The 71,707-nt window shown below is 44.2% G+C and overlaps 2 protein-coding genes, 1 long non-coding RNA gene and 2 pseudogenes across 3 annotated transcripts; 3 read left to right on the top strand and 2 right to left on the bottom strand.

Annotated features, from left to right (window-relative positions):
- Positions 1–4,467: 4,467 nt before the first annotated feature.
- Positions 4,468–16,084, top strand: LOC107160433 (annotated as a pseudogene).
- A 32,048-nt stretch (positions 16,085–48,132) lies between these two features.
- LOC125617673 lies at positions 48,133–53,954 on the top strand (annotated as a pseudogene).
- A 474-nt stretch (positions 53,955–54,428) lies between these two features.
- Positions 54,429–56,430, bottom strand: CUNH6orf15 (chromosome unknown C6orf15 homolog). The gene is made up of 2 exons (XM_015507099.2): positions 55,687–56,430; positions 54,429–55,453 (listed from the first exon to the last, which is right to left on the bottom strand). The coding sequence occupies exons 1-2, from the start codon at positions 55,769–55,771 to the stop codon at positions 54,579–54,581; spliced, it is 960 nt and encodes a 319-aa protein (XP_015362585.2). The 5' UTR covers positions 55,772–56,430; the 3' UTR covers positions 54,429–54,578.
- Positions 56,431–58,040: 1,610 nt separating this feature from the next.
- On the top strand, positions 58,041–61,970 carry LOC125617670. Its single transcript, XR_007348751.1, has 2 exons — positions 58,041–58,827; positions 61,025–61,970. It is a non-coding gene; the product is annotated as an uncharacterized LOC125617670 (long non-coding RNA).
- On the bottom strand, positions 59,012–63,932 carry Cdsn (corneodesmosin). The gene is made up of 2 exons (XM_015507148.2): positions 63,779–63,932; positions 59,012–61,306 (listed from the first exon to the last, which is right to left on the bottom strand). The coding sequence occupies exons 1-2, from the start codon at positions 63,861–63,863 to the stop codon at positions 59,865–59,867; spliced, it is 1,527 nt and encodes a 508-aa protein (XP_015362634.1). The 5' UTR covers positions 63,864–63,932; the 3' UTR covers positions 59,012–59,864.
- Positions 63,933–71,707: the final 7,775 nt, after the last annotated feature.

Genomic DNA, 71,707 nt, shown 5'->3' on the forward strand with positions numbered 1-71,707 from the left:
AGCTGCTGGGATGACCGGATGTGTGTCACCATGCCTGGCTTGGAAGCTTTTATATACACCATCACTCAATATCCACAATAATCCTACAAACTGCAGACTATAATCCCCACTAAGTAAATAGCTAACATATGAGCAAGCAGGAACAAGTTCTTTAACACCTAGTGATTCTAGAGAGAAAAATACATGTTGTTTTACTTAGAAATGTTATTTGGATTTTTACTATTAGAGCAGGGGCTGAAGTCCCTGCATCAACTGATAATTGGCCACAAGCCTCACCCATTCCCCACATAGAACTTCTATCAGAGACACATGGCTGATTAACTCCCAAGCACTTTCCCAGGGTATTGCAGAATCTGGACTCCTGCTACCTCTGCACCCAATACCTTATTTTCTACCTTGGCCCATTTTCTTCCCACTTCTAGAACTTGTTTGTTCATGGTTCTTTCATATCTTAAAATGCCAGCTCCAAAAGACCACAAATTTCTGTGTCTCGTTCACTGGAGTACAACGTCCAGTGCATAGTAAGCACTCAAAATGTTTGTGTGATGAATAACTTCAGGCCTCATATGCCCTGAGTATTCATTCATCAAACATCTGAATGATCTAAAATGGTTCCTTTGCCAAGAGACCTAGCTATTCTGGAGAAGATGGAAACAACTTGTTTTGATCTTACATATTATAGAATTTAAACTCCCATAAGTCTTTTTTTTTTTTTCAGTACTGAGAATTGAAGGTGCTCTACCACTGAGCTACATACCTAGCCATTTCTACTTTTTGAGACATGGTCTTGCTAAGTTGCTTCAGGCCTCACTAAGTTACTGAGACTGGCCTCAAACTTACAACCTTCCTGCCTCAGTCTCCCGATTCACTGGGATTACAGGCATGTGCCACCTTGCCTAGCACCATCTTTGTTCAGCCATGCTATTTCTGTTGGCCTCATTTAGAGTCAACCAAGAGATATGGGAAGTACTCAGTTCAGGTGGCAGATTGTCAATGCCCCAAGGGCTGCCTCAAGATCAAGTACCCTCCTTGACGGTTCAGCGTGTCTGGCATATAACACTGATGAGAGGAACCAACTGAAGCTTCTCCCATGGAAAAGTTCCTATGAATTCTTTTAAAAATGAAAGAAAGTCTGGGGATGTAGCTCAGTGACAGAGCCCATGCCACGCTAGCATGTGTGAGACCCTGGGTTCAATCCTCAGTATCTTAAAAGAAAAATTAATTAATTAATTAAAAATAAAAATGAAAGAAGAGCACCTTTACCAAGGAGGGACGACAGAAAGGACATTCTTCTGGAGTCATCATTATGCTTGTTAGGTCCTGTCCTGGGTGTCTTGGGGAAGGTTTAATGTCTGCTCTGTTGTGCAAAAGCTCCTGCCATGGCTAACTTCATGCTGCTAGTGTGGACCATTAAATGAGGAGTTGGGAAGAGATGGCAACACACCTTAATATACCATTCCCACCAGACAGCTGCAATTGATGTGCATGCCTTCGTGGGTGTACAGAATGTGGTAAAACTAAAAAGAGGTGATAAGTTGGAAGCATTTTTACATTGCTTTTTAAAATAACATTTAGTATTTTATAAGTAATCTCATGTAAATTTTTAGTGATGGCTATGTGATGAAAAATCCTGAAAATGTGAAAGTAGGCTCTTTCAAATGGGTATGACCAGTACCACTTCACTACTGGTCCTGTCTCCTCAATAGCCACAAACCCCGGTTCCCATGCCTGAGAGACCCCAGAGTCTATTTCCTGACCCCTGAGTCTCTAGTCCCCCCTCATGTAAGAAGAACTTTTGGTGCCTACTGCATACTCAGCACTATCCAGAGGCACTGTTCCTAGTTCCCACTCACATGGAACCTCACTCTAGGTGTCCTGCTTCCTAAGTCCCATTCATTGAGACCTCCTTCTCACAACCCTGCTTCCCCAGCTATCCCAAACACTTGGAATTCTTGTGCAGGAAACAAGGTGTTTTTACCTCCCTCTCTGCCTCAGAGGGTGGGTCTCCATCATTTGACAGCCTTGATCCCCTTGAACTGTCCAACTTCCTACTCCTCCCAAGGACTCATCTACTGGGACTGAGCCTTTCTCCATCTTCATGTACTTCCTTTCCTGTGTCCCTTCTTCTCTGAACTCAGGTGTCCTATCACTGCTCATAGCTACAGGAATAACAGGCTCCATGGCCAGCCCTTGCCCAGCCCAGATGATGCTATAAAGGAAGAGAGAGGTGACACTCTGTGGAGGGAGCCTAAGGAAGCAAACATCCAGCCTTCCCATCCTGTGGCCCCAGGTCCCCCCTCCTGGTGCTTCTCTTGAGGTTGAGGACCCATTCTGTGGCGATCCGAAGGGAACTGCAGCCCTTAGATCTCCACCTTGAGACTCTGCTCTCAAGACCCTCATTTGTCTTCTTTAGGCCTTGATCACATCTGGACTCAGCACCCTCCCTTCCAGCCCTACATAGTTATACTGCCTCAAGATGAAGAGAAAAGCATTTTTCCTTCCCTGCTGGTTGTTTTACCTTCTACTTTTAGTCAATGGTGAGTGATTTTGTTGAAAAGAAGGTAATGTTGGGGTGTAAGTAGTGTTTGGGGAAAATGTTACCACCTTTTGGGATGCAAATCTATCCTTTTAGCTCTCCTTTGAGAAGAAGTCAGAATTGTTATTTTTGCTTTGCTTTGTCCCATTCAACAGAGCATCTGTCTTCCGTTCTGTTCCCAGTAACAATTCTGCCCAGAAACCTAACCAATTCTCTTTATAATAAATCAATCCCAAATATAAATGCATTAAAGTTGGAAGGGATCTTAAAGTTAGTGCCTGAGCACCCATAGTAGACGGGAACCCTGTTCAGCATCTCTGGCCTCCAGTTACACATTGTATAAGCCATGTTGTTCCTTCTTAATTCCTTCTAGAATCTATACAATTAGAGCTTTAACTTATTTGTTTTATTCTTCTGAAGAACAGAACAAAAAATTTTCTCCTCAATGGGGCAGCTTTTCATCTCAGCTTCTCACTTTGTTTCTCTCTTGACCCTTACCTTTCCCCTAAACCTAATCAGAAACAATTAACACAAGGTTTTGAGGATCCTAAATTTGCATTCCTTATGTTATCCCAGACAATACCAAAGAAGGAACACATGCAGAGGGTGAGGGACTGAACACCAATATTTTGGAAGACAGGGTCATGGTGATTTGAGGGGGTATAGATATCTGGGAAGACAAGCTCTCAGTTATTACTCAGATGGAGAAATCAGAAGAGGTATAAAATAGTGTACATGAGGTAGAGAGGGAGTCCAGGTCTCATCTTGACTCTGACTGACCAATCAAGGATGCTGAACCCCTTCCTTGAATCCCAGATCTTATTACTTCAAGTTATACCTGGTTGGATTTTGCTAGACCATATGCTAAGAGCATCTGGGATCCTTTAAACTGGTGGCTCCCAAACTTTATTGTGTATGAGAATTATCAAATAGTTAAAAAAAAAAAAGTGCATTACTATTTCCTGCAAAAATTGATTTTCCTCCCTAGAAGAAAACAATGCCATTTGGAGAGTAGCTTAATTGGCACATGTGGCCCCTTCAACTTTCTCTCTTATGTTCTGTATCTGGACGGTATCATGGATAGGTGAAGAAGGAATAACCCAGTCTCTCTGTGACGCCAGGCCACTGCCTCCCCACACCTGGGATATGGAATAACATATGGATTAAGGGATGGCTCAGGGGTCAGACTGCCTTGATATAAATCCATGTATCACTACCTACTAAAAACTTCCTGGAACCAGTTGCTTCCTTTCTATAAGCCTCAATTTCCCCATCTGTAAAGTGTGGATAATAATAATTCCTATCTCCTGGAGGTATTGTGAAGATTTGAGGCACTAATTCATATGGGGGTGGCATTTAATGAACACTTAATAAAAGGCAATTATTACTACTATTGTTATGAGGAGTAATACTAGTAGTTGCAGGACCAAACTAAATTTCCAATGGAACTAACCAGCATTCTTTCTTAATCAGCTGTAGCCACCAATGGTAACACGACAATAGCCACAGAAAGCACTGCAAGCACCCTCCCTGGGTCGTCCACAGCCACCTCCTCTGGAACAACCTCAACTACCTCCTCTGGGTCACCCACATCCCCCTCCTCTGGGTCACCCACAGCCACCTCCTCTGGACAAAACACAGCCCCCTCCTCTGGGTCACCCACAGCCCCCTCCTCTGGGTCATCCACAGCCATCTCCTCTGTGTCACCTACAACCACCTCCTCTGGATCAAACACAACCATCTCCTCTGGGTCAACTCTCCCTGGGATGAATACATCCTCCTCATCATCATCCAGCTCCAGTGGGACTAACACAGTGGTAACAACCTCCAATGTCACCACTGTGAGCACTGCCTCTCCAGGGACCGTGGGAAGCATGATCAGAAACTTGAGTCCCTGGGAAGTTGCCCTAATTGCACTGGCTTCCGTTGCAATGGCTGTGATTCTCTCCATTGGAGTCGCCATCTCTCTTGTGAGTGTCTGAAGTGTGAGAACCCCTTTTCCTGAGGAGGAAGTGCAGGACAGAGAGGAGGAAAGTGGGGCAGAGAGAGCAGAGTCAATGTAGGGCTGATGGGGAATGAGAAATCTGGAGAGAGTTGTATATAAACCTCAGCTTAGAACTAGAAGATGGAAGATAAGAAAAGCCAGGAGATACTGAGAGAACACTGAAGAGGGGAAGAAGGGGCCAAAAAAGGCACTTGGAGGGGGCTGGGCAGGGTGTGGGGGATGGTGGGATTGGAGAGGCAGGAAGAGAAGTCTCATGACTTTGAAGCACTTCCTTTTGTTTTCCAGAAAAGCTCACCATGCATAAGAAATCTCTTCAGCACAGACCTCTACCACCCCCATGGCCCCCACCTTGGTACACGCCCTCAAGGCTATCACGGGGGCCCAAAACATGCCAAGTGCGACTGGAGCTGGTTGTAGAGACCAGTGTCCCCCTGAAACCATGGAGCTTACTGAGACACAGTGTCCCTGAATGTCCCTAATGACAGAAGCATCACCATCCAGAGGGGGAGGGAGGCAGCTGACCAGGAAGACCAAGGCCCAAGCTCTCCTCCTGGCTCTGTTTCAGGCCCCAACAGCCTCCTTTCTCTGGTTTTCCCAGACTGCAAAAGGGAGGCTAGAGCTGTGAACAGATTATTAAATAAATTCATCTGATATTTGTGGGAGCCAGACTCTGTGGGTGTTTATACATCACGATGGACAGGTTCCCTCACATGAGAGACCCCGTTTCCCTGTGTACTCCCAGTTCTCAGATGCCTTGAGTGAACTCCAGAGACCTCACATAGGTCGTCTTTTCTTCCCCACTCCTTCCCATTTCCCAGAGGCCTGTGGGCTGATGGAGGAGCAAAACCAGGAAGGACAGGGGAAGGCAGGTGCTGGGCTTTATGAATGTGGAATTTGTGTCTCACAGTGGGATAGTCTCTGTGTGCTCTTAGAATGTGCAGAGGGGGAAAGTGACCCTGTGCTCTGCAAGGCAGAGAAGGGATTGTCATGGGGCTACTACAGCAGGACCATATTTCTTCTCAGCACTCTGCAGAGGCTTTCAGGGGACTGTGTGGACCCTTTCCTCCCTGAGCAGATGTCCTGGGTCAGGAGAACCACTCCCAATTTCAGCAAGGGCAGGCCCGACTGGCCCTGACAGGCTCCAGGTTCTCAGAAGCCCCTGCCAACCAGGCCTCAGGCAGAGAAACAGTGCTTATCCTGTCATGTGCCAGCACTATGCTTTTGCTAAAGGCTCAGCCATGTTGTCTTCTTGGACAATTAGCTGGTCATACACATGCCTCTGCCCCCTTCTTGCTGCAAATCAACCATTTGCTTGTTTTATCAATTTAATCCTGCCAGTGTCTTCCATCTGGGAGGTTCTCAGGCTGGGTTTTTACCAGAATAAAGCTGATTCTCCAGGTACATTTTACCACAGAGTTAATAGGACAGTTTTTAACAGATGCATAGTGAGAGTATCACTGGGGTGAAATTCCATTGGTAGGAAATTTAAGAATAGGCAAAACTAACCTATGCCTATAAGATCAGACCTGGTCTCCTAAGAGGATGAGAATTTCTAGGAAGGGTGGACTTCCTGGATGATAGAAGTGTTTTATAGTTGGCTAGATAGTTACACAGAAAGAAATCGGTCAAAATTCATTTAAGTGAATGCTTAAGGTCTTTGCGTTTCACTATTTATTTTATGTTAAAATTAAAATCATGTAACAGGTTGTTATTGTTTTTGTTTTTTTATAGTACCAGGGATTGAACCCAGGGGTGCTCTGCCACTGAGCTAAACCCCCAGCCCTTTTAAATTTTTATTTTGAGATAGGGTCTCACTGAGTTGCCCAGGCTGGCCTCAAACTTGAGATATTCCTGCCTTAGCCTCCCAAGTAACTGGGATTACAGACATGCTCCTCCAACCCTGGCTATACAATAGACTTTTTTAAATTTTTATTTTATTTTATATATATATATATATATACATATATATTATTTATTTTTATATGACAGCGGAACACATTACAATTCATATCACACATATAGAGCACATTTTTTCACATCTCTGGTTGTATATAAAGTACATTCATACCAATTCACGTCTTCATACATGTACTTTGGATAATGATATTCATCACATTCCACCAATATTTCTAACCCCCTGCCCCGTCCCTTCCCCTCCACCCCTCTGCCCTATCTAGAGTTCATCTATTCTTCCCATGCTCCCCCTTCCTTCCCCACTATGAATCACATTCCTTATATCAGAGAAAACATTTGGCATTTGTTTTGGGGGGGTATTGGCTAAATTCACCTAGCATTATCTTCTCCAATGCCATCCATTTATCTGCAAATGCCATGATTTTATTCTCTTTTATTGCTGAGTCATATTCCATTGTGTATATATGCCACATTTTTTTTTATCCATTCTTCTACTGAAAGGCATCTAGGTTGGTTCTATAGTTTAACTATTGTGAATTGTACTGCTATAAACATTGATGTGGTTGTGTCCCTGTAGTACGCTGTTTTTAAGTCCTTTGGGTATAGACCGAGGAGAAGGAATACTGAATCAAATGGTGGTTCCCAGTTTTCCAAGGAATCTCCATACTGCTTTTTATTTTTTTTTTAAATATTTTTAGTTGTAGCCAGGTGCAATGGTGCATGCCTGTAATCTCAGCAGCTCCAGAGGATAAGGCAAGAGGATTGCAAGTTCAAAGCCAGCCTCAGCAACTTAGGTCAATGAGACCCTGTCTCTAATAAAATACAAAAAAGGGCTGCGGATGTGGCTCAATGGTTGAGTACCTCTGACTTCAATCTCTGGTACCTCTCCCCTGCCCCCGCAAAATATTTTTAGATGTAGATGGACACAATACCTTTAATTTATTTAGTTATTTTTATATGGTCCTGAGGATGGAATACAGCGCATCACACATGCTAGGCAAGCGCTCTATCACTGAGGCACCGCCCCAGCCCACAAAAGGTTTTTCAAAAAAATATCCTTGAAGGCAGTAACTAGTCTATCAGTTATCTCCTCTTCATCTTTAACAGACCCCAATCCTTTACCTAAAATAATGATCTTCTTCCTTGCTCATTTCTTCATTTGTTCATGCACCATATTTACAGAGCATATAAGAAGGTCCCCAGGAGTTGGGGAGACAAGGATGAACCTGCTGGCCATGGCTGGGTGAAAGAGACCTATTTGTAGACAGATAAGCTGTGGGTCAATGATGAAGTCCAATCAACTAAATTGTCCCAGGAAGAAATGTATAACTTGGCCCAGGGAGTCAGGGCTGGCTCACATAGATATTAACATGTGGATTATGAAGACTTAGTAGCATTTACAAAGAGGCAAAGCCAACAGTTTGTGTAAGCCTGGGCCTGGCATGGTCAGTGAATGGTCAGAAAACTTGTGGGACTACATAGCACCACAGAGAGGCTAGGGTTAACTACAAGGCTTGTGACACCACACCAAGGAGGCTACAGTCCATCCTATCATACCAGGAAGCCAACACAGCCTTGTAAGTTGTAATGGGACAAGATCCAAGCAAGAACACTCCAATTACCAGAGTTGAAAAGGGTAAAGTGGAGCTTGCTGTAGCATGCCTGTAACCCCAACTACATGAGAGGCTAATGCAGGAGGTTCCCAAGTTCTTAGTCTCAGCAATTAGCAAGATTCTGTCAAAAAATAAAAATTAAAAAGGTTTGGGGACTGGGGTTGTGGCTCTGCTGTAGAGCAATTGCCTAGCACGTTGCAAGGCCCTGGGTTCGATTCTGAGCAACACATAAAAGTAAGTAAGTAAATAAATAAATAAATAAAAGTATTCTGTCCAACTACAACTAAAGAGTAAAAAAAAAAAAAAAAATTAAAGTCTGGCGATGTAGCTCAATGGTAGAGTGCCCCTAGGCTCAATCCTCAGAACCAGTTCTAAAGGTGAGGTTGGGTGTTTAGGGCCCCCTCATAGACATTCCTCCTTTTCTGTTAAGAATCAAGGTGCTTATACCCTGGGACATCTAACTCCCCTCCTTGCCAGGCACTGGTCCCCCAAGCAGCCTGGCTGCCCCCTTGGTCACCCTGACCTTACCAACCCTCTCTGACCAAGAGGAACCAAGGCCCTCTCTGACCACTGACACATCCAGCCTGTGGAGAACAGTTTTGATCTAGAGGTGTTAGCAAGTAATATCACTCACAGTGACAAGCTTGATCCCATTGCTGCTCAATTCTAGACTCAGGCAAAGGTCCTACCTGCCCTGAGGCATCTCTCTCCTCCTAGCCCTGCCTCTCTCCTGGATTGGACCCTTCCTCCCTTGGGAGATGCAGAGTCATAGAGTAGGTTGCTCCTCCCTGCAGAAAGGAAAACCCAGGAGCCCTGGATGCCATCAGCAGCCACACCTAGAAATCCCACAGCCACTGTGGGCTGAGGAGGGAAAGACGAAAAATCCAGTTGAGAGAAGGAGGGAAGACAATTTGCCCTGCAAATCAGCCTGTGCAGATTTCCTGAGATGAAGAGAAGAAAATGCTCCATCCCGCTGCTGCTGCTGCTGCAAGGAGAGGGACTAATTTGGGGAAGAATGACACAAATGTTCCCCAGGGCTGGAGAGATGGAGTCAGGATCCCTCAGGATCCCTAGTGAAAGAACCTCTGGGGTCTCAGGCAGAGTGGGTCCTGAGCACAGGTAGCAAGGAGGCAAGGCAAGCTCAGAAGGTGCCAGACCAGACCCTGCTCTTGTTGTGGGCTGATCGCTCAGAAAACACTCTCAGTCTGAATATTGTCCAAATTAGAGAGGTTTTTTTTTTTTTTTTTTAAGCCAGCTGGTGACTGCTTCCCTACAGGACACAAATTGTCTCTGCCAGGAACAGCACTGGGTCCAAGTTATGTGGAATTTATAAGGGGAAAAACCACATCCTCGAAAATGTAGGTACAGGCAAGCAGCAGGATACAAGGGCTGAGAAAGCAATCAGCAGAGCAAAAACAGACAACCACATCCTGGGTTCGAGCACATTTGTAGGCACATGAAGTACAGAAAAACAATTTTTACATCTTAGAAACAGCTTAACATTGTTTATTTTATGACACTTATCATAATCCTATTATCCTACTTATTATTATTTTATAACCTATAATTTATAATCTATATTGATTAAGCTCACACCATACCACTATCTGCCCCAAATCTCCATCCCAGGGAAACAGGAGCCAGAGTCCTGCTCACTCTCTGCCTCACGTCGGTTTTTTTGATTATTTACACTTCAGGGTAGTATACTTCAACTATCCTTGAAAAACGAAAGCTCTGAGTCCCATTAGAAGACTCTTGAGAATCCACAGCAAGTCAGTTGGAAGGGTTTGGGGCAAAGGGACCCAAAACTTCAAAATTTATGCCAGCATAAACTGCACTCATTCCTGAGATTAAATTCTCCCAGGCCTGAAGCCTGCTAGTGGGGGGGTGTGTTGTGATGCAGGGGATGCATCTTTTCTTATACCCAACTTATACCCAACTCAGTGGTGCCCTCAGCCCCAACCAGCCCATACCCATAACTGCCTCTGACTCCTCTCCTGACCCTGCCCCAAAACACCTGGAATCTCACCCATTTCCATCTTGCCACTTTAGTACCAGATCTGACCCACGAACCATCTTATTCTAAATTATGTACCAAACCATGGCCTTAATGTAATCTCTAATATGAATCACAGTTCCTACCTTGCTTGTTAACCAGAACACCAGGGGCAACTGGACCAGAGGAGACACGTACATGCAGTCAGAATTTCTTAATTGCTAAAACACTGACTGGGCGATAGTGAGGTTAGAGTCAGGGTTACTGTTCTGTGGAAAGAGACCAGACGCAGCAAGGACAGAATCAAAGACTGGGTGAGCAGAGGCTCCAAGGATATGACTTAGCTCTGGATAATCCATATCATAGTGCAAGAAGATTCCTTGTGAAATACGTTTTATGAGAATTAAATCCAAAGTATCAGATGTTTCTTAACTCACATAAATGCAATCACATTAACTGAGCAGATATGTCATTTGGGTGGGTAGAAAGTTATGACAAAGAGTAAGAACAGATAAGACAAGCCATTGAGAGTACAAATTAGATGAGATTATTTTTGAGTAGGAACAAGCCAGAGGATTTTCACCAGGGACCCTGAGATCAGTCATAAAGACTCAAAGACAAGAGAAAATTATACCACAGATGATCCAAGGACAACTGAAGTCTATGTCACTGCAGACTTGTGTCCACAGTCACCAAGGAACTCTGTGTTGTACCTGGCTTCATGGTGGATCCAGGAAAGGGAGGACATCCTGGGAAGGAGGGTATGTAAGGAGAAGGTGGGCACAGGGATGGAGGTAAAAGGTGAAAGAAATAGTCAGGTATGAGGAGGCCAGCAGAGAGAGAGAGAGACAGAGAGAGAGAGATGGAGAGAAAGGAAAGAAACAACTAGCAGAAAAGATGAGGAAGGAAGAGAGGAAGTTGTGAGAGGTTGGCAGAAGGAGGGAAGATGGATGAAAGAGAAGAGAGTGCAGTCAGTGATGAAGCAAACAGAAAGAGAAACAGAGTACAGTGAGAGCTAGAGCAAGGACACACCACTACGTGAAGGTAGATGTAAAAAGCTGTAAGTTATCGAAGACAGAGGCTGGGTATGGTGGCACACGCCTGCAATGCCATCGAGTCACAGGCTGCAGTAGGAGGGATTGCAAGGTCAAGACCACTCTGATCAAACTTAGTGAGACCCTGTCTCCAAATATGTGGGGTGTAGGGCAAACTGGGTGTGTCACTCAAGCGTAAAGCACCCCTGGCTTTATTCCCTAGTGTGAAAAGAAAGAAGGAGAATATGAGGGGACAGAGAATTGGGGGTAAGAGGAAATAAAAACATTTTGATGGTCCACTCATGTCAGAAATTATATTTTTTGTGTTATCACTGCCTACTCTGAAATCCTGCAAAAGATTGTTTTTCAAATCAGAACTGGATAAGTTTTATGTGCATGAATGCTCTGCACCAGAGAGATGGCTTGTAGAAGTTCTCAAAAAGTGAACTCTCGGGCTGGGGTTAACAGGGAAGGGCTGCTCCTCTTTAGCCATCTTAATCTAAGGAGCAAGTGCATGCTGGAGTTTTAACAAGTGGTTAGTTGTGAGATTAATTAACTCATGAAGGTCATTAAAGCCTAGTTAATTCCTGTGGATCATTTATGCCATTGTATGCTGACCTCTGCCCCAAAGGCCACAGCTGTGGATCCCCTTGTGGGTAAAGTGGACAGTGATGCATTATACACTTGCGTGTTCACGTTTAATCCTACCAAAATGACACTTTGAAACTAGAGCCTTCTGAAAGAGGGCTAACAAGAGGAAAATGGGAGTGAAAGCTGCCACAGTACTTGATTCACACATGAGTCACACTTAAGACTTGTCAAAGGGGCTGGAGGTGTGGCTCAGTGATACAGCATCTGCTTAGGATGTGCAAGGTCCAGGGTGCAAGTCCTATCACCCAAATAAAACCAAACAACAAAAATAAAAACAAAAATCTTTTCAGCAGAGGGAAAGCCTTCAGTGGATTTCTGATCACGTGGAGCATGAAGAGAAATCACCAAGCCTTGAAGGATGAAGGATGAAGGTTGAAGGATGCCTTCCTCCCCAAAACCAGACTTCCCACCACTGGCACAGAGCAGAGCTGAGCATCTGCATCTTCTTTATCTCTTGTAGAGACTAAAAACAAGAGATAGCTCAAAAAGCCCAAGGAATAGAAAGTAAGAGGAACACCTGTGTTCCAGAACTTTCTAAATTTTTAAGTTTTAGACTTTTTATCTAGGGAGTTTTTTGAAAGATGAGAATTATCACTAGTTCCATCCCTTCCCCTAATCCCATCAATCAAAATAATTTTCCCCCAAATGACTTCAATGTTTGTGTATATCACACATCTCCAGTGGTAAGTGTCACAGTCTGATGAAGAAACTGAGGCAGGCAGTAGTCATAGAGCTGAAGGCATGGGCTGGACAAATCTCCATAAACCACAAACCAGTAGGCAAAGAGAGGAATGATCTTAAAGCTAACTACTTTCTTTCTTCCTAGAATAAGTGTTTGCTACATCCATTAAAACCATCTAACAAGGTTATGCATGGTCCCCATGCCACAGACTGAGGTACACTATCAAGAGGACCCATACCTCGCTGGATGTGGTGGCATACACCTGTAATTCCAGTAGCTTGGGAGGCTAAGGCAGGAGGATCGTGAGTTCAAAGACAGCCTCAGGAAAAAGTGAGGCAATAAACAATTCAGTGAGACCCTGTCTCTAAATAAAATACAAAATAGGGCTGGGAATGTGGCTCAGTGGTCAAGTGCCCCTGAGTTCAATTCCAATAACCCCCCTCAAAAAAAAAGGGGAACCACACCTGTAATTCCAGAGACTTTGGAGGCTGAGGAAGGAGGATTGCAAGATAGTAAGATCCTCAGCAACTTAGAGAGACCCGTATCAAAATTAAAAATAAGAAGTTCTGGGGCTGGGGATGTGGCTCAAGCGTAGCACACTTGCCTGGCGTGCGTGCGGCCCGGGTTTGATCCTCAGCACCACATACAAACAAAGATGTGTCCGCCGAAAACTAAAAAATGAATATTAAAAAATTCTCTCTCTCTCTCTCTCTCAAAAAAAAAAAAAGAAACAAGTTCTGTGGATATGCCTCAATGGTTAAGCACACCCTGTTCAAATCCAAGTAGCAAAACAAAACAAATACAGACCTCTCTTAGCTTCTGAAGAAGGACCAAGAAGCATAGTGTGTCCTCAGGTTCCAGGGTCAATGATCTCAGCCCTGTGACCACCAGATGAGGAAGAAATCTAGCTTTGGGAATAAGCATTTTAGTGACACTTGGAAGGACACTTGACCTTTCTGAGAATCTCCCAGTTCTGTCTGGCCATTTTTATTTCCTTGGGAAATTTTCCTATATCCATCTACAAAGTTTGGTCATGAAAGCCATCTAAGGTAGAAACATACAACTCAGATATAAGAGACATTCACTGTCTGATAATATACATAAAGTAACTGTTCCTATCTGAGTCACATGTCTGTATTAATTCATTTAACAGAATAGATAAGTGCCTAGCACAAGCCAGACACTCTATGCTTTTCAGTCTGTCTCTCTCAGTCTCTCCGTAAGCTGAAGATGTACCTCTTTGGTCTCAAAGCCCAAGCCCTCCCAACACTCAGACCAAAGAATCACATATACAGGATATAGCCAGCAGGTCACTGAACAAGTATGCATTGAGCATGTACTGTGGACAGACTGTCATAGCAAGTAGCTGAGTCTCATCTCAGTCACAATGTGAAATGAGGAACACAAAATCCAGGACTGACCTCTAACTGTGAGAACACCTCTGTCTCTGTGAGGCACCAAGAAGTGATTTCCTTCATTGGGGAGTCCTGTAAATGATGCTTAAGATGGTAAGAGCTTAGACAAGGTCAGGACCTTGAATATAACAGTTCCATGGGAAGTATAGGACAAAAAGCAAATAAGCAAAGATTTTTGATGTAGCCAGGTGTGGTGGTGTGCATCTATAGTCCAGCTACTCAGAAAGCTGAGGCACAAAGATCACTTGAGCCCACAAGTTGATGAGAGTTGATCATTGTTTGCTTACTCTGCCACTCCTAACAGAATTACCACACTGCTAAGCAATGCGACTGTGGAATTATGGTATGGAGCTCTTTTTCCCCCAAGGACAATATGGCACCTGCTACTCTGCTGTTGGCAGTGTAGATCAGGACAGTATGTAGGCAATGGACCACCCTGTTTTATAGACAGCACAGTGTGGGAATCTAGGAAAAATTGTAAACTCTATACATTTAGTAAGGATGGGATCTTGTTTCTCTGGGTCAAAAAAGGAAAAGTAAATAGTCTCAATGTCACTAAAAATGAACTACTGTACTCCTTCAACCTTCCAAAGGCAGTTTGCTTTTAATTCTCACCCAAAACCACTGTCCTGGAAGTATAGCAGCCTTATACTATTTTCTAAAGATGGTGCAGCTGGAATTACCAAACTAAACTTAATGGTGTGAAAACTGGGATACATTTGAAATAATTTATTTGAGGAAAAAAACAGTGAAGTTTACGTCTTTAAAAGCAACAATTTAAACACAGGTGCAAATAAATTACATTTGCAAAAATTAATAATTTTGTTTCATCCCTTGTATGCCAACCACATAAGTCACCTATGTTCCAGGAAGTAAAGCTACACCTTCGTTTGTTGGATTACACCAACACTCCAACTCTGCTGGATTCCACACAGCTCTAAAGCTGTGTTCCTTTGAAAGTTTAAAGTTCTTTTAAAAGTTTCCTCAAAGCTGATCATTTTACCATGCTATGGAATAAAAAAGCTACTTTTGTGTTGGTAATAGGTAGTATAGATGTTGACAAGAGAAGGCGCTTCCTACATGGAGAACCAATCCAATGCTACACAGCAACCAAGGAAGAAAGTGAGGTAGTACAATGACTAAAACTAACCCCATACAGGATGTAGGTTGGAATTCTAGTTCTACTGAGATTTTTGCTATTCATGGTTTTAGGCCTGCCAAAGCAACACTTTTCAACTTGAAATGTGACCCTGGGTTTGAGTTTGGAATCCATCCTTACAATGAAGCCTACTGCAGCCCTCGTGGACATGTATTAGTACTAGTTGGATTTGGAAACCTGAGGGAACAAATGGAAACATGGAATATTAAAAACTATATATTTTTTTCTAAACTAGTGGTTTCTGATTCTATATGTTTTGTTTGGTGCCCAGATGGGGAGTGTATTTTAACAGCTGCATTTGGTCCCAGGTACATGTTAATGATTGGTACAAGATAAAGCATTACTCTGGCTCTAAATGTGATGTACCATCAAATGCAAAATCATGGCAGGTCTCTTGGCAGCCAGTTTTGGATGGAATATTTTCAGCAAAACCAATAATTTACCAAGCAGTCCCAAGTGAAGTACCCAGTGAGGACCTTTAGGAACCAAAAGTTGCAACAGCTTATAGACCCCCAGCTTTAGGAAATAAACCAATTACTGATTCCAAATTGCATGAAGAGAACCATTTCAGAATATGAAACCAGAAGCAGAAAATAAAAGCCATTACCCCAAACAGCCATTAAAAATCAAAGGAAGCATGATTTAAGAAAGCTACCAAGCGAAAAGCAAGAAGTGACAAGAGGTCAGATTTGACAGTTACTCTTGCCCTCAGAGCATAACATGAAACATCACTCCTCTGTCAACTTCTGGTGACCCTAAAGTAGACACACAAAAAGAAAGAACTTAAAGAAGAAAGTGAAAGCAATCGAAGAACTGAAGGAAAAAGCAGTAGCTGGAAACTAGAAAAAAAGTCTAATTGGAGAAATTTCAAAAAGAAGGTAAGGCACAGGGGAATGAGATGATCCAATTATGTGGATGTATGAATATGGCATAATGAATCTCACTATAATGTATAATTATAATGCACCAACAAAAAAGAAAAAGAATCATAACACACCAATAAAAGAAACAAATAAAAGAAAATTTAAAAAGAGACAACCCTTCTCCAGGAGCTGGAAGATTTGGAATTGGGGATTTAAAGATTTACAGAAAGCAAATTGATTACCAGAATTTAGTACAAACACATCTGCTAAACACATTGGTGCTCATGGAATATCCATGTACCACATTTAATGTTGGTCTATAATTTTAACCATTTACCTAGTCTGTATATGTGTGAAGTCATGTAATAATGTCTATTAAATTAACTTTTACAACCTGCATCCTATATCATGTCAGCATAAAGAAAAGAGATACATGAATTTTTCAGCTAAGTTTGAGAGCTGAGAGGCAGTGTTTTATAGTAGAGGATTCTATTTAATTTGTAAATGAATAAAGTCATTTTAAATTTTTTTTTTTAAATCTGGCATTGAATCAGAAACACAGAATAAATCAAAATATTAGAATCCAGTTTGATTTCCAAAATTTATACATTACTTATTATCATCCAGACATCAATACTACAAGTTGGGTAAGAGTCAAACTGCCTCACAGGTAGGATTCAAAACAGACAAGTACACTCATAATTTTTATATAATATTACAAGTGATGTGATTGACATACAGATACATTGAAGTATCAAGAAACTGAAAAACTCAGTTTCACCACCAGCCAGCTGGGCATCCTGGGAGCAAGTCCCTTAACTTCTCAGAGCCTCTTTTCCAACCTTTAAAATGAAAGAACCGAATTGATTAAATAAATATTAAAGTGACATTTCTCAAAATTGTTAATAAGTCCTTTTAAAGGGAAAGATACATTTTGAGAACTCCAGTGTTGGCTTAAATTATTTTCTTATATTACCAGACTATATTAAAACCAAGAAATGAAATATAAACTGCTGTGCTTATAGTGTTACTATTCTGATAAAGTCAGAAATAACAGCAGCAATTTAATTTGATAAATGACAGTCCTTGCTCCCAACATTAATGTGTATGGATTACTACAGCATATTCACCCGAGTCTCCTCAGCAGCATGATGTCTTCCTTCTTTCTTGGATTTGCTCTTTATGAATTCTCTCAAGACCTTCAGCTGTGAGACTATCTGGTCTTCACCTAATACAGTGCACCATATAACTTTTTAAAAATACGTGTATATAGTACATTAACATTACTATTATCTGAAGTTACCACCACTGGGTAATAGCACACCAGACTTCTTTCTCCAAATATTTAGTACCTGTTAATCAACCTTTTCCCATCTCTTCTTCCTGCCATCACCATTTAAATTTTAAGACAGTCCTTGTTCTACTTTTGTTAGTCTGTGACAGTTGTAAAGACTAATCATCCCTCTTCGCTTTATGTGGATTAGATGTTAGTCATCAGGAAGAACCAGGAAAGGCTTACATTATGGAAATTTCAGATTATCATCTAAAGGAAAACATGTGACAGAAATGCTAGTTGCTATTAAACATCCCCTTTCCTTTCCTTTCATGCTTGAAAAGCTGAGTTTTGTGTGGGACAGCCATGTACGCACCTAAAATTTCCCAGTCTCCCTTGCACCCAGTGTGCTGAGGAGGTGCTATTCTGGCCAGTCATCTCTGGACATAAAAGTGCCCAGGAGAGTACTCACTAGGAGAGAGTGGAGCAAAGGAAAGACATCAGCTGGATCCCCAATGGTGTTACTGAGCCCTCAGCTGCTCCTTCTGGATTGTGTTTTGTGTGTGTGTGTGTGTTTTTTGTGTGTGTGTGTGTGTGTTTTAATTTGGTTTTGGGGTTTTTTCCTCAGGGAGTTTTGCTATGAAGCTTAGGCTGGCCTCTAGCTCCTGGGCTCAAGTGATTCTCCTACCTCCTAGGAGATACCTCCTAGCTGGTCCAGGACTGCAAGCCCACACCACTACACACAAGATGAGTATTGAGTCACAATCATGTTCAACCCCCTGCACTGGAGGTTGAATACCGCTCTATGGTGGTTTTATTTTTTTTTTTAGTTATAGGTGGGCACAATGTTTAATTTATTTAATTTTTATGTGGTGCTGAGGATTGAACCCAGTGCTTCACACATGCTAAGCAAGCACACCACCATTGAACCACAACCCCAGTCCCACTCTGTGATATTTTTATTGTAGTGAAAATAAAAATACCACGGAGAATATGTGGGCTTCAGAGAATACATCCATAGTCCCTTGGGAAAAGACTATTATTATAGTCCCCTCTAGTGCTAAGAGTTTAAGAATGTGTGACTTACACACCGTGGGAATAGAAAAAGAACAACATAAGTTTCTCCCTTGCCCCCATAGGTGGAAAGGCAGAGTTTGGGGACTCAAGATACAACAAGAATATCTGTTTATCACAGGGGAGAAAAGAGTTTCTTTATTAATATACAGTCAGAAAAAGTCAGGTGTGTCTCTATAAAATCCTTCCCCTGCAGTTTGGACTGGGGCTCAAGACTGCTTTGGCAAGCAGAAAGAATTCCAGAGCCTGCTTTGGCTCTCAAGGAGGCAGAACTTCTGCTGTCTCAGCACATACTTGGTTTGTGCAGTAGACAAAGAAATTGCCAGAGCTGTGAATTCTTACTGAGGAAGTCTGTGTAGTTGAGTCTCTGAGTGTTGAAGGCAGCTTTGAGCACTTGTAGAAACCATGAGATCTTTGTAATCAGCATAGCATGTAAATCTCTTAGTCCAGAAATTCTAGCTTGCAAGGAATATCAAAAATTGTTGTTCTCTTTCAATAGAGTTGAATTTGCTCCTGTCAGGTTTGAGGAAAAATCAATCGGAGTTCTTTTTGTTGCTCTGAAGAGTCATACATGAGACAGAGGTACATAGGACACCTTTAACGTCAATAGCAACTAGCCTGTCCTAATTACCCCTCCAAGACCCCATGTCCCTTTGCGTCAGCTCCACCACAGGCATGGTGTGTTTGGTGAGTCAGTGTCCCTTAACTTACCACGTCACCTTCTTCTCTAAAACATGACTACCTCTGCAGAGTGCTGCTGGGAAGGAGGGTATAGCTTCTGCAGTTCAGGCCCCAGACAGATTCTGGGCCTCGCTGGACGGTATTGAAGGTAGAAAAGACAGGAGGATACTGCAGAAACATCCAGAAGGAAAATAAAAAGAAAGAGAGCTCAAAAATAAGGAGCAAATCTCCCTAACCCCTTTTGGGACCTTGTACTACAAGATTTGGTAACTGGCTCCCAAACCATAGCACACTCATACCCATGGACACTCACGATTTACTACATGTTTCTGTGCATACCATCTCTTTAGTGATTGTGTCCATCATATGAGTTCAGTAGCATTTGGCTAATCCGCCTTTTCTCTTTACAAAGTCCAGTGTTTAAAGGACTACTTTAAACTATTATACTAATATAAGGTATAATTGAAGAGCAGTACCAAATCCAAGTGGACCCAATTGGCAAATACCATCACCACACTGTCCAGACTGAGGAAACCAGGCAAGTGCGCCCTGAATAGAATTGTGCCTGAACTGGATTTGTGCCTGTTTGGGTGTGTCACCTCGAACAAAAATGTCTGAAAATGCACACTCTGGTCCAGTCCCCTATCTTTACCAACAAGACAATGTTTTGTGATGCTTTCCAGCAATAGTGATTCAACACCCTCCCTTACTTTTTACCATTGAGTAGGTACTTTTCCTGCAATTTTTCTAAAAGCCGATCCCTCCTTCCAGTCTCTAGCACCATATTTATTTCCTTTATAGACCTGATCACAAACTTTGTAAAGGTTTATTCATATGTCAATTTATCTGCTCACTGTCTATCCTTCAACTGGAACATCAGTTTCTTGAGAACAGAGATTTTGAGAGCAATATATAAAACCAGGTGGGTATTCAATTATCACACGCTTTCAATATCCTAACAGGCAACTTTCCTCCACAGTAATCTAATTTAAAATGGAGCTGTGACTTACCATCCAGGGCATGTCACGGTGTAGTTGGCAGCACTTTTTCTTCCTTAGTGAGACATAAGTAGTGGTTCACTTTACACCCAATGTCATCCTAGATTTGATGAAATACATGTTCTGAAATGAATGAACGCATGCTTTCTTTTGATGCTAACTCTTATGTTTTGATCTTGCTTGGAATCACAATGAAATTAAGATTCCTTTAGAGCTGGGGATGTAGTTCTGTGGTAGGGCCCTTGGGTTTGATTTCCAGTACCATGCACAAACACAAATGCCGGGTTTCTGTTCTCGTGACTAAAAGGCTCAGGGGTCACTCTAGTTAAACTGGGCTAACTGGGCTGCGCAAAATAACCACACAAGAGACACAAATACCTTTTTCTTTGGGGTCACTGTGACGGCTCCTCTGACCTTAAGGGTCCGCAGAAAGAGAGAGAGAGAGCACACGCTGACCCCTTTTATTGAGGAGAAGCTATTCAAATGAGGCAAGGGGTCAGGTTTCAGGGGGCTGAGTCTATCTTCATGATGTCCACTGTCAGTAGGTTGATGACACCTGGGTAGGCCACACCCAAGAGCACAGTAAGAGAAGGGGACACACACAAGGCACTTCCATGGAAAATTCTATCCTAAACAGGGCAAGGGATTATATTACAAAGGAACAGGTGAGCATAGCTTCACCCATGGGGCTGTAGCAAGACACACCCATGCACGAGACACCGACCCTCAAACCCAAGAAGGGTGGGGAAAGCTCTGCCACATTTCTGTGACTGAGCGCCTCAGCACCCAGCCAGGGAGTGTGACTCAGTCACGTGTAAGATTGATCTCCCACACACAAACAGCTTTAAGTGAGTGTTTAATCTGTGCTGGGAATTCATTTAGGAACATAGTCTTTTCCCTGGAGGACAAGAAAATGAACAATTACAGTGCAATGTGCTAAGTGCTATAATAGAGGAATGTGTTGGGATGGAGTCCAGAGAGGTAGCTTGCTTAGCCTATGCAGATGCAGAAAAGCTCCCCAAGGAATGGGGTAATTAACCCAAGGCTTATGGCAAATTTATGGGGTACTTTGAGCTACTTTTACATTCCTGGTCTCTTCACATTAACTCTGTGAGATAGGAAAATCTTAAAAATGCAAAGACTGAGGGGTTGGGGTTGTGGCTTAGCGGTAGAGTGTTTGCCTAGCAAGTGTAAGGCCCTGGGTTCGAGCCTCAGCACTACATATAAATATATAAATAAAATAAAGATAGTGTGTCCAACTAAACTAAAAAATAAATATTTAAAAAAGAAATGCAAAGACTGAGGCTCAGAGAAGTTGAATTGTCCCCAAGTCACATGGCGAAGTGGGCTGGGATGAGAGAGAGAGTTTAAATCATGGCTTCAGTCTCCAGAGTCATTCACGTTTTGCCTCATTTGAGTTGAATCCCAAGTGATGAATAATTGCTCAGCACCCTCTTCACAAAATTGTTCACAGGTGTGAGAAGCTTTATCCATCTATATCTTCTAAGGCTTGTAAAGACAGGCACTGTGATCTTTCCTTTTCACCTGTTTTGGATTTTGAGCCAAGCAAGAAAAACCAGACACAGTCCTTGTTCTTGGGGAGCTCCTGGTCTAGAAATAAGTTTCAGACACAGAAAAAAAAATCCTGGCATCTAAGATAGACAGTGGGAAGTAGCTGGACAATTTTGACACTCCGTGGCATTTATTTGCTTTTGCTAGTGAGTTCTGCTTTGAAAGTATTTCCAACATCTTAGGCCCGACTCTCAAAGAATTTGAAGACTAGACACAATCAGAAATTCTATTTTTAGCTCAGGACCACAATCAGGGTTCAGAGGCAGGGTGATGTTGAGGTTAAGTAATTTTTTCCACCTTGGGGAGTTATTCAGCCTCTCTATTCTCTACCTGAAGAGAGTTGGCACGTGATGATTCATTAAATTACCTGTCAGTTCTTTCCTGAGGACACAAAGATGGCTCTGATGACATAGTGGAGACATATGAACGGCTGCCTGACAGAAGCTAATGCAAGCTTGTGAAATGCCTCAATATTCCACACCTTCTTTGGAAATCATTAAGGAATTCATTGAGCTTTCAGCAGTGATATTTACAACCAGCAATGTAACCAAATGGGAAAACAAGTAACTGAGCTACAAATGCACTGTGGAGCAGAGAAGTTTTCTCTTACTGTTAGGTGCAGGACAGGCTGAACTATGTTGTCTGCAGGGCAGGCTGAAGGAATGTTAGCTGCAGGATGACCCACTGCACTCAAACCCTGCTCTGTCTGGTCCTTTATCACCTGTTGCGTCAAGTCTGAACCCTCAACCCCACTCAAGGCTGAACACTCGACCCTCACGGGTCTGGTGCAACAGAAACCTACATTTGACCCCTGCCCCATCTGCCTGAAGGCAGAAGATGACACCCTTAGCAACTGTTGTATGATCCAATCACTGTACGCCAACAAGGCAGCTTGAAGACCCAGAGACCCCATTAGATTTAGGCTGTAAAAACTCCCTCCTGCCAGGCTCCTCTTTCTTGTTCTTGCTCTCTCTTTCTTCTCTTTCACTCTCCCTCTCACTTTCTTCTCTCCTCTCTCTCTCTCTCTCTCTCTCTCTCTCTGCTCTCCCCCTTCTATTCCCTTTCCCCCCTCTCTTTCTCTCTCTTTTTCTCCTCTTTTGCACTGCTGCAATAAAGATCTCTTGTTTGCTCCAACTGTTGTGGTCACTTTCCTTTCACTTACACTGAGACTATAACAGACCCATTCTTTTTGGTTGTGATTAGTATTCACCTCTTGTATTCAGCTGCTCGAAGCTGATATCCTACTTGTGAGTGGAGTTGAAGTCTAATGCAGGATGGATGAATCACAGACACTGCAAACATTTTAAAAAGCAGAACTCACTAGCAAAGTCAAAAACCATGAATGTCACAACTGATGAAAACTGGCCATTAGAAAAGTCTGGATACAGTAAAATTGTTAAATTGGCATGAAGATTTGATGAGAATGTATGTTCAGGATTCAGAAATAGATAATGGAGGAAAAAAATGCAATGATAGTCAAAGCAACTATGGAAACCGTATCCATGGCAACAAATGGCCTGGTCAGAAGGGAGGCTCAGGGACTGTCTGTATCCTCCTGATGAAATGTGCTCATGAGCTCCCTGGTGGCCATGACTGGGTATGGGCCGCGGGACTAGTGACTCTTTGAGTGACTCTTGGAAATTGATCTTGGGAGTGCCTCAGGGAAAGCTGGCTTGCCCAGCAGTTCATTGTCACACCCCAGCTTGCTCCTTGCTTTGAGCTTGCTGGCTTGAGGCACAACATAGATCCACAAACACCTGCCATTTCTCACTGGCTCTAAAGACTATTCTCTGGAAAACATACCATCATTTTATGCACCACTAAGAAACAAAAATACAGTCAATTAAACTAGGGCATTCGATTGATTTTAAGATCCATCCCTTTTTGAGAGATGTTAAATGTAAAAATAATTATGTTTTAAAATCTACAACATATGACAAGTGATTTTTGGCGAGTTGCTTATTTCTGGAACTCTGTTTCCTTACCCATAAAGTAAATGGCTACACCACCCATCCATTCATTTTGTGCACATTTGTTTAGTGCTAATTCCTAAATAAGTGCTGACTTCAGCACTGAGGGTATTCTAAGGAGTTGGTATAAATTTATGGGGCTTTTATTCTAGTGAATTCTAGTGACTGCGGAATTCCTGATGATCTTTGCCATACTAAAATCCTGAGTCAATAATTCTATGACCCCTAGTGAGTTGTAGAAGAAAAACAGGCACCAGATAAAATATCAGAAAACCCGGGTTCTTATCTAATTCTGCTCTTTAATAGAGTGTTTAATCTCTTTCAGTCTTAGTTTGCTTAGTTTATCTGTTTAAGTAGATATTATTCATTTATTGCCTGTCTTGACTGGTTAAATCAAGAAATGGCATATTTTTCTCCTAGCTCAGTCCTTCTAAGAATATGCAATGATGGTCAAGAGAGCAAAGTAGGGGGTGACACAGTGTCCATGGCAACCCATGGTCTTTCTTTCCTGCCCTCAAATCAACAAAGTTCCAGAATTTTTCTTGTTACCTTCAGATGTTAAGAGCTCTCTCTCTCTCTCCCCCACCCCTCTCTCTTTCTCATACCAGAGATTGAACCCAAGGACATTTTACACTGCGCTAGATCCCCAGCTCCTTTTATTTTTATTTTCAGACAGGTTCTCTCTAAATTGCTGAGGATCTCACTAACGTTAAGACTGGCCTGGAACTTGTATTCTTCCTGCCTCAGTCTTCCCAGTCTCTGGAATTACAGGCGTGCACTAAGGCAGTATCATTTTATGTATATAAACATCTAATTCAGAATAATACCAATTTTTTTTCTATTTTCCAGTATAGGGCTTCTTGTTCCCTAATGGACAGCAGTGCTGTAAGGAGGGAGGATAGGGTCTAACAATGGCCTACAAACCTAATTGTAGAAGACAGGCTGCATATCTGCCCTGAGGTGGGAGGTAGAGGAGAGGAAGCTGAGCTTTTGTCCCTGAGCTTTTCAGGACAAAGGCTGTGTATGTTTCCGGTTAACTAGCTGTGAGCTGGGCTAGAAAACAAGTCTTGTGGGGCTCAGTTAATCCTGTCTGCTATGGCCACCTACAGGTGTGAATAGGCCTAGGCAACTAGAGGCTGAAGTAACAGGCATTCCTAAGGGAAGAAGGAGGGAGGAAGGAGGAAGAAAGGAGAACCTCCTTTGCAGCAGGGGACTGCAGTTGTGTGGTCTTCGACAATGGTCTTGGGGAATGAGGGTCTCAGAAGAATTCATGGGAGCACACAAGCAAGAAGAACCAGCTTTAAGACCTGCCAGTTCCAGAGAATGCAAAGCCCTTTGCATCCCCTGCCATCACAAAACAAAAACAAACAAACAAATTAAAAGCTTCCTTGCTGGGCACAGTGAAGGACTTCTGTAATCCCAGCTACTGACCACAAGTTCATGGCCAAACAAAAGAAAAAGCAGAGAGGTCGGTACTGTTGCCGCCAAACCCAAATTGGGCTGGAGTGTGGCTTTGTAGTAGAACATATTCACAGCATGCACAAGGTCCTGGGTTCAATCCGCAGCACTGCAAAAGAAACCAGACTGGGGGGGTGGGGGTGGGGGAAGCACACAAGTTCACAGCCTAGGCAACTTGGCAAGATTCTATCTCAAGATAAAATAAAAAGGGCTGGGGATGCAGGTCAGTGGTCGAGTGCTTGCCTAGCATATACCAGGCCCTATCCCCAGTAATATAAAAATAAAAACCCTCTTGCAACTAGACCAGGCAAGAAAAAATTCTCCTGCTACTCCCCACCCCTAGCCCTGGAACTCTCCAGTTCTTCCCTTTCTGCTCCCTTGGAGGGCTAGAAACCACCATCGACTAGATGGGAAAAGGGGAAAAGAAGCACAAGGTAAAGAGGAGGAACTGTGCATTTTGTCACACATTTTTTAATATCCTGTCACTTTTTACTTAATGTAAGTTGGTATAGCTGCTTTATTTATGTTAGGTTCCCAAGAATGGATGAAATTCCCATAAACTCAATCTATCTGACTTTCATTTCCGACATAGGTTTGGAAATAGTTCCTAAGTCCTGCTCTCAAGTTGCAATTAAATTTTTACTTTAAAGTGATCTCAACCACTTAATATACAAATATTTAAACAAACATATAAAATGACATTAACTATAACACTATACTGTGGTAAAGAATTTATGACAAATATACAAGAAACTGATTTTTGGAATTGAAGTAGAATAGAAGAAATAAAAATTCTTTTAAAAGTAGACAAGAAACACAAAGGAAGGATAAAGAAATAAAATTTTATTTCATTGTTTAAATTTCTTTATTAATTTTAGTACTGGGGCTTGAAGCCAGGGACACTTTAACACTGAGCTACGGGCTGGGGATGTGGCTCAAGCGGTAGCGCGCTCGCCTGGAATGTGTGTGGCCTGGGTTCGATCCTCAGCACCACATACAAACAAAGATGTTGTGTCCGCCGAAAACTAAAAGATAAATAAATATTAAAAATTCTCTCTCTCTTAAAAAAACAAAACAACAACAACAAAAAAAAACACTGAGCTACATCCCAGTTTTTGTTTTTGTTTTCCCTAAACTGCTGAGACTGGCCTTGAACTTACAATCCTCCTGCCACAGCCTCCCAACTCACTAAGATTATAGGCGTGTGCCACAGCACACTGAGGAAATAAAATTTAAATTAAAAAATTCCGCATACCTTGCCGAGCCCATTAGGTCCTTGCAGATTATATTTTCTGTTGCTGATTGAGATTTGTTACCTTTTCTTAGGAACTCAGTTGGGCAGGCAACAGGTCTGCACTACCCCATGTAAACAAAGACTCTCAGGCTGTGGGGCATGTGAACAGGAGATCGCCCACTCTCTGCACAGGGATGCTCTGCAGGAGCGCTATAGAAACACGTAATCCAGGCATAACACCATTTTGGGATCTAGGCAACTCATGAACCAGCAATGAACTGAGTCACTAGCTGTATCACAAAACGTTTCTATAAGAAGACAGACCCATTCCTAAACTCATGTTCAAATAAATAGGCTCATTTGCATTCCTTGCTATTGATGATCTTAAAAGGCCTGTTTTTATAGTACCACCAAAAACTATATTTGTTTTTTATATTGCTGTCAAAAACAAGACTATACTAAACAACAAACATTGGGGTGGATCTGATAGCCATCTTAAGATCTATAGCATGCCTATAATCCCAGAGGCTTCCAGGCTGAAATAGGAGTATCAGAGTTCAAAACCAGCCTCAGCAATGGTGAGGTGCTAAGAAACTCAGTGAGACCCTGTCTCTAAATAAAATACAAAATAGGGCTGGGGATGTGGCTCAGTGATTGATTGCCCCAAAATTCAATCCCTGGTACCCCCCCGACCCCCACAAAAAAAGAGAACTATAAAAACTGTTTTTTTTTCTCAATATGTTTCTCCTGTTTATTTTTTTTTAATATTTATTTTTTAGTTTTTGGCAGACACAACATCTTTGTTTGTATGTGGTGCTGAGGATTGAACCCGGGCCACACGCATGCCAGGCGAGCGCACTACCACTTGAGCCACATCCCCAGCCCCTGTTTCTCCTGTTTAAAAAAAAAATTGTATCCATTATTCTTATTTGATTTCAAAGCAATGACAACTAGTCACCAGACCTCAGAAGTCTTCTGAGGATTGCAACCAATTTCTCAGGAAACCCTGAAAAATGTATATATTCAATTTTCTATCAACTGAGTTGAAATATACCAAATTAATTGTAGAGTCTGCCTAAAACAATTGTTTTAATTTCCATAATAATTAATGTAGTTTACCCTATTTAGTTATCCAAATCATGCATCTCTTAAAATCCTTTCTGGTTAAAGTTGTTACATTTGATCTTAGCCAAAAGGCTGAGAAGCAATCTGGTTAAAGAAAGCAAATGAAAGAGAAGACAAAAAGAAAAAGAAAAGGAGACAGACCTCAATGGATCAGCAATGCTTTATAGAGCAGCAGAGGGGCACATTTTCAAGAGGGTTACATGGCGAAAGGCTACAACAAAGGTCTGAATTTTATAGTGTTTAGAGGGCCAGGTCTTGGGAGGAGTTGGTCAGTTACTTTTGGTGGGCTTCCTTTCCATGGGCAGGGGGATTTTGGCAGATAATGGAGTTTGAGACAGGTCAGGTTCCTGAGCTCGCCTTTTTCCTGAGGGTTTTGTAAGTCTCCATTTCCTTCTGTTAAAGTTAACAAAAGTGTATCACCAGTCTACTCTGTTCTGCAGTATTGTCATACATCTAGTTCATGTAAAAGCATGTTTGAATTGTTCAGAGAATAGTTATTAGGATATATATACATTTTTTTGGTTGGTTTGTTTTTGTGTGTGTGGTACTGGGGATGGAACCCATGAATGATTTACTACTGAGACGTATCCTCAGCCCTTTTTATTTTTATTTTGAAACAGAGTCTCATTAAGTTGCTTAGAGCCTCACTAATTTGCTGAGGCTGGCTTTGAATTTGCAATCTTCCTGCCTTGACCTTCCGAGTAGAAGGGATTACAATAAGCATGTACCATTTCACTCAGCCAGAGAGTAGTTTTAAAGGGAAATTAGATACTTTTAAAAAGTAATATCTCAATTTTTATGAAGCTGTGGTAAACAAGCACTCACATACAGTACAGTGGGTGCCATCTTTTTGGAAATATCCTGATAATAAGTAACAAGAGCTTTTATGTACAGGAATGTTCATGGTAGTGTCTCTTATAAACATGAAGTGGTTCACAAGTCCAACAAAAGGGTATATCCTATGGTGCTATATTAGACAGAAACTTTAAATTATTTTATGAAGAATTTTTAAGGATAAACTATTATTTATGACATGAAATTAAATAAAGGTACATGCCCAATTTTTTAAAAATCAAGACTTACCAATATTTATTTTTCTCCCCCCACTTTTTTATTAATGTACTATAATTATACACAACAGTGGGATTTGTTATGCTGTATCTGTACATGCACAGAACATAATTTCATCAATCTCATTTCCCAGTACCTTCCCTTTCCTTCCCCTCCTCCCTCCCCCATCTATACTATAGACAGTATAATTTGGTAGATTTCATTCCCCCACCCTTGTACTACCACATGCCCTTCCCTCCTCCCTTCCTCTTTCCTATACTCTATTGGTCTTCCTGCTATCTTCCTGATACCCCCCCACCCCTGCGCACCCCAACCCTAGCTTCTGCATATGAGAGAAAATATTCAACCCTTGACTTTTTTGAGTCTGGCTTATTTTACTTAATATGATGTTCTTCAATTCCTTCCATTTTCCCACAGATTTTTTCTTTCTTTATGACTGAGTAAAACTCCATGGTGTGTGTGTTGTGTTTGTGTGTGTGTGTGTGTGTGTGAGAGAGAGAGAGAGAGAGAGAGAGAGAGAGAGAGAGAGACAGAGAGAGAGAGATCATCTTTATCCATAGTAATGTTTATTTTATGTTATTGGGGCTAGTAATGATTTTTAATTTTTAATATTACATGTGTTATCCTTTAAGTTTCCAAATCCAAAGTGTGTGTGTGTGTGTGTGTGTAATCTTTTTTTAACAGAAGGAGAAACATATTGAGCAAAAAAGTATTTTATAGTTATTAAGATTGCTATCAGGTCCACCCCAGTGTTTGTTCTGCACTTGTATTTGGCAGCAATATAAAAACAGACAGCTTTTTCTGGTAATATAAAGAAACACAGGTTTTTTTTTTAACATCAATAGCAAGGAATGCAAATTAGCCTCTTTATTTGAACTTGGATTTGCTTCAGATGATTAGTCAGAGGCCAACAAAAATAAAATACAACTGTAAAGTCCTTCTTGTTCCTAAAAGGTCTATCATAGGACGACAGGCAGGTCAGAGTGCGTGGCCACTGGAAAGGAACTTGTTGGCAATGCACTGAGGCAGACTCTGAAGCAGAGGCCTGGGTGCCACCTGGGGAGAGGGCAAGCCAGAGAAAATGGAGGGGAAGAACAAGGAAGCCTTCATAGCATCTGCTGCACATGATGCCATCAGCCCAGGCTGGGTATCTAGAATGCACCATGTGCACGGTGCACAGGAAGAACTCCAGTGGGTCTTCTAGCCTTTGTGTGGCTGGTTGAACGCAGCCCTCTCTGCCCCCACCAGAAATCCCACACAAACACATAAAGGGCTTGAAAAAGTGAAGAACCTACAAAGGACAAAAACAAATAAATACAGAATGAATGAATGAATGAATGAATAAAAGGAAACTCTATAACCTAAATAAGTAGATAGATAAGTGAATGGAGCAGGATCTGGACAGCAAATGGACAACTGTTTAGCAGATAAAAGCAACTTGAAGTGAAGTCTCCTGTGGGAGAATCCTAACAGCAGGTTGATTTCACACAGTTGGACCCCAGTAAGGAATGGAGACACTGTAATATTGTGCCCAATAAAGCCAGTGACTCAAAGCCAGTGTCTTGGGTGAGAGAATAAAGAGCTTTGTCAATAGTAAGTGGGCTTAGGGCTGGGGATGTGGCTCAAGCGGTAGCGCGCTCGCCTGGCATGCGTGTGGCCTGTGTTCGATCCTCAGCACCACATACAAACAAACATGTTGTGTCCGCTGAAAACTAAAAAAATAAATATTAAATTCTCTCTCTCTCTCTCTCTCTCTCTCTCTCTCTCTTTAAAAAAAAAATAATAATAAGTGGGCTTGGATGATGGTGGGTCCAGCACCTTTAGCAACCATCTTGGGGGACTCTTGCTCCTGTGGCCTGAACTGGATGCTGTCCCAGCCACTCCATTTGAAGAGAGACTAGGCCAAGTCTAGGTCAAGTCGACCCTGCAACCCTGCATGGAACCTTTACACGTGGTTCCAGTCACCCATTGGACACTTGCAGGCCCACGGATGAGCCCCTGGATGGCAGATAATTTCACTGGGCCAAAACCTGTCCACAGTAGGCAAGCATCAAACACTCCTTCAGAGCCAGGAGCCGCGGCCTGCCTGTAACCCCAGCAGCTCGGGAAGCTGAGACAGGAGCATCATGAATTCAAAGCCAGCCTTAGCAACTTAGTTGGTTCCTAAGCAACTTAGCGAGCTCCTATCTTAAAATAAAAAATTAATAGGGCCGGGGGTGGGGCTCAGTGGTTGAGCTCCTGGGTTCAAACCCTGATATAAACAAACAAACAAAAACCCTCCTCTGGGGTGAAGGGGAGGCACGGGAGGGGGTCGGGAAGCCAGAGCTCAGGCACTGCATGCAAGACCTAGGACACACAGTGTCCGTGTCAGGTCCAGTTCACTGACAGGACGCAAGCGGAACCCGCTGATGTCCCCACCCGTGACCAGAAACAACAGCAGCGGCAGCAAGAATCGCAAACCGCCGCCCTTGGTACCAGCTAGAGAAATTCTTTTCTCCACCAACGTCCCTCTAGTGCCCTCTACCGACAAAACTTTGTACTGTGCTCACTAGAAGGGGTACCGCTTCCAGCTCCATTAACACGGAGCAATTAACAGGGTGAATTTATGGTGGAGAGGCAATCAATTTGTTGCCTTTGTGATGAAAGACAATGACAAGAAAGATCGGAATGGCAAACACAGGAATTAAGAAACTGATGAAATGGAGACAATGCATATAATAAACCCACTGCAATTAATGTTTCATAAAAATAAGGGAAAGAGTTTTCTGCCTGGAAAAACTACAAGAGGACTTAAAAATGAATACTTAAGAAAATTTTAAAAATCGTGTATTGAAAAATATAATTTCAAGGGCAAAAAGCTCCATGGAAGGGTTAGAATTTAAAGTTGAAGAAGCAAGAGATAAATGTTGGTGGTATAGAAAATATATAAAAATAAGGTAGTTAATCTGGATGAATAATAGTATTTCTAGAAAGGACAAAAGAAATTATTGAGGAAAATTATGCAAGAAAATCTCCCAAATGTTCAAGACATAAAATTCCACATTGAGATGAACCTCAAGTATCTAGAAAAATGTCTGGTAAAAGGAATAAAGTCCAAGGCAGATTATTATGAATTTTAAAAATACTAGGTCAGCTGGGTATCATAGTGCACACCTGCAATCACAGGGACTCTGGAGGGAAGGGCAGAAGGATTGCAAGTTTGAGGCCAGGCTTGGCAATTTAGCAAGACCCTGTTTCAAAATTAAAAATAAAAAGGGCTGGAGATGTAACTCAATGGTGGAATGCACCTGGGTTCAATCCCCAGTACCACAAAATAAATAAATGATAAAAAATAAAAATACTGCCACACACAAAAAGGAAAATCCAAAAATTGAGCCCCCCTCCCCAAAAGTGGGGGATAAGTCACATACAAAGGATAAGGACTCAAAAGTTTGTATTTTTTGAGTGTGTTGGGGGACTGTTGTTTTTTTTTTGTTGTTGTTTGTTTGTTTGTTTGTACTAGGGATTGAACCCAGGGGTGCCTCACCCCTGAGCTACATCCCAACACTTCTTATTTTGAGACAGGGTCTTGCTAAGTACTTAGGGCCTCACTAAGTTGCTAAGGCTATCCTCAAACTTCCAATTTGAAGGCTCAGTCCCCAGCTTGTGGCAGTGGAACCTTCGAAGCTGGGACTTAATGGAAGGAAGTTGGGTCATTGGAGGCATGCCCCTGAAGGAGATATTGGGATCCTGGCTCCTCTTCTTCCTCTCTTTGTTTACTGGCCATCACAAAATGAACAGACCTCTTCCACCCAACATGTATTCCTGCCATGATGTACTACTGTATTGCCACAGGCCAAAAAAAAAAAAAAAAACAGGGCCAAGTAACCACAGACTAAAACTTCTGAAATTGTGAGCCAAAATAAATCTTTCCTCCTTTTAAGTTGATTATCTCCTGTATTTTGTCAACCTAACAGAAAACTGATTAATGCAGATGGTGTAGGGCTTTTTGACATCATCACTGGAAGCTAGAAGATAGTGAAGGAATGCTTTCAAAAGTTAGAAGGTCTAGAAATGAAATTCAAAGGTAGAGTGCTTGCGGAGCATGTGTGAGGCCCTGGGTTCAATTCCCAGTACCACCGAAAAGAAAAAAAAAGGTCAAAATTTAATTTTGATGTAAAATCTGCAACTTGGAATTCTATCTTTAGTTAAAACCATTTTATGTAATGGTTTCACGAAGGATAAGTGTAATGATAATATAGACATTTCAGAAAAATCTCAGACATTTCTCTTCCTTTCTCCTTTCTTGAGGAGGTTAGTAGAGTGTGTGTTCCATCAAAATAAAGAGTTAGGTCAAGAGAAATGGATATGGGATCCTCCCAAGTGGGAGGCGAATGAAAGCCCCACTATGACACTGAAGGGAACCCAAGGAGGCAGCTCTGCAGAGCAAGAGATCAACAGGTTCAGACTGAAACAGGAGTTTGGAGCCCAAACCCCAGGGACTAAGGGAATTCCTCACCTGGCTTCAGAAAGATGTCTCCAAGAAAAAGATGAGATTGATTAATTATCATGCATTTTTTTTAAAATTTTTTAATATTTATTTTTTAGTTTTCGGCGGACACAACATCTTTGTTTGTATGTGGTGCTGAGGATCGAACCCGGGCCACACGCATGCCAGGCGAGCGCGCTACCGCTTGAGCCACATCCCCAGCCCAATTATCATGCATTTTAATGGAGAGAAAAACTATGCCTCTGAGGATAATTTGGTGGCAAATTATTGATAAATTCATAGACAAGCAATCAAAGGAAAACCTAGCAGATGTGTGTTGTTCTGGACATTATTCTGTAAGACTTACCATCAGCCCTTCTAAAGATTTCAGGAGCCCCTAATAACCTTTATAAAATTCCTTCCTGTTTAATAAACCTAGAATAATCTCTATTTCAGGTACTTAACACTAACTTAGAGATACAAATTGTTAAGAAATAGGAAAATAAAGAGCAAACGATGGCTGGGGCTCCAGCTCAGGAGTAGAGTGCTAGCTTTATGCATGCATGAGGCCTTAGCTTTTTGCTGAAGGTCTTGTAGAATTTGTGGACTCTTAATATTACATGCATGTATAAATTTGGTTAAAAATTTAAAATAGTCAAAACTTCATTTAGGAGGTAATATACATTTAAGCACTAAGACACACATTGAGTTTTAAAAACAAAAACAGCTGTTTACAGTGGCACATGCGTATGATCCCAGCAACTCAGAGGCTCAGGTAGGAGGATTGCAAGTTTCAGGCCAGCTTCAGTCAGCAACTTAGGGAGATCCTGTCTCAAATTAAAAAGGGTTAAGAATGTAGCTCAGTGGCTAAGCACCCCTGCATTCAATCTCAGCACCAGGAAAACAAAACAAAAAACTCCATATCCATGAGACTGGCTCTCTAACAGTGGCATCAGGATTTTCCTACATCCTGGAAGATTTATAAAAACATGATAGGGACCCACTTATAAATTTGAAAACCTGTGTTTTCTACCAATGCGTTGCAGATTTTCTTTACTTACCTCTTTACTCTTGTATCCCGGGACTGAGCACAGTGCAGCCCACAAAGCACCTCACATTTCAGACAATCACAGCAGATTGGGGCCCTACATTCTCCATCATCCCATCTCTCCTCCTGCTTGATTTTTCCTACTCTTATAGAAACTCAAGGCTTCATGGGCCCTCTGTCAATGAAACTGCTATGATCACAAATGAGCCTGTTCCCTTGAGCCAGCAAGATCCAGTATATGGTCAGTACACTAGCCTCAATCCTGGCCAGAGCCCAACAGGAAGGCATCTGCTCTTGAGGATAGAGACTCTAATGACTTGATTCTAATTCCCAGAGGTCTGTGCATATGTCCTCCTCAATTTCATTTTTTAGACTCTGCTAGATATTAGTCAAGTATTCAGAGATAACGAGGATTCTAAATCCCAAAGCCTTCATCAGCCAGCTGCAGTGGCCCTGCTGGGGTCCTGAGGGAGACATGTGTGGCAGACACTCCAGGCGAAGTCATTCCTAATGACTGGTGCCCTGGGAGTTACTTGGAGCCTTGTAATGGTCCAGATAGTGGCAGTTCAAAACTGATAGGACAGCTCCATAGTAAAAATTCTGTAACCCAGGCTGCTTCCAGCTTTCCACTCTGGTTATCCATAGGACACAGCACTTATTCTCATGATCCAGAGGGCAGGAAGTGTGACTCCTTGGAAGAGCACTTACCTAGTATCAGGAAGCCCTGGGTTCAATCCCCAGCCCCAACACAGGATGCTACAGCGCCATCTGGGGGTAAGACATATGCCAGCCTGGACTGCCAAACAGGTGCTCTGATTTGTCCTGCGATTTCTTTGCAGAAATGCAGTAGACTTCATTCTAAAACCTGCTTTGGGCACACTCCCAGGCCTTGCTAACATCTCCTGGTCTCACTGTAAAGAAGGAAGTGAGTCCTACTGCACCCTGAGATCCTCCCTGTAATATCCTCCTATGAAAGGTAACAGGTGGAATTAGAGTGGAAATAGACAACACAAGCCAAGCACAGTGGTGAACACTTGTAATCCCAGCTACATGGGAGGCTGAGGCAAGAGGATCTCAAGTTCAGGGCCAGAATCACCAATTTAGTGAGATCTCATCTCAAAATAAAAAATAAAAAGGACTAGTGTTGTAACTCAGTAGTAGAGTGCACCTGAGTTCAGTCCTCAGTACTGCAAAAAAGAAAGAAAGAAAAAATAGACAAGACAAAGACAGACATAAGTGTATTCAAAAGTCAAGTTATGTTCTAGTTTTGTCTTCCATAAGGAATGTGTGTGTGTGTGTGCACGTGTGTGCATGCAGTACATTCGACATGCTCAGCAATGTCAGGAGACAGGACTTAAGGATATTTTCTTGAAATAATCCAAAAACCTCCCTCCTCTTCCTACCAAAATACAATCTGTTCCCACAACTTTCCTAATGTATTACTAGGCTATTATTGAGCCTGGATTTTCCATCTATAACTCTTTAAGAGGGATGAGATAGAACATAAAGTGAGAAAATAACATTGTTCCAAAATTGGCAAATGTTAATTGTTGAAGCTGAATGGTAGGTATAAGTTCATCAGACTACTTTCTTTATTTTCATATGTTTGAAATTTTCCACAATAAAATTTATAGTGTACCAGAAGGTCACAGGTGCTAATAATAAAGATAAAATTTCTGTTGCCCTTAGTGGGAGAGAATATGGAGAGTGGAGAATGCGTAAAACTTTAGACTTTCTAAATGATTCAGTTCCGGTGCTTTGATTCAGGGAGTTAAAGGTGGAGGGAATGAGGGCTGGCTCTTTAAAGGATGCTACAGCGCCATCTGGGGGTAAGAACACCCAAAAACCCTTAGGTAGGAAGATGCTATATAAAGCTACTGTGACCAGCTGATATCATTATGCCAGTTCTTTCAGTGATCTAATAAGTCAATAAAATAGAAAATGATTCAAAAAATAAAATTTGGAAGTTAAATTAATTAAAAGTACACTAAACAAAAATGTTTATGGTTAGTACAACAAGCTATCATTCTGCCATTAAATGAAATAATGTTCTGATATGTTATGACACAGATGAACCTTGTTAAAGTTATGCTAAATGAAATAAGCCAGACACCAAAAGAAAGCTTTTGCAGGATTTCACTTAAAATAAAGAAAATTGTATAATGAATCTCTATGTAAATGTTCAAAGTAGGGAATCCAGAGGCAGAAAGTAGATTAATGGCATGAGGGACTGGGGGTAGGGGAAGTGGAGTGTCATCATTTAATGGGTACAGAGTTTCTGTTTGGAGTAGTAGACAATTTTGGAAATAGTGATGATGGTTTCACAACTTGTAAAATGTTATTAATGCCACATAATTATACATGCAAGATGGTTAAAATGGCAAATTTTGTCAGGTGTAGTGATGCATGCCTGTAAACCCAGTACTTGGGAGGCTAAGGCAGGAGAATTGCAAGTTCAAGGCCAGCCTGGACAATTTAGTGAGACCTTGTCCCAAAATAAAATGTAGAAAGCGTTGAGGGTGTAGCTCCATGGGAGAGCACTTCTAGAATGTGTGATGCCATCAAAACCCAGTACTGGGGGGACAAAAAAAGAAGAGGAAAAGAAAGGTAAATTTTATATTATACTGCATATATATATTGAAAGGATAAAGAAATTGAAATGTAAAGGATAAGGTTTGTTTCAAGACCTGTAAAGTTTTTAAGTTCTGTTAAGTTGCATTTGGAACCTGAAATTCATGTGGCAGTTAAAACAACTCCTGGAGAGACCAGTAAATGTATGTTGAAATCTCCCCTGACTATCTGGTTGTTCTGTAAAAACAACCCACCCTCCCAGAAAGAAACTGTGCAGTCCAGCACGTATACACCTCAGGGCTTAAACCAATCAGTTTAAATATATACCCATCTTAGTACTGACCAATCACCCCCACCCGACCTGTTCCCACCAGTGAATGTGCTAATCATGTTTTAGAGTTGTTATTTGATTTTCCCACGGTATGTAATGATTTGCTAAAGGATGCTATGATGTATGTAAAGTCCCTGCCCCCTCCAAAGAATGTATATAAGCTCTGCTCAAGTTGTTCCCGGGGCTCTTTGCTCTTTGCTCCTCCGAAGTGAGCTCTGAGCCCCAGCATGCTGGACCCCCAATAAACCCTTTGCTGTTGCATGAGACAGTCTCCTGGTGGTCTTTTCCTCCAACGTTCACCCGACCTTTACTATATATATATATATATATATATATATATATATATATATATATATTACCACAACATGTCTTTTTTCTTTTTAATTTTTATTACAACATATTTTAATGAACTTGGCTACTAAACAGTTAAAAAGAAAGTTAAAATAAGGGAAAAGCATATCAAATACAATATAAAACTTACTGCCCTTAAAAGTACAAGAACAAAATGGACACAGTGAAATATTGAAACTAGTAGGTGGAAATAATAAAGTAATCTAAGAAATGCAAAATAATACAAATGAATAAAGACTAGGAGGAGGGGAGAAAGTATTTTATATTTGAAGTTAAAATTGGCCCCAATTTTAAAACTGTGGACCCATATGGAGAAATAAACATGAGATCCTTCAGCAGGGGTTCCCTGAAAAGTCACCTCAACAGCCACCTCTTACCCTGCCTAAGAGCATCTCACCTACAGGGTCACAGCCCTCTAAGAAGGTGTCAGAGAAAAAAAATAAAGTTCTCAGGGCTGGACTTTTTGGCGATTGCTTATAATCCCAGCAACTTGGGAGGTCAAAGCAGGAAGATTGCAAATTGGAGACCAGCCTGGGCAGTTTAGAGAGACCATATCTCAAAATAAAAGGTGGAAATGTAGATCTGTGATAGAACCCCCCTGGGTTCAATCCCTAGTACCAAAAAATAAATACATAATAAAGGCCCCAGGACCCTGGGCCAGATCAACTACAACACCCCAAGTGCTGAGAGTAGACAGAAAGGAAAGGAGAGTAAGAAGAATGAGAGGAGGAAGAAGCCAAGGAAAGAGAAGTAGCAAAGGAGTGGTAAAGAGAATGAGGAAAAGCAGGAGAAATGCTGACAAGACAAGAAGGAGCCACTCATACAGTGAATCCCGGTTGTGCAGCTCCTTGGATGGTTCCCAGGCTCTCAAAAGCCTTATCTAGAGATGAAAAAGAAAAAAGCTCAGAATCAGCAGCTGTTGCTGTAGCTGCTTCTTGGGTTTGGGAGGAGAAAGCTCATTTGGAGAGGAAGTTTGGAGGCAGTGAGACCTCAGGAGGTCTGAATGGGGGAGAAAAGGAAGCAATAGATGCTGTTTTGTGCTTATCCTACTGATAATCTTCACAGTGCTCAGTGTTGTCACTGTGGTTGGCCTGTCCCAGCCCTCCAGATCTCCAGTCCCCTACAGGGCTCTGGTGGAGCCTCCCCATCCCCCGCTGAGTGAGCAAAGGAGCCCAGATGCCTGTGCCTGCAGGAGGGGCCAGCCAGCTGGGTGCATCTCTCCAGGCAGGTGTTATTATCTTAACCGAGAAATCAGATGAGGTCCTGACTCTGCACAGGTGGAAGATAAGTTATTTGTTTCTCTTCTGCCTGAAGGAGAAAGCTGAATGGCCCTTTCACTGGGAGGGAGGTCCTGAGGAAGCCCTTAAGGGGAGGTGGACCTCATCTCATGTTGTTGTTGACATCTCCTGCAGAAAGGAATTTAAGGACAGATCATAGTGATACACAAGTCAACTTTATTAAAAGAAAGGAAGAAGCACACACTAACAGAATGGAATGTGAGTGGGCATTAGAGAGAAACTCGATGGCTTGATCTTGGCATAGATGTGTAAAACCTATATATTTTTTTTTGTTTTGTAGTACTGGAGACTGAACCCAGGGGTGTTCTACCACTGAGCTACATCCCCAACCCGTTTTATTTTTTGAGACAGGTTCTTGCTAAGTTGCACAGATTGACCTCAAACTTGGGACCCTCAGCCTCTTGAGTCACAGGCCTGATGCCACTGCATCCTAGCTAAAATCTATAGTTTTATAGACATGATCTAAGTTGGTATTTTTGATCTTCCTTTCTGTTAGTCACTTGACATGTTAATCATTACCTATTAGGGTTTTTGTTTGTTTTGTTGTTGAAAATCTGTTAACTTCTCTATCTGGATTTCATCCCCTGCTTTTTAAACAGAACTATATTTGTTTAACATTGAGAGTTATTGTGGGTTTTTTTTTTTTTTTGAAGTCTGGCTGGTGTATGCATAGAGTAATCAGATCCTAAAAATAGAGATTTCAGATAAATCCTGTTGACCAAAGCATTTTTTGGCTTGTTTTTCTTTAAGTCAGGTCAGGAAAGAGTTATTTATGAGATCTCTAGATAAGATCTGATGATTGATTTAATAGAGCTGTTTGTGAGTATAGGAGGTGGAACTGACATTTAAATCCGGAGTTAAAATCATGGCCTCTCTTGATTTGTCCCATATGTCTCCTTTCTACCTATCCTCTGTCTTCTCTCCTACCTCACCTTCCAGGGGTTTTCCGTTTGCAGTCTCTCTTTTGTTTGTTCAGGTGGAAGATGTCACTGCTGGAAAAGATCTGGCACTCAAATCTCAGGACACCGGAAGAAATTGGGGTTTTCATTAGAAAGACAGTAGGGGGTGGATTTAGGCATCATTGTGAGCCAGAGTCATAGAAAGCCATGACCACAGGAGACCTGAAGCTGAACTGGACCTGGAAAGGAGGGACCAGGTGAAGGAGGTGGCCCATGGCTGCTGTTTAGAACTCTGGGGCTCTCATCCCTCCAGCCGCAGCGCCAATGTCGGTGGTGATGCCCACGCGCCCCGCGCTGCGGTCTCCCGCGTGCCAAGGTCGCCCAGTCTGCCCCCTAGTGAAGGACCGCGGGGCGGCGGGAGGGTGGGCTCCCCTTTCCCTTCCTCACTGGAGCCTGGCAAGGATAATTAATGACTTTGGCCTTGACAATGCCAGGAATGGCAATAATTGTAGTAGCTGTGCTAAATGATTTGCTTGAGTCATCTTACTTAATCCCCACAAAGAGGGAGGTGTTATTATTTTATTTTACAAATGAAGAAACTGAGTCTCTGAGCGTTTCTTTGACCTGCTGCAGGTCAACAGCTTTAAGTGGATCCACCCAATAAACTGCTCATATTCCGAGTCCTGCTGAGTTGGTGTTTAGTTCCTTTCCTTTCCTCTCCCCTGGAAAGCATTTGCTTCGTATAAAAGGGGACAAGGGAGTTAGCTGTAGGGTATATTGCTCAGACAGTTCCCTTTGAGGGGCAGGGGGTGCTGGAGCTGGAATCCAGGGCCTCAGGTATGCTAGGCAAGCACTGGAATACTGAGCTACACCCCCAGCCCAAAACAGCTCCCTTCTGAACAATCCAGAAAAGAAACAGACTCAAGATTATTGCTGGATCCCCAGTTTTAGAACCAGTTGGTTCCTAAGATAGAATACTCTTATTGGCTCACCAGGTTGTCTACCTCCTGGTGACAAGATACCTGGAAGGAAAGGCTGACTGCTGATCCAGATGTTGTCTGGTGACCAAGAAGTTAAAGTCAGAAGAAGTAAACATTTTGGGAACATTTCATTTAAGGCTAGTAAAACTCACTTGCAATAGAACATTGTATTTATTTATACCAGCCTTGTTTTAAACAATATAAAATAGCCTAAACACAATGCAAGGGCGGGGGACTAAGGCAAATGAAAAGTTAGAAAAATCAGATAAAAATCAGTGAAAGTATGAACATCATGCTGGGAGGGGATCACAAATTTGTCACTGAACTCTCTAGCAGCCAATTCAAAGAGGGAAATGCAACCATCACATGGCTCCCAACATACACAAGGCAAAAAGAGACCAGTCACAGAGGAAGCACAGCTATTCCTTCTTCTGAGATTAGAAAGCAGTTTTCATCTAATACCTTTGGATTAGAAGTGGTGTAGTAACACGACAACATCTCAACCATATTCTAACATAAATACAAGTTTCATAGAATTCATTTGTTGCTTCTATGTCTCTGTGACAGTTGTTGGCACTGGGGTCAGTTAGAATCAGGCAAAGAGAACAATGTGATCTGACACTGTGTGCCCCTGCTGTTGTTCAGGCTTCATCCAGGCAGGGATTCTAGCATAATCATGAAATAGGGGACACATATAGTGTTCCCTCAAAGTAACATAAGAAGTCCCTCCCTGTACCCATCTTTTGATATGCAGAGCATTACTGTGAGTTCAGCACTTGACCTTGTAGCCAATGTGGGCTGCTGATTAAAAGTAGGTTCCAATAGAATACTATACTCAAATGTGCCTATCTCTCCTTCAGGAGCAATGACTAAGCGGCTCACAGTTCTTGTCCTGTGGGCTCTCCTTTCTTAGATTCCATAAAAACCAGCCTCTTCTGTACCCACATTCTTTCTTCAGAACAGGCCCAGTGCCATAGATTAGATTTTTATTTTCTTATAATCTGTTCATGCATGCTTCCTGGGATTATCCTTTGATTGGATTTATTTGCTTCCCAATTTCCTTGGCACCCTTAGCAATTCCTTCCCCAGATGGTACCTCTCATTCACAGTGTACAGATTTCCTGCAATTTTCATTTATAGCGATTAGCTTCCATCTAATCTCCCAGGAAACACTTGCTAGTTGTGTGACTAGGCAAGTTACTCAACATTTCTGAGCCCTGTTTTCCATCATTTATAAAGTTGAGCATTCCTGCCTAGGAAGGTTGCTTGCCATTAAATAGTAACAGCAGCAAAAGTTTATTGAGTTCTTATGATGACAGACAATAAACTAAGCGTTTAACATGCAAATATTTGGTGGAGTCATCTCCATAACTCTATCACATGGGAACTCTGACTAGGCCCATTTTACAGATAAGAAAACTAAGGCTTAGAGTGCTTAGTGCCTGGCCCATTAGGCACAGTAGTTGTAATAATAATAATAATAATAACTATTATTATTATTATTATTACTATTTTGGTACCAGGGATTGAACCCAGGCACACTTAGCCACCGAGCCATATCCCCAGCCCTAACTATAATTATTTAATGTCATGAGAAAGACACCAGGAGCATGCAGGGGTCGTTAGGGCTGGGGAAACACTTGAACAATGAATTATCTGCAGATGGATGGACTTGTTTGGTTGTTTTGTTTCCATTGGAACCTAGCACTGGATATGGTCCTTGAAAAAGTACAAAGTGAAAAAGATGAAAAGTTTTACCACCAAAGAGTAACCACTGAATAGCATCTTGACCTTCCTGCCTCTCCCTCCTGTACTAGGGACCCAGCAGAGCTTTACCACTGAGCTACATCCCTAACCCTTTCTAAAACCTTTTTACTTTAAGACAGAGTCTTGCTAAGTTGCCCAGACTGACCTGGAACTTGTGATCCTCCTAAATACCTAGGATTACAGGCTTGCCCTGTAGCACCTGGCAAGAATATACTTTTAAAAAGAGATCAACTTAGAGTATATACTATTTTATTTTTCTGGGTAACATTTTCCCCACTAATTCGTACTGGAAGGATTACTTTGTATATGATTGTTTCAGCCTTTCTGGTAGTTTAAAACATGAACCTTTAGTTCTCATCTAATTAGTGATTAATTTTTTAAACAAAGCTATTTAGTTACATTTTTATTGAACATAAAAAATGGGTTGTATCTTTAGTCTTTCCCCTGAACCAAACACACTTTCACTTTTTTCCTTCTTCTATTTTGCTTTAGAGCATACCCTCCTAGGATTCCCCAGGTTTGGGAAAATCCAGAACTGGAATCTGGTGAATGAATGGACCATTTAATATTAGAGAAAGTGAAGGTGGGTGATAATAGGTGCAAGATACAGAATGGCCCAGGGTTCAAGGCCCAAGTTCAAGTGTGGGCAGGGACCTTGGAACATTGATGCATTCATTCATTGGTTCTGCAAACATTCCCTGAGTCCCAGCAGTAATGTCTACCTAGACTGAGGATGAGAAGTAAAGGGAGCCAGCTGCTTAGAATGGCAAGCTCCAGACTCTGCCAACAGTCAATACCTGAGCAGGGGAGTGGTGTGACAGCTGACTTAAAGGATGGGCTTGAGGTCACAGAGCCTGTGGGTATGAGGTCAATTAGGAGATTGCACTAACCACCCAGGCAGGAGGGCCAGGAGGATCCCCACGTGAGAACAAAGGGCATAAACAGGAAACAAATTTAACAATCAAACAAAAGCACCTCCTTAACAATTAAACAAAAGCATCTCCCTCTTGCATATATCTCTGCCAGGCCCTGCAGAAACATCTGAGGAGTCATTTCCTCTCCTGGTGACTTGCCTGACTGCAGACAGTCCTGATGAGCTGAAGGCCTCCACTCACTATCAGTGCACTAAACCACCCATTACCCATCTACTGAAGCTCCGAGATCACCCGAATCTATTTCTTAGCTCACCCACACTTACTCTGCCCCCTCCAATCCCTTCACCACCAGGAGAATCTTCTCCCTTCCCCTCCCTTCCCCTCCTCTCCCCTTCCCTTCCCTCTTTTCTTTGTTTCTGTTTTTCTTTTCTATAGTACTAGGGATTGAACCCAGGGATGCTTTGCCACTGAGCTACATCCCCAGCCCTTTTTATTTTTAATTTTGAACTATGGTCTGGCTAAATTGCCCTGCTGGCCTCGAACTTGCAATCCTTCTGCCTCAGACCCTGAGAGCCACTGGGATTACAGGTGCGCACCACCACATCTGGCTCAGAAAACCATTTTACAAGGCAAACATGATCCTATTACTTTCCTGCTTGAAACTTGGAATTCTCGTGGTTCTTCAGATAAGGCTCAATGTCCAAATCCCTGAGAGGGCCCATGGGCCCTGCAGGATCTGGCCAGTCCCTCCCCTTGGGCTGCTATTAGGCTCCCTTCAGTTATTTAAATGTTCCAGATTCTGTCCCTCGGAGGTCTCACATGTTTCTTACCACTGTCCCCCACCCCCTCCTATACCCAAAGCTTTCTCCCTCAATATTCTTTATATAAACATGGGGCCTCAGTAGTCCAATGCATCTCATTCCCTCTGGCCACAGAGCCTAGAGATAAGAAGTACACTATATAAATGAATGAATAATATGACCTGCTTTCAAGAAAATATCTTAAAGCAGCTGGACAAGGTGGTGCATGCCTGTAGTCTGAGGCAGGAGGATTGCAAATTCCAGGCCAGTTTGGGCAATTTAGCAAGACCCTGTCTCATAAAAAGAACTGGTGGTATAGCTCCGTGGTAGAACACCCCTGGATTCAATCCCCAGTGCCACAAAAACAAAGAAAGAAAATTCTTAAAGCCATTTGCTCTTAGTTGCAGATGACTAGAAACTACTTAGGTGATTCCTAGAGATATGTCAGTCCAAGATGATGTTCACTGAAGAATGTGTATCAGTTTGCTAAGGATGCTGTAACATAGTACCATCACCTAAGTGGTTTAAGCAACAGAAATGTATTGTCTTGTAGTTCTGGAGTCTGCAATTTGAATTCAAGGGATCAATAGGGTTGGTTCCTTCTGAGGACCATGAGATAATATGTTCCAGACTTCTGTCTTGGCTTCTCATGGCTTCAGGCCTTCTGACTTGTAGATAGTGTCACCCTGTGTCTTTATATCAGCTTCCCTCTCTGTGTATTCCTGGTGTCCAGATTACATCAGTCATATTGGGTTAGGACTCACCCTAATGACTATATTTTAATTTAAGTACTTTTTTGAACATCCTATTTCCAAATAAAAGTTACATTCTGAGGTATTGGGGATAAAGATTTCAATATATCATTTTTGGGGGGATGCAGCAGGACACATCTTAAGTGACTGTAACTTACATGGGTCCTAGCTAGGTAAGAATAACAGATGGGAAATCACTAAGCACTTCATGGTGACACTTATGCTCTAATAAAAGTAGGATGTGATAATATCTTTTAAATTAGCCAACAATGTCAATTGCCTAACTTAGGTGTAGGTATCATGCCCAGGGTCTCACACATACTACTTGCATGCTCTACCACTGAGCTATGTCCCCAGCCCCAAAGAGAAAGTGTTTTTACCACCAACTCTCATGTGGACCCCCAGCACCCAGCCTTTGTTTTCAGATACTATTCTCCACCTAAAGGAATGAGAGCCCCTTAGAATGCAGGGCCTAGACAGTAGCTGAGACAGTGTATCAGGGAAGGGAAGAACTAGGATCTGACATTTCCAGAAAGCAGTGACATCTTCAAGAATGCCAAGGATGGTACCACATGCCTTTAGTCCCAGCTGCTCAGATGGAAAGTTCAAGGCCAACCTTGGCAATTTAGCAAGACTGTCTCAAAATAAAGAGACTCTGAGTGTGTAGCTCAATGGTAGAGCATCCCTGGGTTCCATCCTAACACTGAAAAAGGAAGGAAGGAAGGATTAAGAAATAAAGAAAGAAAGAGTGAGTCAAGGAAAGTGTTAAAAAGGAGCCAACTTAAAGGAGCTCCCATTGTTTAGGAGATGACCGAGCATAAGAAGGTGCTGAGGGAGAGAAATGACAATTATGGTTGGTTGAAGTAAATTGAGACTATGGAAGGCCCTGAGATCATTATGATTCTCAAAAAATTCAAGTTTATATAAAGGGCACAAAAGATGGCTGTAACAGGAAATAATAGTTGTTTTTTTTTCATTGATTTGAATAAAAAGGGAACTGTTCATTTTGATTGTTCTATTAATTATGTGTCCATTCAGAAGGCAGAGGTAGGTGCTTATTTTCATCTATGTAAGCTGAAAGGAAACTCACAGGGAATGGTGAGAAAGCCAAGCAGCCCCACTATATGCATAAACTTTAGCAGCAATAAGCCCATCTGGCGCTGGGTGTGGTGGCACAGGCCTGCAATCCCAGCAGCTGGAGAGGCTGAGGCAGCCTCAGCAATTTAGTGAGGCCCTGAGCAGTTTAGTGAGGCCCTGTCTCAAAATAAAATATAAAAAAGAGTGGGGATGTGGCTCAATGGTTTAGTGCCCCTGCGTTCAATCCCTGGTGCAGAAATAAAAATAAAAAATCTGGCAAGAGGCAATGTAGGAAGCAAGAACACAAGAGAAGGCAGTATCAGTATAAGCACCAAAAAATCCCTAAAGAGGAGAGCTAACCACATCAACTCAATTCCTCATTCCCCTCAAAATTAAATATCTAGACTGCTTTTATGGTTTGGATATGATGTGTCTCCCCAAAATTCCTGTCTTAATATTCAGAGGAGAAATTATTAGATCATGACAGCTGTAACCTAATTATTCCATCCTAGTTTGAATGGACTGAGTGGTAACTGTAGGCAGGTAGAGCATGGTGGGAGGAGGTGGGTCCCTGGGGGTGCACTTTGGGGATTAAATCTTGTCCCCCGGTTCCTCCTTCTTTCCTATTCCTGGTTGCCATGAGCAGGGAGCAGCATTCCTCCATCAAGCGTTTCTGCATGATCTGGCCTCACCTCGGGCTCAGAGCAATGGAGCCAGCCAAACTTTTCCTCCCCTAAATTGTTCCTGTCAGGTATTTTGGTCAAAGTGATGTAAACGTGACTAATACAACTAACTTAATAATCATAAAAGGAATTATATGCTGAATGTTCACACCTGTAATACCAGCAATTTGGGAGATTGAGGTAGAAGGATTGGAAGTTCAAAGCCAGCCTTAGCAACTTAGCAAGGCCTTAAACAGCTTAGTGAGACCCTCTCTCAAAATAAAAATAAAAAGGGTTGAAAAATGGCTCAGTGGTTAAGTGATTTTGGGTTCAATCTCTGGTACCACAATAATAATAATAATAATAATAATAATAATAATTACAAAAAGGAATGCACAAAATTTAATAATGCTATAGATCACATCAACATATCATAATGCAAGGAAAATGGATTATGTAATGTAAACCAACACATATTTTATTTTATTTATTTTTTATTAGTTGTTCAAGACAATACAATGATCTTGACATATCATACATTTGATTCAAATAGGGTATGAATTCTCATTTTTCCACGTGTACAGATTGCAGGATCACATTGGTTATACATCCATGCCAACACATATTTTAAAGCTACTTTATATTAGCAGGAGAAAATAGATTACAAATTAGGCACAGTGGTGCATGCCTATAATCCCAGCAGCTCAGGAGGCTGAGGCAGGAGGATTATACATTCAAGGCCAGCCTCAGCAATTTAGTGAGGCTCTGAGCAACAAAGGGGCGGAGGTGGATGGAGATGGGGATCAGTGGTTAAACACCCCTGGGTTCAATCCCTAGTACCAAAAAAAAAAAAAAAAAAAAAAAGCAAATAGGTTGCAAAATTCTAATATTATGAAAGATGAGCACCTTTAAAGAGCTTCATTCCCCGAGGGGATACAATTTTGCACGCATTAGGCTATTATAAAAAGATAATAACAAGTGTTAACAAGAAAGTAGAAAAATTGCAACCCACATACACAGCTGGCTGAGTGGTAATTCACTCCTGGGTTCAATCCCCAGGATTGAAAAAGGGTTGGGGGGGTGGGCATGGGGGCAGTGAACATGGAGTTGCCATATGACTCAGCAATTCCACCCCTATGTAAATATCTCAGAAAAACAACAATACACGTCTACCCAAGAACTTGTACACAGATATTCATAAAAACATTATTCACAATAGCCCACAAATAGAAACAGCCTAAAATAGCCATCAGTTGATGATTGGAAAATAAGACGTGATCTATCTATATAATGGAATAAAAAGGAAAAATGTTTGTTTTAATTAATTAATTAATTATTGTGGTGCTGGGGGTTTAACCTAGGGCCTCATGCTAGCCAAGCACTCTATTACTAAGTTACACCCAGCCCCCTTAAAAAGGCATTTGACAATAAAAAAAGAGATGAAGTATTGCTATATGCTGCAACATAGGTGAACCTGGAAAACTGTGCTAAGTGAAAGAAGCAATCATGAAAGACCACACATACATTAGGCCATTTACATGAAAAGTCCCAAATAGACAAGTTCATAGAGACAGAAAGCAGATTAGTAGTTACCTAGGGTTTGGGGTAGGTGGAGCTGAAGAGGAAGGGGGAGGAAGAAGAGGGGGAAATGGGGAGTGAATGCTGTTACATGAGGCTTCCTTTGGGTTGATGAAAATGTTCTAAAATTGATTATGATGATGGTTGCACAAGTCTGTGAATATGTTAAAAAACACTGATTTATGCTCTTTACATGGGACCTGATGGTCCTATTCTCCTCCCAACATCCTGGACTGCATGTCTAGGGCAACACCCTGTTACACAATAGATACTCCTGAGGACTTGTAGGAATGTGGGTTAGCAAAGGTATCTCAGGGGTCTTTGCACAAGTCCCTTGAGAGCAAAGGGAGAATGTTGACCTACAAAGGAGAGGGAAGCACACTGAAAACACCCTCCAGGTTGACTAGTAAGAGAAACAGAGGTAAGTGCCCGGTCTAGGGAGAGAGACAAAAGCAGGTGGCCTTTGAGTGACATGAAAGATGAGTGAAGGCTGAGCACAGTGGCACATGCCTGTAATCCCAGTGGCTTGGGAGGCTGAGGCAGGAGGCTCATGAATTCAAAGCCAGCCTCAGCAGCTTAGTGAGGCCTTAAGCAACTTAGTGAAACCCTGTCTCTAAATAAATATAAAAAGGGCTAGAGATGTGACTCAGTGATTAAGTGCCCCCAAGTTCAATCCCTAGTACCAGAATAAAAAAGGGGGATGAAATGTGAGCCAGCATGGTGGTGCATGTCTATAATCCCAGCAACTCAGGAGGCTGAGGCAGGAAGATCATAAGTCCAAGGCCAACCTCAGCAACTTAGCAAGACCTTGTCTCAAAAAAAAAAAAAAAATTTAAAGGATCAGGGATGTAGCTCCTCTGGGTTCAATCCCCAGTAACCAAAACAGGAAATGGATTTGTTGAAGGAAGGACTCCAAGTGGCAATTAAGCTGTGGGAGCTATAGAATCTTATTTTCACCTGCTCTGTGCAGTTTTCCCACCCATTCCTGCAGTGTTCAAATAGTGCCTTAGCCTACCTCAACCCCTTACTGACTGTGTGACTTTGGGTAAGTTACCTAAGCCTCAGTTATCCTACCTGTAAAATGGAAATGAGAGTAAGTACATCCTAAAGTTTAGGAAAAAAAAAAAGAATTATTTTTTTATTTTTTTGCACTGGGAATTAAATCCAGGGCACTTTGCCACTGAATTACATCCCCAATCCTTTCTATTTTATTTTATTTATTTTTTTATTTTAAGACAGGGTCTTGCTAAATTGTTTAGGGCCTTGCTAAATTGCTAAGGCTGACCTTGAATTTGTAATCCTTCTACTGTCTTCCAAATTGCTGGGATTGCAGGCTAATGTTGTTAAGATTGAAATAATCTTGCAACACATCTAGTTCATGGTAAATGTAGGATGATGGGAGCTATTATTATTACCACCCAGAGTGTCACATCTGACAGGCAAGCCATGCCACAAGGGGTTGCGCCAGACTGTGACAGATGATAGGAGGGTGAGTGCTTCCTTTGGGCTCTTTCTTTTGGGCCTCCGAATGACACATCTTATGCCCAGATCAGTGGGGTGAAATGCAGATTTATGACCCTATGGATCATAAATCCATACTTACCCTGTCACCTACAAGGAAGGTAATAAGGAGGGGAGCTGGGCGTGGCCCTGAATTTGCAGTGTGCTGTCTGGAAGCTCTTAGTGTTAACCCAGGTGAGATGGAGCTGCCATGGTCCTGAGTTCCTGGATCCCACAATTGACAAAAAACACAACTACGACCCTGTGGCTGAGCTCACTGAGAAGTATGACCAGGAGCTCAAGAAGACTCAACTCACCAAAGCTGTCCCAGTGAGGAAACAAGCTCCGTATTTGCAGGCTCAGTGATCAGTACTGTTTGCAGACCCAGTAACTAGTAAGTTCACCAATGTGATGATGAAAACAGAAAATGAAGTACATGACACAGACCCTAGAAGCTATAAGAAGGAAGCTTCTAGAGAAGCACCATGCTGCTGTGCAGAGGAACAGGCAACCATCAAATTCAACCCCTCCATAATCTTCCTCTGAAAAGCTCTGAGCCTGTGATGGGGTTGGTACCCATCCTCAAAGGCCACATTTCCACCAGGTCCCTGTGTCCCTAGATGACTTACATTGCTACTCCCTGCTATGTAGTGGATGATAACTGAGGACTGAGAAAATAACCACCAGAAGATGCGGAGGCCAGAGGAAATTGTCACACAAACTCCTAGAGGCTTTCGGCAACCAGGGACCTGGAATCAAGAGGAAATGCGGCATGCGCAAGATGGCGGAGGCCAACTGCTCCCTGGCCCACTACCATGGGTGGCAGGAGAGTAGAAGTTCCAGGAGGAGCTCAGGGGCCTCTGCCATAGGAAGCCACATGAACCACTGTCACATTGAAAAATCCCTTAGGGTTAAGGGCATAGTTCCTTTTTAAGGGCAGGCAGACCTCACAAAAGTGATGAGCAGCATGTTTATTGCCCATTAATCTTTCTTTCTGTGGGGCTAGAACTGGCTGTTCCTGCCACATCTCCTTATAAAGAGATGACATATCAACAGGAATTTACTCCAAGAAACTTAGTACCCAGTCTTTTCTTCCCTCAGCTTGGTGTGGGCCTTTAGGTAATATGAAAAGAAACAGTTTTAGTATCAGAAAAAAAAAATTATTAGAAAAATCTCACCATAACTGGGCACAGTGTTGCACTCTTATAATCCCCAGCTACTGAGGAGGCTGAGGCAGAAGGATCCCAAATTCAAGGCCAGACTCAGAAACTTAATGAGGCCCTCAGCAATTTAAGAAGACTCTGTCTCAAAATAAAAAATTAAAAGGATTGGGGGTGTATCTCAATGGTAAAGGGCCTCTGGGCTCAATCTCAAGTACCTAAGAAAAGAAAAGAAATGAAAAAAAGAAGGAAAATTCTCACCCTGAACTGTTGTAGCATGTGATACAGAACTACATTCATTACATCTGTCTGGAGGGAAAAAAAAAATCTGAATGGCCAAAGGTGGTTTGTTTAAGGAATAAAATATTTAAATGAGAAGGAAGCTTCTTGATCTTGGACTCCTTCTCCTGAGTGTGATTCCCTGTGGGGAGTATCACACTGACCCCTCCCAAACTCAACCACAGAGTTAATTGCAGCCATGTCACTATCCCACTGTGGCCTAAGAACTATCCTACATGGTATTGCCAGGGCAGCCTCACTGAGACAATGTGCAGCATTATCATCAATCCCCCTTGCTTGCTCAGAGATTTTCAGTCTCTAATGCACTTTGTCACCATCTTTTTTTTTTAGTTGTAGGCAGACACAATACCTTTTATTTTATTTATGTGGTGCTGAGGATCGAACCCAGGATGTCACACATGTGAGACAAGTGCTCTACTACTGAGCCTCAGCCCCAGCCCAACTCTGTCACTATCTTAATTAAACTTCATAACAACCCTGTGAAGTAGGCTGTACATCTCCCTTCATCCCATTTCACAGATGAGAAAACTAAGGTCTACAGAGGTAAAAGATTCTCCTAAACTGGCATGGCAAGAAAGGTTGTAAGGCAGGAGGGGAAATGTGATCTTCCAGCTTCTGGACAAGGGCTCTTTCTTCTATAGCTTCCTTCCTCTTGGATAGGAGAAATGATTCTTGCTGTTTCAGCCACCATTTCCACCAATAACCACAATAAAAATGTAATAATCAGCTGAGCATGAAGGCACATGCCTGTAATAGTGGCTTGGGAGGCTGAGGCAAGAGGATAGCAAGTTGGAAGCCAGCCTGGGCAATTTAGTCTCTGTCTCAAAAGACTGGGAATGTAGCCCAGTGGTAAAGTGCCCCTAGGTTCAATGCCCAATACCAAAATAAAAAATTAAAATTAAGATCAGTACACCAGCAGCAGTCTCCATTGCAACATTGGCATCTTTATTACATGGCAAATTACCAACCCCCTCCCTTTAAGCAACAACTAACCTTAAGCCAAAGACCACTCTGATGGAACTGGCCAGAGCTACCCAAGACCCTCCTCTGTTGCAGACCCAGCTTTCCTAAGCCATCAGTGCCGAACTTCACCCCCTCAGCTCAGTGTTGCCTGCATGCAAGCCCTGCCCACCTTTCTGGGCCTCAGTATCTCCCCTGCACGTGGGGCCCTGCAGGACCTGGAGGAGTTCTTAGGAGGACTAGCTGGAAGGGTGTGTGTAAAAACACTTTGTCCAGAATCTAGCACAGATAATAAAAGTTAGTTGGTATTTCTGTTAATTGCATATTGTACTTGAACATTCCCTGGACAGATAATAAGAAAAATTAGCTTGAAGTCACTGCCTGTGTCACTTGTAAAATTTCTCTCTTAGTTTCTCCATCACTAAAAATAATCCTATAATACCTTCATCATGAATAGAAGGTTAAATGGTGAAATGTGCAGAGTATGGTATGAGTTGAGAAAGGTTTACATGAGATACAAGAGGAAATATCAGTGAGGCTGTGGGAAGGCCACAGCAGGAGTGCAGATCAGGCTCTGTGTGCAGTCATGTGGCTCAGGAAGCCAGTAGAAGAAGAAAGAAAATGACAGAGGCTTAGTGCATTAGCTTTCTGTTACTATAACAAATACTTGAAATAACTTATAAAGAGAAAAGGTTTCTTTTGGCTGTCAATTTAGATTCCAGTCCATGATCAGCTGACCCTGTTTTTTTTTTTTTTTTTTTTTGTGTGTGTGTGTGTGTGGCCTGTGGCAAGGCATCACATCATGGCGGGAGCACTTGGCAGAGCAAAACCACCCACTTCATGGTAAGCCAGGAGCAAAGAAAATGAGGAAGGGACCAGGATCCCACAGTCCCCTTCGAGGGCACACCTCCAATGACCTAAATACTTCCCACTTTAGGCACCAACCCCTAAAGTTTCCGCCACTTCCAAATAGTGCCACCCTGGGGACCAAGTTTTTAACGTATGAGCTTTTAAAGGACATTCCAGGTCCAAACTAGAGCACTTGTAGAGAGATGGGGAGGAGGTTCACCCTCTCCTTCAGTGTTGCTGAGCACCTGCCCTGGTCCAGACACTGTTCCTGGTGCCAGGCATGCAGCAGTGAAAAATAGACAAAGTCCCTGTCCACTGGTGCTTACACTAATGAGTCTGGGGAACAAAGTAGGGGATTTCTGATACAGAATTTAAAAGTGCAAATAGGAGTGATTATAGTAAAGGGGCAACCAAAAAGAGGGACAGGGAAAAAATGTGCCTGAGAGAATGATCTTGGGCCTGATAACAGCTCTTCATCCTTGCCCTAGAACCAGGAGAAAACGAGACAGTCCAAGTAGGGAAAGTAATTGGGCAAGGAGGTGGAGGTGATGGAGAAGAGGTTGATGAAGGAAAAGGTGGGCTGATGGGGGAGGGTCCCTAAAAGGAATTCCCAATGCACCTTCTCACTCAGGCAGGTGGCTCTCTAGGGCTCTGGCGTTGGTCCTCCTGTTGCCTGTTCTCCCACATACTGTCTAGTCTCCTGGACCTGGGGTGCTCCCGGGCTGTATGGAGCACACATACCTGCACACTGAGAGCGGGGTAGACAGTGTGGGGAAAAGAGAATCTAGAGACCCAGTCAGCTCGGTGCCCCTCCTGCTAAATTCTTTCTGCACTTTTGTAGATTAACTCTCCACTATCCTCACACCAACTCCTGTTCAAGGATGCTGAGCTCCTGGGAAAACCAGAGGGAGGCTGGAGAAATATCAGCGTGACCACAGAAACTATGTCATCCCGTGGGAACAAAAGTATCAGATGTTCCTGTAGGCAGGATTGTTGGCTCCAAGTTTCTCTCCCTTTCTGCTCCCTTTTCTCTTTTTCTTTATCAAGGGCTACTATGCACTCAACAAATGTTCAAAGTCTGTGGTGTGGTTCTCCGGGGCACAATGCACTAAGTGATGCATATAAGGGAGGAGATCCATGTATCTCCACTTCCAAGAAGTGTGACTTTCTGGGGAATAAAAGATAAGCATAGACAGGTGACCTCTGGTTCTCTGTGTCCCTGTGAATAGAAGGGTATTATCCCACCTGGCCCTGGTGCTCACTTCCTGGTCCTTCTCCCTCCCTCCTATAGCAGGTGTCCTCTCATTGAGTCCTGCTACCTCTCCTCCCCTTTTCAGACTCCAGCTGTGGTGTTCCAAGAGAAGCCAGGAGGATGAAGAACTCTTGGAGGACACTGAGTATTGACAAATAAATATTCCCCTAGCTGGTGCCTGGATATTGATTAATATCTCCCCATGGCTCCCAGGACACCAATTAATATTCCCCCAACTGCTACTTGGGAATTGATTATGGATACCCCAGATTCTAGGAGGCTGTGCTATGGTCCTTGTTCCCCATCCAGTCCCAGGACCTCCCCCTCCCCAGGACACACCAGGATTCAGAGTCCCCCAGGGGAGGCCAAGCAGAAGCCTATGGATGAGACGCCAGAGAGACCATTCTGAAACCAGTCCTCCCACCCAGACAAGGTGAGACCATGAGGCTCCACCCACATACACCTGGGCTTTGATATTTCACAAAGATGGGGATGACAAGAGAGGGTCAGTTCACAGGGAAACTTAGAGAAACATGGGGATGGCTAGAAAACTGGGATGGACCAAATGCACTTCAGTTTATACCCAGAAACAAAGACACCGACAAATAGCAAATTCAAGAGTTGCTTATATTTTATTGGAGATTAGCGTAGAGCAGTAAGGGAGGAGGTAAAAATGGGGATAATGTTGGAAAGTGCTGATGGAACCTGATTCAACTTGTATCATGAGGGGCTGGAGCTCCACTCCCTCCTCTGACTCGGGGTTCCTCTCACCATCTCTACTCCCACTGCTCATCAGGGTTCTGAGGATTAGGGAAACCAGCTGGGGTGTTCCAAGAGAGGCCAGGAGGATGAAGAACTCCTGGAGGAAACCGATTATTGATACCTGGGCGCAAATGAATATTCCCCCAGCTGGTACCTGGATACCGATTAATATTCCCCCAGATGCTTCCAGGATACCGATTAATATTCCCCCAGATGCTACCTGGGAATTGATTATGGATACCCCAGGTTCCAGGAGGGCGTGCTATGGGCCTTGTTCCCCATCCAGTCCCAGGACCTCCGCCTCCCCAGGACACACCAGGATTCAGGGTCCCCCAGGGGAGGCCAGGAAGAAGCCTATGGATGAGAGACCAGAAAGGGTGCTGGGAAAGAGCTTGTCTCTGGGCTCCCAGCAGGTTAGAACGTGGCAGCTGTCCTGACTTTGAGTCCTGCTGGAGAAGTGAAGTCTCAGATGAGGGCTCTTCCTGGTGAGCAGAGGATGCCACAGACAAAGGACGGCCACCCAGTGGGACAGCACCAGCACTGGAAAGGTAAGGCAGTCCTTCAGGTGGCATCTCTCCCAGCTGGTCCTCATTTGCAGCATCCATCACCTGCCAAGGATCCTCAGAGGGCCAGAACCCCAGAGGAGGCCCCCAGGATGGAGGCCACCTCCGCACCCCAGATCCTCCTGCAGGTTGGGAGCCATCTGGTGGAGGAATATTGGGCTTGAGAGGAACTCCCTCTAAGTCATTAGACTCAGAGTTTGGTTTCGGCTGAGGATGTCCGTAGTTGGTGGGACCAGTGAAGGAAGGTTGTCCCAGCAGAGGCAAGTTTGTCCCCAAGTGTGGAGAAACTTTCTCCTCCATGGCACCAATGCTCCGGGCAAAGAAGCCTGAGGGAAGGGAAGACAAGCAGTCAATGGACTCATTTTGATACCAAACATCCTCCTTTTCCTGATTCTCTTCACTAAAAGTCCCTTCACTTCCCCAACACCAATTCTTATCTCTTCAGGGACCCAAATCTGTACCCTCTGTGTATATCCTGCTGCCTTTACCCTCCCTGTCATTCCAGCTCTGGAGGGGCCCATGTCCCCTCCTGCCCAAGGACCAGGCATGGACTTCATACCTGGGAGATGCAGACAGACCAGGAGCAGGCCCAGAGGAGCCCGACTCCCTGCCACACGGGCCAGCATCCTGCTCGTCTCCAGCATCTCCTTCAGTCCAAGACAGCACCTTTATCCTGTTAGTGGGGTGAGGGACAGAAGAAACAGGCTGGGCCAGTGGTTTTAGAGACAATAGATCTCACGGTCCACCCTCATTCTTGATTCAGTCTGTGGCAACAGGTGTCACTTGAATGTCCCAGAGAAAGCTGGGTGTTTCTATGCCTGGCTCCTTTCCTTAAACTCCCTGCCTCTTCTTGATCCAGGTGTTCTGGCCCACAGCTCATTCTTGGTTGCCAGATCTGCCTTTCCCTAGTCCCTACATCAGGCCCACTAGGACCTTCACCCTTAGGGGTCCCAACATCCTCATTGCTTCCATCAGTAATAGAAAAACTTGGTTCTTCTCTCTCTTTGTGATCCAGATCATTCTCACCCAGCACTCTCCTTCATGCATGCCCATATCTCCATCTTGAACCCCACCCACAGGGGATTCTGGGGCACGGAGTGGCCCCGCATCTGAGGAACTGCTTCTACACATATCTCCTTCCCTATATCTAGGGAAATAGAACTAGTTCCCATCCATGAGATGATAGTGTATTAATTTCCTGTTGCTGCTGTAACAAAGTACCACAAACTTAGTGTTACAGTTTTGGAAGTCAAATGTATTATGTTACAGTTTTGGAAGTCAAAAGTCCAAAATGAGTCTCAATCAAAGTGTGGTAGTATGCATCTGTAATACTAGCAAATGGGAAGTCTGAGACAGGAAATTAGAGGCCAGCCTGGGCAAATTAGTGAGACCCTATGCAACTTAGTTTCAAAATGAAAGGGCTGGATGGAAATATAGCTCAATGATAAAGCCCCTCTGGTTTCAATCCCCAGTTTAAAAAAAAAAAAGTCTCCAGGTTAAAAATCAAGGTGTCATCAGGATTTTAGAGAACAATCTAATCTGTTAACTCTCCTTTTCCAGTTTCTAGGACTACCTGCATTCCTTGGCTGGTGATTCCAAACATGGTCTATCTTTCCCAAACACCAGGTTCTTCTCACACTGTATCAAGTGTCTTCCTTTTGCCTCCCATATGCACTTTTTAAAACCTGTGATTATGTTGGATCCACCCAAATAATCCAGGATAATCCCCTTAAATCAAGGTAGAATGACTAACAACCTTAACTCCATCCACAACCTTATTTTTCTTTGCCATGTAATATGACATATTCATGGGTTCCAATGATGAGAACATGGACATCTTTGGTGGTATTGGGGGTGTTGGGCATATGGTCAGATATGTTCATAAAATGTATGAAATACTGAGAAAGAGCAGCTGTTTCCAAGGAATAATAGAGCTGGACATTTAAATGCTATTGTCAAATGGCCATGACTTGCAGCAGAGTGGTGGGAGAATAGGGTCTGTTAACTCTTTGTCTATTTTTAAATATTGGTATGTTTTACATATGGTTTGAATGTGTCCCCCCCACAGATTTGTATACTGAAGCATGGTCCCTAGTGTGGCAGTATTGAGAAGTGGTAAACTTTTTAGAGGCGAGGCCTAATGGAAAGCAATTAGGTCATTGGGATGATCAATGTTGGACTCTTGGAGTGAATTAGTTCCCACTAATTCACTAATGGGTGTTTTAAAAAAAAAGAGTGAGCCAGACCATGGAATTTTCTGGCATCCTGTCTTGCCATGTGATCTCTCCCTCTCACATGCAATTCTGACATGTTGGGACATAGTCAAGGGGGGGGGGTCCTCACCAGAGCCTAGCAGTTGCTAGTTCCATGCTCTTGAACCTAGTTAAATGAACCTCTATTCACTGTACATTACTTAGAGTCAAGTATTTTGTTATGGCACAGAAAGTTGGCTGTGAAATACAAATATTTTAAAAATGTTTAAATAAAAAGTTAAGGGCTGGTCTATAGCTCAGTGGCAGAAATACACTGAGCCCTGGATTCAATCATCAGGAACACACACACACACACACACACACACACACACAAATGCCTTTGTTCTCTTCATTTCTTCTGGGAACCCAACCCCCGCACACATACACACACATTAGATAGGCTCCTGGTTGCTTGAGGAAAAATGTGAGCTGTTACACAATTTTATTGATCTGGTCTCATCCTCTGACCCTGTGGGCTAGGTACTGGAAGAGTGACAGAACTCTATAGTACAGGGAGCACAGTACCCCTTTTGGGAAACATCCAGCAATTTTACAAAACTTTTAACCTGGTCCACTTCAGAAACTAGAGTCGCCGTATCACAGGGCCTATCTCCCCTACTTTTCCCATCTAGAGAACTTCTGAGAGCTTTTTTTCCTGCCATTGACTGAAGTTTGGGGACCAGGTGCTGAACCAAGGGTGACTCTACAGTAATGACAGAAATAGGACTGTTTGGAGCCCTACTTTGTCTCCAATCAACCCTGAAATTTGGTTCAGCTGCCCTAGGTCATTTCTAGTCAATGTAACATATTGCTGCTGGTTCTGAACTTGGAACTTCAGCAGTTCTAAATTCAGTACAAGCCTACTCCACTTTGAAAGGAGGGGAAAGGTTAGATCCTAGGATGGGGTGGATTTCTTTGCAGCAAAGCAAGGGCTCTGAGAAGTGGCCAATGAGGCCTTTCTATCAGGACACATAGTGCCCCCTGCCCTCCTTGGAATGTAAGAGCATCCTCAACCTCAGCTTCTCCTCTGCCATCTAAGGATGTAGATTACATGACCCTGTCCATACTCTCTACTTTTTCTTCTCTTTTCCATGAAGGCCACCTTCCCTTCTGCACTTGAGCACTCTAACCTCTTAACCGACCACAGCTCTCACTCTGGATCCACAGCAGAAGCAGCAAGTGTATGGAAGCAGAGAGGACACTGTTGGCTCTGGTCTGCATGGTCTGCATCTTGTTAAGTGAGTCAACATGCTTGGCTGCACTTCCTGCCAGCCTCCCATCTTGTCTCACTCTCTCCGCCCCCAGCTCCCAGAACAACCAGGCTCTTATTCATTCACAAGGAATCTGGTCTGAGTTGTTGTATCTAAGCCTTCCCAGAGTTCCAGGTGTTCCAGAAACCCAGGAAGTCATCGACGCTGGGGACTCCCAGAGAGGATGGCGTCTAGAAGGTGAGGCACACTAATGGTAGAGGAGACAGAACTTGGGTGGAGAGGGGAAGGAAATAATGAGGATTTTATATAAGGGAGAAAAGGACTCCAGTGTGAATGGGGAGTAGAGAGAGACTGGATCTCCTGGAGCCAAGAGAGAGGGGGAAAGTGGATGGAAGGGTCTGGGAAACCAGGCAACTTCTGCTTTCAGTTCAACGAATATTTATTGTTTTCCTTCTTTGTGGGAGTAGCTGTAAGGCATAAAAGAAATACTGGGCCAACTTATGAATGGAAACAGGGACATGGAGACCTCTAGAGGCACAGGAGGTTCACCACCCATGTCCTAGGAGGAGACCCAGGACTCTAAGAAGGCAAAAATTCTGCATCGAGTTCACACAGTTTATTGAGCCATGTCCAGGATCCAGAGAAAGCAGGGAGATGGCTCCATTCTCAGCAGGTGCCCTGGTGTCTCACACAGGGCAGCATCTCAGCATTGAGAGAAGCGACAGCCAGGGAGAGGGCTGGCTTTTTGATGCAAGGGTGTGTTGGAAACAGCATCCAGTGGTATAGAGGTTTGGTTGAGCAGATGGTGAAGACAGGTCAGTGAAACATGGTCATTATCTTCGGGTAACAATTTGGACTTTGCTTTATCTGGCAAAGGAAGGAATGACTTGTCCAGGCATCAGAGATCAGGGGTTTCCTAGTCAAGAACCTGAGTAGGTGGGTTTTGTTAATGGACTATCTCAAAGAAATACCCAAGGAAAATTTAAGGGGTGGTGTTCTGGTAGAAATGGCACTGCAGTAGAATGGGATCTAAGATATCGGAGAGAATGGGGAAAGGGATTTGGAGTCTACCATTTGGGCTAGTGAGTGATAGGAGGAGAAGAAAGAAGAGGTAATAAGGGAGAGTTTGCAACACTGGAATACTGGAGGAGGCAGAGCAGCTCTTTTAGGAGAGGATATGAGCTAACCCCATGTCTGGGCCCCTGGATGTCTCCCAGCTGGGAGATGGTATGTGTATATGTGTGTGCCCGTGCATGCATGTACAAAAAGCTGACTTATGGACTGTCAAGTGACTCTCCCTGGGGTAGGAAAACTTCAGGGTCAGCTAGCTGGGGCCCTAGAGGCTTCACTTGGGTCAGGATGTCCCGGATAGAGCGGCAAGGGATCCTTCCAGGGCTGCTGAGGCCACAGGGCTTGGCACCAGCAGAGGGATCAGGCTGAGGAGAGCCATCGGGACCCCCACTCAATGTCGAGGAGGAAACAGAAATGCAAGGTTGACCAGAAGAGCTGGACTTGATGCTGCAGGGCTGAAGGATGATTTTGCCACTGGATAGGGAGCTGGAGCTGGAGCTGGAGCTGGAGCTGGAGCTGGAGCTGCCTCCTAAGGAGCCAGTGCCTGGTGGGGAGCAGGGACCCTGGGAGACACCACTGCAGGGGTGGTAGGATGAACCGGAATTGCTGGATATACTAGAACTGATATGCACTCCAGAACCAGAAGGGGAGCAGGGTCCCTTAGGTCCTGTGAAGCCGACTCCACAGGGCTGGACCCCACCAGAGCCCACAGGCTGGAATGCAATGGCTGAGGAAGCTCCTGACTGGTGTATGTTGGAACTAGATGAGCTGTGGCTGGGGATGATGGGATTGCTGGAAAAGTATTTTCCCTCTGAGATGGGGGGCCCAGCTGCAAAGGACGGGGACCCTGGAGACCCCTTGACAGGGTTATCTTTGGTGAAGTAGCCCACAGGGTAGATTTTACCCTTGCTATAGGTCATGCCTGGGACCAGATAGCTGTCAGAGGAGCCACCTACCACCTCATAGCCACCATAGGATTGCTGTACAGATGTGATGGGGGGGCAGGGCTTGCCTGGGAGGCCACCATTGCTACAGGGGCTACCTTGAATCACTCCAGGGCCACCAGAGCCATGCTGCTCCACCACCACTACTACGGGCCTCTGCCCCCCTGACACAGAGTGGGAACTGGAGATGTAGGGGCCAGAATGTGAGACAATGGGTCCCCCACTGCAGGGAGAGTCAGGGACATCTGAGCTACAGGGACGCAGGTTGGAGCTGCTGCTTTGACTACTGCTGCTGGACATCTGAGAGGTTTGGGAAAAGGAAGAGCTTCCTCCAGACATATGAGACTTATCATTGACCGGTAGAGCAGAGCCATCCCCTGTTCCTTTGGGATATCCTGATCCTGGTTTAAATAATGCAGATCCTGCAGAACCACCCTGGTAGAAACTGGATCCACTGGAGCCACCACTGAAGCCACCACTGGAACCACCACTGGAGATACTAGAACTGCTGGAGCCACCACTGGAGCCACCACTGGAGCCACCAGAACTGGAAATGGAGTTGCTGAAGCTGCTGGAGCCACTTTGGCTACTGAAGCTGCTGGAGCCACCCTTTCCAGTGAGACATGGGTTGTTCGGAGAAGTGATTCGTGTGGGGTCCTTACAGGGGTCTGAAAGGGTCCCGATGCTCTTAGCCAAAGTTCCTGGGGAGGAAAGTAGCCGTCAGTAAGGGCCAGAGAGGAGCCTGGCTTTCTCTCTTACCTTTTAGACCAATCCCAAGTCCTCCTCCATGCTGATTTCTCCAGAGTGGAGCCTATGAGATTTTTTTTTTTTTTTGAGGGTGGGGATACTGGGGATTGAACTCGGGGGCACTCGACCACTGAGCCACATCCCCAGCCCTATTTTGTATTTTATTTAGAGACAGGGTCTCACTGAATTGCTTAGTGCCTTGCTAAATTGCTGAGGCTGGCTTTGAACTCGTGCTCCTCCTGCCTCAGCCTCCCACGAGGCTGGGATGACAGGTGAGCCCTATGAGATTTTGACAGCAGAAGAAAAGGGAGGGAGAAGTGGTTGTTGTCTCTAAAGGATATCAGGGTGGCAGAATAAGGGCAGTTTCATTGTTCTGGGAGCGTGGTGTTGGGTGGGGAAGAGGTTCAACATTTACTAGAGAAGTAGCCAGCCTCCAAAGGGGGAGGCATTGGAGGAGTAGGCAGCAGAGAGTGAAGAATGTGAACAGACAGGTCCAGGAACAACTAGGTCAAAAGGAAGACAGTGGCGAGGCTGAAACTCTGAGAGGTAGGGAAATCTGGAGGAGAAAAATCCCTGGGACCAAACAGAAAGAAAAGATAGAAGGCGAAACAATAGAAGGCCGAAAATGGAAGAGAAAATACAAAAATATATATATATATATATAATGGGAAAAGAGACACCCAGTGGCAGAGGGACCAACACAAAGAAGAGGGTAACACTTGGTCACCAGCTGCCTCCTAGAGAACAGGCTGAGGGGAGGATGGAAATCCTGATTCCTGTCTCAGTGCTGACCATGCCAGTGAAGCTGGGTGGGGGCCCGGATGTGGGGGCACTCACCTGTTGCTTCAGAACCTGCTGGTACCAGTGTGACAGGACACCGTGCCCTAAGCCACCCCTGCTCTCACTGGCCCAGCCTAGGGACACCAGCATGAAACCCTCCTTGGAGGCACGTGACCATTATCAGCTTTCCCTGCTCCCCACCCAGCCTTCGCACATGTGCACCTGCTGTCCCCACCCAGCCCTGTATCTGACTCCTGCTGCCTTTATTTGCCTCAACTGTGGAATCACTTCTTCTTTAACCATTCCTCTGCTCCTAACCCCCAGGCTCAGCTTACCCCAGTTTGTCTTCACCGCTCTCTATTACCTAAATGTCTTCTGCCCACCTTTGTCCTTTTGGGTCCTAGATGGCATGGACAGAGCCCACACTAGCAGATCACTAAACTTCTCTGAGTTTCACACACACGGGAGGCCAAATCTGTCCTGCTTTCCTTACAGCATTACTATGAGACTGAGTGAGATCACCTACTTTCAAAAACAGAAAGCCTTAGACATTATGATTCATTATTTATTGCTACTCATCCTTGAGCTCTCCACCAACAACCAGACCTCTAGTCTGCAGCATCCCTAGTCTCTCCTCAAAAAGAAATCCTCTGCATGAACCTCCATGCACCAACTCTGCCACTGCCCCTCACTCCACGTGAAATCATCTAGCACTCCCGCCTCCTCCATTGCTCCCCCAGACGATGTGCACCCTGCTCTCCACCTGCCCACCCAACCAAGGGGGGAAGGTCACAGAAAAGCCTCAAGGGCCATAAACACCTGGTGGTCAACAGTACAGGCCCAAAAACTACCCAGCCTGGGGTTTGAATCCTGGCTGAACTGCTTCTAACCATGATCCTGAGCCAGTTTCCTAACCTCTGGGAGCCTTGTAAAAAGAGAACCATAAATATTCTCTTATTGTTTTTGTTATAATCAAAAATGCTACTATATTTGAAGTGCTAGAACAATGTCTGACACATTAAAAATAATTCCAAAACAGAACTTTGGGGCACATATCTGTGATCCCAGCAGCTTGGGGATCCCAAGTTCAAAGCCAGCTCATCAGTTTAGTGAGGCCCTGAGCAATTTAGCAAGACCCTGTCTCAAAATAAAAAATAAAAAGGGCTGGGGATGTGGCTCAGTCATTAAGCACCCCTGGGTTCAATCTGCAGTACGGAAAAACAGAAACGAAAACCTCCAAAAATGGTAGCAATTCTTTTTACTACAAAATATCCAATCTTCACCTACTAGTGTTCCATAATGACAACCACAACATTGATACAGCCCTCTAGAGCTTCCAAAACACCTGTCACACACATTAGCTAATTTGAGACACAAGGGAAAATTAGTACTAGGTGTTATTTTAAACCCCACCTTAGAGTGTCAGAAACCAAGGCAAGTTTAAGAAACTTGCCTGAGGTAACAAAGTAATGAGGAGCAGCCCCTAGACTCAAAGGTCAGATTCCAAAGCCCCTGCCTTTCTCCCTCACTGGATTCTCTCCTAGACCCTCCTCAGGCACTGAATTCCCCCAGCCTTCCCTGCCCCTGGGTCTGTGTTCCTTCTCTCCCACCCTACCCTCCCACCCCCAGGGCCCCCAGCCTCCTACCTGGCAGGAGGAGACCAGCCAGCAACAATGCCATCATCCCTTGCCCTCCCACACGCCCCATCTTGGGTGCCCGAGAGGAGCCCATCTCGGACGGCGTGGCCTTCTGACTGACAGCAACTCGTGGACACCCAGGGCCTTTATGTTAGGGCTGGACATTCTCTGGGCAGGAGTCACTATGGGGAGGGGAGGAGGGGCGGAAGGGGTGGGTGCCTGGGGGCAGTTGGTGTGGCCCGAGGAGCTGAAGTAATCAGCCAGGGCATCTGCCTACTCAGCAACAGCGGTGGCTACAGTGTGGGGGACCCATGGCCACTGGGCCCCAGATCCTGCAGCCCGACCGGCCTGCCCTGGATCCTCATTGCTTAACCTGGAACCAGGTGCTCTGCCCTATGGCCACCCACTCTGGTGCTGCCACTCTCACCCTGGGACCCAGTCTCCGGTTCCTTCACTCGCTGCCTCCCAGGGTTGGCCTGTCCAACTGCCATCCTCCCATCTTCCCTCCCCTCGAAGATGTGGGCATTTCAGCTTTCCCTTTGGTGCCTGGGAAGTACCCCACCCCTGCTCCAGCCCCCACCTCACCCTGCTGCATGGTTCTGGCCCCACTGGGTTCCCATCCACAGCCCTAGGTCTGCCCATTTCCTTGGGCTCCTGTTACTCAGCTTCTACATCCCTTCTTCAGATATGAAGATCTGCCCCCACACCTCTGTCTTTTGCTGCTGCTGTTGCTCAAGCGCCTGCTTGCCACTTACCCATTATGTGTCTATCAGTGAGTGAACCTTTTCCCTCTCAGAAATTGAACATCCACATTCTGAAAGCCAGCTCATTGGCATCTCCCTTCTGGGGGGTCCCAAGGACAGTATGAGGGGCACTGGGTGTCAGAACTCAGCCTGGGAAGAGGCCTGGGCTGGGGACCCCTGTCATAGCTGGGCCTCAGTTACTCACAAGCCACTCATAGCCTCTCCCCCAAGGTGGTGACCTAGACTTCTCAGGGTGAGCAAGAGGCTAATAAGGCTAATTGGAAAGGTGGTGGCCTGGCAGCCCATTAGCTGGCTCTCTGGCCTGAATGAGTGAACAGGAAGCAGTAGCTAGCCATGTCTTAGTGGGATAAAGGAGGCCCAGGTAGTCTCCTGAGTTCCTGAAAGACAGAAGGCAAAGAGCCCTGGGATCTGCTGGGAGGTGGTGGTTTCTCCTCCACTGCATCTCCCTCCCTCCTGCTCTGGTCCTGGCCCCACCCTGACCAATTTCTCACCGGTGTTGCCGACAGTAGAGAGTAGGGGAGTATCAGTATCAAAGGGAGGTGCCCAGGAGGCTGTCCTCCTACCCAGTCTCCTCAAACAGCCACCAGCCCCGTGAAGTCCTCCTCCCCTCACCTGAACCCATTTCTAGAACTTCTTGTCTCCTCACAAAGGTAGCTCTGTCCTTGGAGCCCTTTGGTTGGTCTATCCTGTTCTCTCTGCCTCCTGACCTGCCTTGGATTTGTGGCCAGCATGGTGATGGAGATGTCCTGTATCTGTGCTGTCTGATGCTATAGCCACTAGGCACGTGGGACTACTGAACTCTTGGAATTCACTGAGGAATTTCACTTAACTCTAATTAATGCCTGCCTTGGACGGTTTTTGTAAAGATCATATAGGAAATTATCAGAAAGAATGATACAAGGGCACAGTCCCCCTGGCATGGGTACTCAGGAAATGGAGCCCCACTGCTGCTCCTGCCTGCATCCTCCCTTTGGGGGAAAACAAATAGTAGAAGGGTTTACCCACAGCCCAGGCTCTCTCTAGCGCATCCCCCACTGGGAGACTCTCCTCTGCTCCCTTCCCACCTTGGGTAGAAAACCTGAGGCCCGGGCTGTTTAAAATGATGTTGCTCTCTCGGGACATCAGCGCCCCTCCCTAGACTCTCAGGCCCCATCTAGGATCTAGGGAAGGGGAAAGGGTGTGGAGCAGGGACAGGAGTGGCAGGGAGAAGAGGGGAAAGGAGCCTTATGGAGGAGAGCAGCTGGGCTGTCCCCAAGTGGGTGGGGAGAAGGCAGGAGAATGCAGGGACTCTGGGTTGTTCTTTTCCAGCACATGCCTCCCCTGAGCAGCCAGAGTCTTGTTTTCTTCTTCACATTCCTCCTGGCTGCTGTCAGCCTTTGGCCAGGACAGTCGGGCTGGAGGAGGCTGTCTCTCTCGGCCTCCAGGCAAGTCTCCAACCACCCACATGGGCATTCCTCCGTGGGCTGCTCCCCTCCTGTTCTATTTCCACTCTTCCTCTCATCCTGCCACCCTGGGCTGCCCAGGTCCCCAACTGTCCTTCCTACATCTGGGCCCTGAAGCTCCAGTCAGCCCTCCCTGAAGTCCCATCAGCTCCCCTGTGCAGTGGTCCCTGTCCCCCATCCATGGTTTCACTTTTCAGTTGATTTTGGTGGGTAAATATAAAATTCCAGAAATAAACAAGTCATAAGTTTTAAATAACTTTCATCATAAAATATAGTTATAATTGTTCTATTTTATTGTTGTTAATCTTCCTGTGCTTAATGTATAAATTAATCTTTATCATAGATACGTATAGACAGGAAAAATCATAGTATAGTACACATAGGGTCAGGTACTAGCCACTGTTTCAGTCGTCACTGGGGGTCTTGGACTGTGTCCCTTGCAGTTAGGGGGTGTAGCTCTATTTTATTCTGCTGTGTTCTTTGTCCTCACCATTAGCCTTTCTCTCAGCTCAGGCAGGGAAACCCTGAAGTTAACGGGCTAAGGAAGGAAGGGAAGGGACATTGGTTGAGTGCCCACATAGGGCAGGGTCATCCTATGGGGAGCTGGTCAGTCTGGGGATGTCCATAGTAGTACAAGCAGTTCAGCTGGATTCCACAGTGAGACTGTACTGACTCCAGCAGAAGGACCAGAGCAGAGGGAGGACTGGGTGAGAAAGCGTGGGTGGAACGAGCAACCCCCTCCCCCAGAAGGAAAATCAAGTTCAAAGTGGTGCCTTCTGCAGACAAGAGATGGGAGTCCCTGCCTTGCATCTGTGAGGAAGAAGGTGGCTATCCACTCCAGTCTCCTCTCTGCCAGGAACTGGCTCACCACACCTGTGCTTTGGAAGTTCAGTGAAGAGGAAGATGGATTATTCCTTGCCCTGAAGGAGCTGCAGACCAGCTGTCGACATGCAGCACAGAGAGAAGCCTTGAGCGGAAAAGGCAGGTCCTTGGCTTTGAGTAGGTGGCAGATTTTTCCTGGGCCTTGAGGAGTGATGAGAAGAGCAGGAAGCTCAGACCTAGGGCCTGGTGGTGGGTCTGTCCGTGGGGTGTACTGAGAACAAGTGGATGACCGGGCACATGCACAGGAACAGTAGGGTGGACGGATAACCAGCCTGTTAGCACCAGGATTCCTAGTGACCTTTAACACCAGGCAAAAGAAACTTGGATTTTATAGGAAATGGAGTAAATATAGAGGACACAGGGAACCAAAGGCTTTTGAATAGACTTGTATGGTCAAAGAGGAAGCCAGGGGAGGAGAGCCCCATTGACTGACTGCCCAACCTGGTACTGGATCTTTATTGTCACGTTGAATCTTCACTACGGTCCCTTGGGGTAAACGCTTCTCTCCCTTTTTCCCAAAGGAGGAAACTGAGTTTAAACAATATGTCTGAGCCAGCTGCTAAAAAGCAAAAAAAATGTCTGGAAAAGACTCCAACCCAAGTCTGCGGGGCCTCTAAGCCCACCGAGATCCTTCGACTCTGCACCCCAGCGCTGTGCCTCACACTATGGCAGTGCTTCACAGACAGGCTTCAGAGCTTCCTCACACCCTGTAAGCATGTGTGTGAAATTCCTCATGCATCTCTTTTTCTAGAGAGAAGGTTCCTGCTTCTCTCCAAGTCTCAGAAGTTAAGGACCTTTAAGCCAGGGAGTAAGGGGCACACGAGGTCCCTCACACGCAGCTTTCCACCCTTCCATTTCACCAGTGGGTCTAAATGTCAGGGCAGAAGTTCTAGAACAAGGATTCCATGGAGGGAAACTTTGTAGACCTGGGAGAGGCTGGGGAAAAGGAAATGGAGTAGACAAAGATGAGGGAAAGCTTGAAAACAGATATAATTTGTGACAGTAGAGGTGGACAGAGGACACCCAGAGTCCCTCGGAAGCCCAGGACCCAGGCTCCTCCCTGCCTCTGCTCCTCTCGGCTCAGGCAGAAGGCCTTTCCCCCTCCTCCCCTCTCTTTCTCCATCACCCTTGTCACCTGGTGGACTCATCTCCAGTCACAACACCCACCTCTCCCTCGAGTGGGAGCTGACACTCTTGGCCCACTCCCGCTGGGAATGTCCTCTGAGTTGTTTTTCCTGTAGTAGGGACGGGTGGCCCTGAGTCATCTACACGCTTCACTTGGCTACTCTCGTGACCAAAAGGGCAGAGAAGGAGAGGACTCATCTGCATGTGGAGTTCCTGCTGGTCTGTGCAGGATGGGGCAGACCCCACCTGTGCTGCCCCATGTGACCAGGGGAACCGCTCCCCTCAGTCCTGTCTCTTAATTCTCTGCCTCCCTCTGGGGAGCACCCCACTGCCCTCTGTAGGAGTGGACCATGGTAGATGGGCAAGGGTGAACCAGTTCGCGCTCTCCCTGGCCCTGACTCCCACATCCTCTTTTCAAATAGATTCCACGGCATGTAATTTAGACTTCAAAATGTGGCAGAAATCATTTCTCTTCACCCGGAGGGTTTCAGGACAGTGAGCACAGCACTCTTGTGTTTCTTGAGCTCCCTGATCTTAGCTGTGAAAGGTATACTTGATGATTTTTTGGAATGAAAGAATGAATAAATGTGTCCAGGCTAACTTCCCTCTTTCCACCTTACTCAGGAAAAAGTTTCCCTCCTTTCTGGCTTCCTTGTCCTCTCCCCTTCCAAACACATTCACCATGTGCAAAGACCCCAAAGGTACTGGGGTGGGGGTGGGATACACTATGGCAGTGGCGAGGCCTCCAGGAGAGCCCTGTGTGGGAAGCAGGGAGACTGATATGTGTACCTGGCTCTAAAACAGAGCCATTCACCAACTCCCTGTGTTCTCTCTGTCTGTCCAGCCCTCATTCCTCATGAGTGACTAACTCCCCTGAACCACTCTTCTCTCTACAGGATTTTTTTTTTTTTTTAAGACGCAACAAACTTCCATTAACAAATAGCAGCATTCACATGGCTGTGATGAGGAAGTGCAGGGATTTTCCCTTGGACAAGGCATTCATCTTGTGCTGGGGGTGGGGTAGGACAGTGCTGGGTATTTTAACAATTCCCTAGGGGGTTCTGCTAGGGGTCCCCACCCAGATAACATGTTGCCCCTGGCTAAGAATCACTGCTCAGGGGAGCAGCCTAACCCCTCAATCCTTCTCCCTCAGAATATCCAGTGGTATGGCTCTTCTCTGCTCAATCCTTCCTTCCTTTTTCCCTGCCTGTCTCCCTCTCTGTCCCTCTTACCTCCAGAACTGCCCTCCTGAGTTTGGCCTAGTCAGCCTCCCTTTTCCATACCCCACCCCTGTTCCCATCCTCTTGGCAGGACCCAGGGCCCATGGGAGTGAGGACTGGGATCAGACTCAGGTGCATCTTCAGGCTTAACTCCTGAAAGAGGAGGAATTGACAAGTGAGGATCCTGCCCATCAGGCTATCTGCACCCCCATCTTTTTAAAAAATATTTTGTAGTTGTAAATAGATCTTTTATTTTATTTATTTATTTATATGTGGTGCTGAGGATCGAACCCAGGGCCTCACACATGCCAGGCAAGTGTTCTACCACTGAGCCAAAACCCCAGCCCCTGCACCCTCCATCTTATCCCTTCACCCCTCCTTCCCCAAAGCAGCAGGGAGTCAGCTGAGGGTCAGTCATGCTCCCCGAGCTCAAGACTTCATGGCCCTGTTTAAGTGACATCTAATTTGGCCACCACCCCTCTCATCCTGTGAGGAGATGCAGATAGAGGCTGTGATTAGCTCTCAGAGTAACAAAATATTTTTCCCTTCTCTGTTCTGTGGAGCCAGCATCAGGGAAACCAGTGCTCCTTGTCTGCTCATCGTGTGCATCTATTAAATAGTCCTTCTTTCCACTTACTAATGCTTTTTATTGTTATTGGTCACCCGGAATTACAGATCCAGTTCCCTTCCCCATGGAGGAGAAACTTGCAGGAGAAGAGGCCCTGGGCACAGCCTGACTGTGGTCTTATGGTCTAGGGAGAGGTTGGGGGACTTGTACCAGGAGAGGGACTTTTAGGCTGGGTGTGGCCCTCAGAGCCCCGGGGACAGGACCTCTGTGGTGTCTTCTAACCTGTCTGAGCACCTCTGGCCAAGGGTTCCTCATGAACAGCTTCTCCAATTGGCTTCTCCCATTCCCAGTTCCCCTGGTACATGATACACCACTCAGCACACAGAGGTGACCAGTAAGCATGGACTCCTATTGGAGTGGCTGATCCCAGGACTACACCATCTGCACCAGAGAACAGCTCTGATTCCTGGACAAAGTGAGACATTTAGTTCATTATCAATATTTTAGTGCACAGGATTTATCTAGAGTCTCTCAATGACCCTAGAAGATAGGAGTTATTATCTGTCCTTTGGACAAATAAGTTAAGGGAATTAAGCATGATGCCTACTACCAGTAGTTGGGGGTTTTGCATCCTGATGCTGCATTCTACATACTATACCAAGCTGTTTCTTTGCCTCTTCTCCCCAGATATTCCCATAAGCCTGGTTTGCTTAGTTATTTCACTCAGTTCTTGTTATCTGTCATTTCCTTAGGTAGATCCTCCGTGACTTTTTCATTTTTTTAACTTTTTTTTTATATTGACAATTGAATCCAGGAGTGTTTTACCACTAAGCTATACCACTGGTCCTTTTTATTTTATTTTATTTTGAGACAGGGCTCCCTAATTTGTTGAGAGCCTCCCTAAAGTACTGAGGTTGGCCTTGAACTTGCCATCCCCCAGTCTCAGTCTTTCGACTCACTGGGATTACAGGTATGCACCACTGCTCCCTGTCCTCCATGATTTTTCTACTTTAAAGTGTGTCCCAGCCCCACACACAAAGCATCATTCTCCTTCCTCTGCCTTACTGTGCTTTATAGTATTTATCACTACACAACCTCGTATTACAGATACCCTGTATGCCTATTGAGCCTTCACTTCCCCCACTGGGAGGTAAGTCCTGTGAGCATAGTATCCCCATTCCTTTGCCTCATAGCTGTTTCCACACCCCTAAAGCACCTGCTTTTGAAGGAACTCAATAAATAATATATGAAGACTGGGGATATAGCTCAGTTGGTAGAGTGCTTGCCTTGCAAGGCCCTGAGTTTGATCCCCAATACCACAAATAAATAATATATGAGAGAAAGAATCAGTAGTGATTGTTGGACCACTGGCCAAGCAATCTGAGGGCTGCATTTTACTGGGGGCTCCTGAGCCTCCCTCACCTCACCTTAGGTGTCTGGCTGGCTTTGAGGGGTCACTTGGTGACTAAGAGGATTCTTGTGTGTGCTGACAATGGCCAGGAGCGCATGATATTAATAAGACCAACGGGCAAGGAGGGAGAGCGAAGAGAAACACCTGAGAGGAGCCTCTAGGCTGCCCTCTGGTGGCAGACTGAGAAACACCCACGCAAAGAAACCAGGGTTCTCAGCATTGCGCAAGTTTAGAAATAATTAAAGGAATTCCCTAGAATTACATCCCAAGACCACACGGATAATATATGACAGAGTAAGGACAAGAGCCTGCATCACAGTCTGATGCTCTCACCACACAGAGATTAGGCTACAAAAAGGAAAACTGGGGCAATTGTTGACTACCTTTGAGGATTTCAGGCTGAATTTGTTTTAATTCAACAAGTTTTTAGAACTAATGCCAGGCACCTGGAGGGCACTTAATTAAAAATTAGAAGCCATGGGGCAGGGAATGTAGCTCAGTGGTAGAGTAGTTGCTTAGTATGCAC

Source organism: Marmota marmota, unplaced genomic scaffold (assembly GCF_001458135.2).
Source record: "Marmota marmota marmota unplaced genomic scaffold, marMar, whole genome shotgun sequence".
Lineage (NCBI taxonomy): Eukaryota > Metazoa > Chordata > Mammalia > Rodentia > Sciuridae > Marmota > Marmota marmota.

Bases quoted from the DNA above. Each gene is read 5' to 3' on its own strand.
- Cdsn (XM_015507148.2), bottom strand. From the start codon at position 63,863: ATGGGCTCCTCTCGGGCACCCAAGATGGGGCGTGTGGGAGGGCAAGGG. The intron at 61,307-63,778 runs GTAGGAGGCTGG...TTTCCTCCCCAG, and splicing joins GGCTGGTCTCCTCCTGCCAG to GAACTTTGGCTAAGAGCATC.
- CUNH6orf15 (XM_015507099.2), bottom strand. From the start codon at position 55,771: ATGCTGGAGACGAGCAGGATGCTGGCCCGTGTGGCAGGGAGTCGGGCT. The intron at 55,454-55,686 runs GTATGAAGTCCA...CCCTTCCCTCAG, and splicing joins GGTCTGTCTGCATCTCCCAG to GCTTCTTTGCCCGGAGCATT.